Here is a 71174-nt window from a genome sequence, read left to right on the forward strand (position 1 = left end):
TCACATAATTAACAATAACAAACTAAACTAAACAAAAATAAATTAAAAGGAAAACAAATGCAAAAAAAAAAAATTACAGGTTAACTCGTCAAACCCGAGATCTATTTCATGAATGTCAGGTAACTAAATAAAAAAAAAATAAGCGTTAACAAACTGAACTAAACAAAAAAAAATCTGAGTAAACTCGTCAAACCATGTTAACCCGTTAAACCCGGGATCTGTGTCATGAAAGTCTAATAACTAAATAAAAAAAAATTAACTTTAACAAACTAAATTAAACAAAAAAAATTATGAAAACAAAAAAAAAAATTGACAGGCCAACCCATAATTAACTAGGTTCACACTTGAAACCTGGGTTATGTGTCATGAAAGTATAATAACTAAATAGAAAGAAATTTAACATTAACAAAATTAACTAAACGAAAAAAATTAATGAAAAAGCAAAAAATAAAAATCTAAGTTAACTTGTCAAACCAGATTAACCCGTTCAATCCGGGAAACGTATCATGAAAGTCTGATAACTAAATAAAAAACATTTAACATTAATAAACTAAATTAAACAAAATAATTTGTTAAAAGAAAAAAAATAAAGAAAGAAAGAAGGCATAAAAAACAGCTGAAAAAAGATAGCTTAAAAAAAAAAAAAAACTAAAGCATGACCCGCGCGATACCATGGGTCAATTATTTTTTGCATTTAAAAAAAATAAGATCTAAAAGTGTTAGGTTTTTCTGCAAAGTTATACCCAAGAATCTTAGGTTTGGTCGCAACGCCTCACCCAAGAATAATATTTATAATATTAATAATAACATTAAATTTGCATGACCCAAATTTAAGTAGGTTTGGCTGCAATACCACACCCAATAGCATTGAACATGGGTCTAGCTGTAAGGTCATGTCATAAAAGTATAATAATTAAAAAGAAAAAAAAAAACATAGAAGAAAATACCAACACGAAGAAAAAAAGTAATGAAAAAAAACAAAAAAAAATATGAATTAAGTGGGTTAACCCGTCAAACCTTGAATTCACGTCGTGAAAGTTTGATAACTAAATAGGAAAAAACAAATTAATTGGTTAACCCAGAATTAACTAGGCTAACTCGTCAAACCAGGTTAACCTGTCAAACCCGGAATCTATATCATGAAATTTTGATAATTAAATAGAAAAACATTTAACATTAACAATTTAAATTAAACGAAAAAAATTAATTAAAAAGTAAAAAAACAAAAGGCATCAACATTTTTACTGTGGACTGCATTGTGAAGTCCACAGTCAAAGACATAAAAACAACAAAAAAACAAAAAGAAAAACTAAAGGTGTCAACCGAAAACTAAATTAATTAAAAAGAAAAGAAAAAAACCTCTAAGAAAAAAAAAAATAGAAAGAAATTTAACATTAAGTAACTAAACTAAACGAAAAAAATAATAATTAAAAAGCAAAAAAAAAATTTCAAGTTAACTCGTCAAACCAGGTTAACCTATTAAACCCGGGATCCGTGTCATGAATGTCTGGCAACTAAATAAAAAAAAAGTGAACATTAACAAACTAAACTAAACGAAAAAAATTAATTAAAGAGAGAAGAAATTCGGGATAACTCGACAAACCATGTTAACCCAGAATAAACATGAAAATTTGAAAATTGGATAACCCAAAAAATTAACAAATTAAATTAAACAAAAAAAATTTATGAAAAAAAAAACAAAAAAAAAATCGACGGGTTAACCCAGAATTAATTGGATTCATCCGTAAAACTCATGATATGTGTCATGAAAGTCTGATAACTAAATAAAAAAAAATTGAACATTAGCAAACTAAACAAAATGAAAAAAAAAAAAAAACTAATTAAAAAGAAAAAAAAAAAACAAGACAAAAATTTTCTAAGTAAACTTGTCAAACCATATTAACTCGTTAAAACCGGAAAACGTGTAATGAAAGTCTGATGACTACATAAAAAAAATTAAACATTAATAAACTAAATTAAACAAAAAAATTGTTAAAAAAAAAAAAAACAAAAAAAGAAGTAAAAAAAATCATGAAAGGCATCAAAAACAGCTAAAAAATAATAAGACAAAAAAAAAACTAAAGCATCAGTGTTTTATAGTGAACTTCACAGTGCAGTCCACAATAAAACACCGATGCCATTTACTATATGTTCCAATGAACAGAATGGATACACCTTTTGCGCCACACCTACTACTGCTTGAAACTAGGTCAAGTATGAGTAAGGAAACTGTGATTTTAGTCATAAAATTTAATGAATAATAAATGATGAATTTTTTACAATTATAACAAGCAACTAATAAAATAAAATTGAAAAAGACTAACTTTTTTCTTCCTCCTACAAATTGTTGCACTTGCTACTCTAGCAAGAAGCTCCCATGCAACTATTCCAAAACTGAAAACATCAGCCTTGTAATCGTATGGTTCGTGTTCAATCACCTTCATGTAGTTAATACAACCGCAAGTGTGTGTGTTATTAAAAAAAACCACATTTTTCAATTAGAAAGGAGAAACAAACAAAGACAATCAAAACTTATAATCATGCCATGCAAGATCATATGTCCCGAAAACATTCCAAGGTATGACCATGTAAAACAAGATGAAAAGAAACTCAAAATTCACATACAAGTAAAATGTACCTCAGGAGCCATCCAGTGGTATGTTCCCGTTTCAGCTGTCATTACCCTAGATTGAGTCCGTACTCTAGAAAACCCAAAATTAGTAGCTTTGACAACCTGTTAAAGAAGGGTGTAGAATAATACTATTACGATTCCAAAAATAAATATTAATACATCTGACACTACAAGGTCAACATGCATGGCAAGAAAGTGCAACATGCATATTAATAAGTATTATGGTATTAATACATATTAATACCCAAACAGTGGGCTATAAGTTCAACATGCATGGCAAGAAAGTTTTTCGAAAGAAGTGTAAAGACAACAGTAAAAAAGAGAACGGTTCTTGAAATCAAAATTCATGTAAACATGGAAGAGTATAAACAGGCACATGCAAGTTCAAGAAATGCTCTTCATTTTCATCCATCAGAAGATTGGCAGCTTTCATGTCCTTGTGAATTATGTTATTTTGGTGGAGATAATTCATTCCCTTTGAGACATCAACTGCCACTTTGATTAAGGATGGAAGCTTAAATACACCCTTCTGTTTATGCAGAAACTTGTATGAACTTCCTTTAGCCATGAACTCTCTTAAAGCAAAAATATAACACCAAAAAGTGACTATTGGTCAAGCAAATGAAAAGGCAGGGCAGAATTAAATGCATGACTGCCTGACTGGTACGTTTTGTCAAATTCACATTTTGCCACTTCACATAAGTTATGCAGTACCGTTCCATCAATTAGCAAAATAGCTCATATCTAATAAAGGGGGGTATAGGGGAAGGACATGAATATCAAATTCATGAAACACCAACTCTTAAGGTAAGAATTCCATTGAGCAAAGATGTGAAAGATTTACTAGGATGCACCAGTCACAATGCACAAGTTTGGAGACCGCGTTCATGCACCTATGAATTGCACAACGTTCTTATGCCGAACTTTCCTGCAAACCAACAATTGCAAAAGGTTACAACTTTCACAAATATCAAGAGAAACCGAGGGTTACCTCACCACAGCTTAGTGAATTAGATGCATGACTAGTACGTTTTGTCAAATTCACATTTTGCCACTTCACATAAGTTATGCAGTACCGTTCCATCAATTAGCAAAATAGCTCATATCTAATAAAGGGGGGCAGAGGGGCAGGACATCAATATCAAATTCATGAAACACCAACTCTTAAGGTAAGAATTTCATTGAGCAAAGATGTGAAAGATTTACTAGGATGCACCAGTCACAATGCACATGTTTGGAGACCGGGTGCATGCACCTATGAATTGCACAACGTTCTTATGCCGAACTTTCCTGCTAACCAAGAATTGCGAAAGGCTACAACTTTCACATATATCAAGAGAAACCGAGGGTTACCCCACCACAGCTTAGTGAAGAAGGTGGATCGATGCATGTAAAAGATTGTATACAAGAGAGACGCTGGACAAGTGCATGTAAAAAGTTATTAAGCCTTACAAGGATGAGAGAGGGAGGGAGCACCATCATTTTATATAATGGTTTATGGAAATTACAAATTATGCATCAACACCTTTTTCTGAATTTGCAAACATTGTTAACAGCATATGCTCCTTGTCATATTATGGTGATCCTTGATCAGTGCTCAGAAAAAGCTACCGCATCGTTTATCCTTGCACCGATCTTCTCTCTCATCTCCAACCTATTTCAATTAAGAAAGTTAGAACTGTTCAATGGAAGTGATGCATGATGATAGCTAATTCCCCTAATTTGATTTCGGTCTTTGATTTGGCTCTTGAAGCAACCCTCAAGCAGTTTTGCGAGTTTTGGATGAGCGTGCTTGGAGATTGTGGGCCATAGACCCTGCATGAATGTTGGTTAAAAAGTGAAAGTGCAATTTAAAAATGAGAAAAAAGCATTAATTTTATGTTAATATGAAAAGAATGGATACACCTTTTGCACCACACCAACAGCTGCTCGCAATATGAGTGACCAAGCTGTGACTTTGGTCATAAAATTTAATGAATTATTAGTGATGAATTTTTTACAATTATAACTAGCAACTAATAAAATAAAATTGAAAAATACAAGTTTTTTACCCTCCTCAAAACTGATGCGCTTACTTCTCTTGCTAGAAGCTCGCATGCAACTATTCCAAAACTCAAAACAGCAGCCTTGTGATCGTATGGTTTGGGTACAATCACCTTCATGTAGTTAAAACAACCTCAAGTGTGTATGTGTGTGTTATTAAAAAAAAAAAAAAAAAAAAAAAAAAAAAAAAACACCTCATTTTTCAATTAGATAGGAGAAACAATCAAAGACCCAATCAAAACATAAAATCATGGCATGCAAGATCATATGTCCTGAAAACATTCCAAGGTATTACCATGTAAAACAACATGAAAAGAAACTCAAAATTCACATACAAGTAAAATGTACCTCAGGAGCCATCCAGTGGTATGTTCCCGTTTCAGCTGTCATTACCCCAGATTGAGTCCGTACTCTGGAAAACCCAGAATCAGCAGCTTTGACAACCTGTGAAAGAAGGGTGTAGAATAATACTATTACCATTCCAAAAATACATATTAATACATCTGACACTACAAGGATGAACACCAAACCCAAACAGTGGGCTATAAGTTCACCATGCATGGCAAGAAAGTTTTTCGAAAGAAGAGTAAAGACAACAGCAAAAAAGAGAGCGGTTCTGGAATTAAAAATTCATGTAAACATGGAAGAGTATAAACAGGTACATGCAAGTTCAGGAAATGCTCTTCATTTTCATCCATCAGAAGATTGGCAGCTTTCAGGTCCTTGTGAATTATGTTATTTTGGTGGAGATAATTCATTCCCTTTGAGACATCAACTGCCACTTTGATTAAGGATGGAAGCTTAAATACACCCTTCTGTTTATGCAGAAACCTTGTAAACTTCCTTTAGCCATGAACTCTCTTAAAGCAAAAATATAACACCAAAAAGTGACTATTGGTGAAGCAAATGAAAAGGCAGGGCAGAATTAGATGCATCACTCGTACGTTTTGTCAAACTCATATTTTGCCACTTCACATAAGTTATGCAGTACCATTCCATCAATTAGCAAAATAGCTCATATCTAATAAAGGGGGGCAGAGGGGCAGGACATCAATATCAAATTCATGAAACACCAACTCTTAAGGTAAGAATTTCATTGAGCAAAGATGTGAAAGATTTACTAGGATGCACCAGTCACAATGCACATGTTTGGAGACCGGGTGCATGCACCTATGAATTGCACAACGTTCTTATGCCGAACTTTCCTGCAAACCAAAAATTGCAAAAGGTTACAACTTTCACATATATCAAGAGAAACCGAGGGTTACCCCACCACAGCTTAGTGAAGAAGGTGGATCGATGCTTGTAAAAGATTGTATACAAGAGAGAAGCTGGACAACTGCATGTAAAAAGTTATTAAGCTTTACAAGGATGAGAGAGGGAGGGATCACCATCATTTTATATAATGGATTCTGGAATTTACAAATTATGCATCAACACCTTTTCTGAATTTGCAAACATTGTTAACATCGTATGCTCCTTGTCATATGATGGTGATCCTTGATCAGTGCTCAGAAAAAGCTACCGCATGGTTAATCCTTGCACCGATCTTCTCTCTCATCTCCAGCCTATTTCAATTAAGAAAGTTAGAACTGTTCAATGGAACTGATGCATGATGATGGCTAATTCCCCTAATTTGATTTCGGTCTTTGATTTGGCTCTTGAAGCAACCCTCAAGCAGTTTAGCGAGTTTTGGATGAGCGTGCTTGGAGATTGTGGGCCATAGACCCTGCAGGAATGTTGGTTAAAAAGTGAAAGTGCAATTTAAAAATGAGAAAAAAGCATTAGTTTTACGTTAATATGAACAGAATGGATACACCTTTTGCACCACACCTAATGCTGCTCGCAACCGGTTCATGTATGAGTGAAGAAGCTGTGACTTTGGTCATAAAATTTAATGAATAATAAGTGATGAATTTTTTACAATTATAACTAGCAACTAATAAATAAAATTGAAAAATACAACTTTTTTACCCTCCTCAAAACTGGTGCGCTTACTTCTCTTGCTAGAAGCTCGCATGCAACTATTCCAAAACTCAAAACAGCAGCTTTATGATCGTATGGTTTCTGTACAATCACCTTCATGTAGTTAAAACAACGGCAAGTGTGTATGTGTGTGTTATTAAAAAAAAAAAAAAAAAAAAAACACCTCATTTTTCAATTAGATAGGAGAAACAAACAAAGACCCAATCAAAACATAAAACCATGGCATGCAAGATCATATGTCCCCATCACATTCCAAGGTATGACCATGTAAAACAACATGAAAAGAAACTCAAAATTCACATACAAGTAAAATGTACCTCAGGAGCCATCCAGTGGTATGTTCCCGTTTCAGCTGTCATTACCCCAGATTGAGTCCGTACTCTGGAAAACCCAAAATCAGCAGCTTTGACAACCTGTGAAAGAAGGGTGTAGAATAATACTATTACCATTCCAAAAATACATATTAATACATCTGACACTACAAGGATGAACACCAAACCCAAACAGTGGGCTATAAGTTCAGCATGCATGGCAAGAAAGTTTTTCGAAAGAAGTGTAAAGACAACAGCAAAAAAGAGAGCGGTTCTGGAATTAAAAATTCATGTAAACATGGAAGAGTATAAACAGGTACATGCAAGTTCAGGAAATGCTCTTCATTTTCATCCATCAGAAGATTGGCAGCTTTCAGGTCCTTGTGAATTATGTTATTTTGGTGGAGATAATTCATTCCCTTTGAGACATCAACTGCCACTTTGATTAAGGATGGAAGCTTAAATACACCCTTCTGTTTATGCAGAAACCTTGTAAACTTCCTTTAGCCAAGAACTCTCTTAAAGCAAAAATATAACACCAAAAAGCGACTATTGGTGAAGCAAATGAAAAGGCAGGGCAGAATTAGATGCATCACTCGTACGTTTTGTCAAACTCATATTTTGCCACTTCACATAAGTTATGCAGTACCATTCCATCAATTAGCAAAATAGCTCATATCTAATAAAGGGGGGCAGAGGGGCAGGACATCAATATCAAATTCATGAAACACCAACTCTTAAGGTAAGAATTTCATTGAGCAAAGATGTGAAAGATTTACTAGGATGCACCAGTCACAATGCACATGTTTGGAGACCGGGTGCATGCACCTATGAATTGCACAACGTTCTTATGCCGAACTTTCCTGCAAACCAAAAATTGCAAAAGGTTACAACTTTCACATATATCAAGAGAAACCGAGGGTTACCCCACCACAGCTTAGTGAAGAAGGTGGATCGATGCTTGTAAAAGATTGTATACAAGAGAGAAGCTGGACAACTGCATGTAAAAAGTTATTAAGCTTTACAAGGATGAGAGAGGGAGGGATCACCATCATTTTATATAATGGATTCTGGAATTTACAAATTATGCATCAACACCTTTTCTGAATTTGCAAACATTGTTAACATCGTATGCTCCTTGTCATATGATGGTGATCCTTGATCAGTGCTCAGAAAAAGCTACCGCATGGTTAATCCTTGCACCGATCTTCTCTCTCATCTCCAGCCTATTTCAATTAAGAAAGTTAGAACTGTTCAATGGAACTGATGCATGATGATGGCTAATTCCCCTAATTTGATTTCGGTCTTTGATTTGGCTCTTGAAGCAACCCTCAAGCAGTTTTGAGAGTTTTGGATGAGCGTGCTTGGAGATTGTGGGCCATAGACCCTGCAGGAATGTTGGTTAAAAAGTGAAAGTGCAATTTAAAAATGAGAAAAAAGCATTAGTTTTACGTTAATATGAACAGAATGGATACACCTTTTGCACCACACCTACTGCTGCTCGCAACCGGTTCATGTATGAGTGAAGAAGCTGTGACTTTGGTCATAAAAATTTAATGAATAATAAGTGATGAATTTTTTTACAATTATAACTAGCAACTAATAAATAAAATTGAAAAATACAACTTTTTTACCCTCCTCAAAACTGGTGCGCTTACTTCTCTTGCTAGAAGCTCGCATCCAACTATTCCAAAACTCAAAACAGCAGCCTTATGATCGTATGGTTTCTATACAATCACCTTCATGTAGTTAAAACAACGGCAAGTGTGTATGTGTGTGTTATTAAAAAAAAAAAAAAAAAAAAAACACCTCATTTTTCAATTAGATAGGAGAAACAAACAAAGACCCAATCAAAACATAAAACCATGGCATGCAAGATCATATGTCCCCATCACATTCCAAGGTATGACCATGTAAAACAACATGAAAAGAAACTCAAAATTCACATACAAGTAAAATGTACCTCAGGAGCCATCCAGTGGTATGTTCCCGTTTCAGCTGTCATTACCCCAGATTGAGTCCGTACTCTGGAAAACCCAAAATCAGCAGCTTTGACAACCTGTGAAAGAAGGGTGTAGAATAATACTATTACCATTCCAAAAATACATATTAATACATCTGACACTACAAGGATGAACACCAAACCCAAACAGTGGGCTATAAGTTCAGCATGCATGGCAAGAAAGTTTTTCGAAAGAAGTGTAAAGACAACAGCAAAAAAGAGAGCGGTTCTGGAATTAAAAATTCATGTAAACATGGAAGAGTATAAACAGGTACATGCAAGTTCAGGAAATGCTCTTCATTTTCATCCATCAGAAGATTGGCAGCTTTCAGGTCCTTGTGAATTATGTTATTTTGGTGGAGATAATTCATTCCCTTTGAGACATCAACTGCCACTTTGATTAAGGATGGAAGCTTAAATACACCCTTCTGTTTATGCAGAAACCTTGTAAACTTCCTTTAGCCAAGAACTCTCTTAAAGCAAAAATATAACACCAAAAAGTGACTATTGGTGAAGCAAATGAAAAGGCAGGGCAGAATTAGATGCATCACTCGTACGTTTTGTCAAACTCATATTTTGCCACTTCACATAAGTTATGCAGTACCATTCCATCAATTAGCAAAATAGCTCATATCTAATAAAGGGGGGCAGAGGGGCAGGACATCAATATCAAATTCATGAAACACCAACTCTTAAGGTAAGAATTTCATTGAGCAAAGATGTGAAAGATTTACTAGGATGCACCAGTCACAATGCACATGTTTGGAGACCGGGTGCATGCACCTATGAATTGCACAACGTTCTTATGCCGAACTTTCCTGCAAACCAAAAAATTGCAAAAGGTTACAACTTTCACATATATCAAGAGAAACCGAGGGTTACCCCACCACAGCTTAGTGAAGAAGGTGGATCGATGCTTGTAAAAGATTGTATACAAGAGAGAAGCTGGACAACTGCATGTAAAAAGTTATTAAGCTTTACAAGGATGAGAGAGGGAGGGATCACCATCATTTTATATAATGGATTCTGGAATTTACAAATTATGCATCAACACCTTTTCTGAATTTGCAAACATTGTTAACATCGTATGCTCCTTGTCATATGATGGTGATCCTTGATCAGTGCTCAGAAAAAGCTACCGCATGGTTAATCCTTGCACCGATCTTCTCTCTCATCTCCAGCCTATTTCAATTAAGAAAGTTAGAACTGTTCAATGGAACTGATGCATGATGATGGCTAATTCCCCTAATTTGATTTCGGTCTTTGATTTGGCTCTTGAAGCAACCCTCAAGCAGTTTTGAGAGTTTTGGATGAGCGTGCTTGGAGATTGTGGGCCATAGACCCTGCAGGAATGTTGGTTAAAAAGTGAAAGTGCAATTTAAAAATGAGAAAAAAGCATTAGTTTTACGTTAATATGAACAGAATGGATACACCTTTTGCACCACACCTAATGCTGCTCGCAACCGGTTCATGTATGAGTGAAGAAGCTGTGACTTTGGTCATAAAATTTAATGAATAATAAGTGATGAATTTTTTACAATTATAACTAGCAACTAATAAATAAAATTGAAAAATACAACTTTTTTACCCTCCTCAAAACTGGTGCGCTTACTTCTCTTGCTAGAAGCTCGCATCCAACTATTCCAAAACTCAAAACAGCAGCCTTATGATCGTATGGTTTCTGTACAATCACCTTCATGTAGTTAAAACAACGGCAAGTGTGTATGTGTGTGTTATTAAAAAAAAAAAAAAAAAAAAAACACCTCATTTTTCAATTAGATAGGAGAAACAAACAAAGACCCAATCAAAACATAAAACCATGGCATGCAAGATCATATGTCCCAATCACATTCCAAGGTATGACCATGTAAAACAACATGAAAAGAAACTCAAAATTCACATACAAGTAAAATGTACCTCAGGAGCCATCCAGTGGTATGTTCCCGTTTCAGCTGTCATTACCCCAGATTGAGTCCGTACTCTGGAAAACCCAAAATCAGCAGCTTTGACAACCTGTGAAAGAAGGGTGTAGAATAATACTATTACCATTCCAAAAATACATATTAATACATCTGACACTACAAGGATGAACACCAAACCCAAACAGTGGGCTATAAGTTCAGCATGCATGCAAGAAAGTTTTTCGAAAGAAGTGTAAAGACAACAGAAAAAAAGAGAGCGGTTCTGGAATTAAAAATTCATGTAAACATGGAAGAGTATAAACAGGTACATGCAAGTTCAGGAAATGCTCTTCATTTTCATCCATCAGAAGATTGGCAGCTTTCAGGTCCTTGTGAATTATGTTATTTTGGTGGAGATAATTCATTCCCTTTGAGACATCAACTGCCACTTTGATTAAGGATGGAAGCTTAAATACACCCTTCTGTTTATGCAGAAACCTTGTAAACTTCCTTTAGCCATGAACTCTCTTAAAGCAAAAATATAACACCAACAAAAGTGACTATTGGTGAAGCAAATGAAAAGGCAGGGCAGAATTAGATGCATCACTCGTACGTTTTGTCAAACTCATATTTTGCCACTTCACATAAGTTATGCAGTACCATTCCATCAATTAGCAAAATAGCTCATATCTAATAAAGGGGGGCAGAGGGGCAGGACATCAATATCAAATTCATGAAACACCAACTCTTAAGGTAAGAATTTCATTGAGCAAAGATGTGAAAGATTTACTAGGATGCACCAGTCACAATGCACATGTTTGGAGACCGGGTGCATGCACCTATGAATTGCACAACGTTCTTATGCCGAACTTTCCTGCAAACCAAAAATTGCAAAAGGTTACAACTTTCACATATATCAAGAGAAACCGAGGGTTACCCCACCACAGCTTAGTGAAGAAGGTGGATCGATGCTTGTAAAAGATTGTATACAAGAGAGAAGCTGGACAACTGCATGTAAAAAGTTATTAAGCTTTACAAGGATGAGAGAGGGAGGGATCACCATCATTTTATATAATGGATTCTGGAATTTACAAATTATGCATCAACACCTTTTCTGAATTTGCAAACATTGTTAACATCGTATGCTCCTTGTCATATGATGGTGATCCTTGATCAGTGCTCAGAAAAAGCTACCGCATGGTTAATCCTTGCACCGATCTTCTCTCTCATCTCCAGCCTATTTCAATTAAGAAAGTTAGAACTGTTCAATGGAACTGATGCATGATGATGGCTAATTCCCCTAATTTGATTTCGGTCTTTGATTTGGCTCTTGAAGCAACCCTCAAGCAGTTTAGCGAGTTTTGGATGAGCGTGCTTGGAGATTGTGGGCCATAGACCCTGCAGGAATGTTGGTTAAAAAGTGAAAGTGCAATTTAAAAAATGAGAAAAAAGCATTAGTTTTACGTTAATATGAACAGAATGGATACACCTTTTGCACCACACCTAATGCTGCTCGCAACCGGTTCATGTATGAGTGAAGAAGCTGTGACTTTGGTCATAAAATTTAATGAATAATAAGTGATGAATTTTTTACAATTATAACTAGCAACTAATAAATAAAATTGAAAAATACAACTTTTTTACCCTCCTCAAAACTGGTGCGCTTACTTCTCTTGCTAGAAGCTCGCATGCAACTATTCCAAAACTCAAAACAGCAGCCTTATGATCGTATGGTTTCTGTACAATCACCTTCATGTAGTTAAAACAACGGCAAGTGTGTATGTGTGTGTTATTAAAAAAAAAAAAAAAAAAAAAACACCTCATTTTTCAATTAGATAGGAGAAACAAACAAAGACCCAGTCAAAACATAAAACCATGGCATGCAAGATCATATGTCCCAATCACATTCCAAGGTATGACCATGTAAAACAACATGAAAAGAAACTCAAAATTCACATACAAGTAAAATGTACCTCAGGAGCCATCCAGTGGTATGTTCCCGTTTCAGCTGTCATTACCCCAGATTGAGTCCGTACTCTGGAAAACCCAAAATCAGCAGCTTTGACAACCTGTGAAAGAAGGGTGTAGAATAATACTATTACCATTCCAAAAATACATATTAATACATCTGACACTACAAGGATTAACACCAAACTCAAACAGTGGGCTATAAGTTCAACATGCATGCCAAGAAAGTTTTTCGAAAGAAGTGTAAAGACAACAGAAAAAAAGAGAGCGGTTCTGGAATTAAAAATTCATGTAAACATGGAAGAGTATAAACAGGTACATGCAAGTTCAGGAAATGCTCTTCATTTTCATCCATCAGAAGATTGGCAGCTTTCAGGTCCTTGTGAATTATGTTATTTTGGTGGAGATAATTCATTCCCTTTGAGACATCAACTGCCACTTTGATTAAGGATGGAAGCTTAAATACACCCTTCTGTTTATGCAGAAACCTTGTAAACTTCCTTTAGCCATGAACTCTCTTAAAGCAAAAATATAACACCAAAAAGTGACTATTGGTGAAGCAAATGAAAAGGCAGGGCAGAATTAGATGCATCACTCGTACGTTTTGTCAAACTCATATTTTGCCACTTCACATAAGTTATGCAGTACCATTCCATCAATTAGCAAAATAGCTCATATCTAATAAAGGGGGGCAGAGGGGCAGGACATCAATATCAAATTCATGAAACACCAACTCTTAAGGTAAGAATTTCATTGAGCAAAGATGTGAAAGATTTACTAGGATGCACCAGTCACAATGCACATGTTTGGAGACCGGGTGCATGCACCTATGAATTGCACAACGTTCTTATGCCGAACTTTCCTGCAAACCAAAAATTGCAAAAGGTTACAACTTTCACATATATCAAGAGAAACCGAGGGTTACCCCACCACAGCTTAGTGAAGAAGGTGGATCGATGCTTGTAAAAGATTGTATACAAGAGAGAAGCTGGACAACTGCATGTAAAAAGTTATTAAGCTTTACAAGGATGAGAGAGGGAGGGATCACCATCATTTTATATAATGGATTCTGGAATTTACAAATTATGCATCAACACCTTTTCTGAATTTGCAAACATTGTTAACATCGTATGCTCCTTGTCATATGATGGTGATCCTTGATCAGTGCTCAGAAAAAGCTACCGCATGGTTAATCCTTGCACCGATCTTCTCTCTCATCTCCAGCCTATTTCAATTAAGAAAGTTAGAACTGTTCAATGGAACTGATGCATGATGATGGCTAATTCCCCTAATTTGATTTCGGTCTTTGATTTGGCTCTTGAAGCAACCCTCAAGCAGTTTAGCGAGTTTTGGATGAGCGTGCTTGGAGATTGTGGGCCATAGACCCTGCAGGAATGTTGGTTAAAAAGTGAAAGTGCAATTTAAAAATGAGAAAAAAGCATTAGTTTTATGTTAATATGAACAGAATGGATACACCTTTTGCACCACACCTAATGCTGCTCGCAACCGGTTCATGTATGAGTGAAGAAGCTGTGACTTTGGTCATAAAATTTAATGAATAATAAGTGATGAATTTTTTACAATTATAACTAGCAACTAATAAATAAAATTGAAAAATACAACTTTTTTACCCTCCTCAAAACTGGTGCGCTTACTTCTCTTGCTAGAAGCTCGCATGCAACTATTCCAAAACTCAAAACAGCAGCTTTATGATCGTATGGTTTCTGTACAATCACCTTCACGTAGTTAAAACAACGGCAAGTGTGTATGTGTGTGTTATTAAAAATAAAAAAAAAAAAAAACCTCATTTTTCAATTAGATAGGAGAAACAAACAAAGACCCAATCAAAACATAAAACCATGGCATGCAAGATCATATGTCCCAATCACATTCCAAGGTATGACCATGTAAAACAACATGAAAAGAAACTCAAAATTCACATACAAGTAAAATGTACCTCAGGAGCCATCCAGTGGTATGTTCCCGTTTCAGCTGTCATTACCCCAGATTGAGTCCGTACTCTGGAAAACCCAGAATCAGCAGCTTTGACAACCTGTGAAAGAAGAGTGTAGAATAATACTATTACCATTCCAAAAATACATATTAATACATCTGACACTACAAGGATGAACACCAAACCCAAACAGTGGGCTATAAGTTCAACATGCATGGCAAGAAAGTTTTTCGAAAAAAGGGTAAAGACAACAGTAAAAAAGAGAATGGTTCTTGAAATCAAAATTCATGTAAACATGGAAGAGTATAAACAGGTACATGCAAGTTCAGGAAATGCTCTTCATTTTCATCCATCAGAAGAGTGGCAGCTTTCAGGTCCTTGTGAATTATGTTATTTTGGTGGAGATAATTCATTCCCTTTGAGACATCAACTGCCACTTTGATTAAGCATGGAAGCTTAAATACACCCTTCTGTTCATGCAGAAACTTGTATAAACTTCCTTTAGCCATGAACTCTCTTAAAACAAATATATAACACCAAAAAGTGACTATTGGTGAAGCAAATGAAAAGGCAGGGCAGAATTAGATGCATCACTCGTACGTTTTGTCAAAATCACATTTTGCCACTTGACATAAGTTATGCAGCACCATTCCATCAATTAGCAAAATAGCTCATATCTAATAAAGGGGGGCAGAGGGGCAGGACATCAATATCAAATTCATGAAACACCAACTCTTAAGGTAAGAATTTCATTGAGCAAAGATGTGAAAGATTTACTAGGATGCACCAGTCACAATGCACATGTTTGGAGACCGGTTGCATGCACCTATGAATTGCACAACGTTCTTATGCCGAACTTTCCTGCTAACCAAGAATTGCGAAAGGCTACAATTTTCACATATATCAAGAGAAACCGAGGGTTACCCCACCACAGCTTAGTGAAGAAGGTGGATCGATGCATGTCAAAGATTGTATACAAGAGAGACGCTGGACAATTGCATGTAAAAAGTTATTAAGCCTTACAAGGATGAGAGAGGGAGGGAGCACCATCATTTTATATAATGGTTTATGGAAATTACAAATTATGCATCAACACCTTTTTCTGAATTTGCAAACATTGTTAACAGCATATGCTCCTTGTCATATGATGGTGATCCTTGATCAGTGCTCAGAAAAAGCTACCGCATCGTTTATCCTTGCACCGATCTTCTCTCTCATCTCCAACCTATTTCAATTAAGAAAGTTAGAACTGTTCAATGGAAGTGATGCATGATGATAGCTAATTCCCCTAATTTGATTTCGGTCTTTGATTTGGCTCTTCAAGCAACCCTCAAGCAGTTTTGCGAGTTTTGGATGAGCGTGCTTGGAGATTGTGGGCCAGAGACCCTGCATGAATGTTGGTTAAAAAGTGAAAGTGCAATTTAAAAATGAGAAAAAAGCATTAATTTTATGTTAATATGAAAAGAATGGATACACCTTTTGCACCACACCAACAGCTGCTCGCAATATGAGTGACCAAGCTGTGACTTTGGTCAGAAAATTTAATGAATTATTAGTGATGAATTTTTTACAATTATAACTAGCAACTAATAAAATAAAATTGAAAAATACAAGTTTTTTACCCTCCTCAAAACTGATGCGCTTACTTCTCTTGCTAGAAGCTCGCATGCAACTATTCCAAAACTCAAAACAGCAGCCTTGTGATCGTATGGTTTGGGTACAATCACCTTCATGTAGTTAAAACAACCTCAAGTGTGTATGTGTGTGTTATTAAAACAAAAAAAAAAAAAAAAACACCTCATTTTTCAATTAGATAGGAGAAACAAACAAAGACCCAATCAAAACATAAAACCAATTCACATGCAAGATCATATGTCCCAATCACATTCCAAGGTATGACCATGTAAAACAACATGAAAAGAAACTCAAAATTCACATACAAGTAAAATGTACCTCAGGAGCCATCCAGTGGTATGTTCCCGTTTCAGCTGTCATTACCCCAGATTGAGTCCGTACTCTGGAAAACCCAGAATCAGCAGCTTTGACAACCTGTGAAAGAAGGGTGTAGAATAATACTATTACCATTCCAAAAATACATATTAATACATCTGACACTACAGGGATGAACACCAAACCCAAACAGTGGGCTATAAGTTCAACATGCATGGCAAGAAAGTTTTTCGAAAAAAGTGTAAAGACAACAGTAAAAAAGAGAAGGGTTCTTGAAATCAAAATTCATGTAAACATGGAAGAGTATAAACAGGTACATGCAAGTTCAGGAAATGCTCTTCATTTTCATCCATCAGAAGAGTGGCAGCTTTCAGGTCCTTGTGAATTATGTTATTTTGGTGGAGATAATTCATTCCCTTTGAGACATCAACTGCCACTTTGATTAAGCATGGAAGCTTAAATACACCCTTCTGTTCATGCAGAAACTTGTATAAACTTCCTTTAGCCATGAACTCTCTTAAAACAAAAATATAACACCAAAAAGTGACTATTGGTGAAGCAAATGAAAAGGCAGGGCAGAATTAGATGCATCACTCGTACGTTTTGACAAAATCACATTTTGCCACTTGACATAAGTTATGCAGCACCATTCCATCAATTAGCAAAATAGCTCATATCTAATAAAGGGGGGCAGAGGGGCAGGACATCAATATCAAATTCATGAAACACCAACTCTTAAGGTAAGAATTTCATTGAGCAAAGATGTGAAAGATTTACTAGGATGCACCAGTCACAATGCACATGTTTGGAGACCGGGTGCATGCACCTATGAATTGCACAACGTTCTTATGCCGAACTTTCCTGCTAACCAAGAATTGCGAAAGGCTACAACTTTCACATATATCAAGAGAAACCGAGGGTTACCCCGCCACAGCTTAGTGAAGAAGGTGGATCGATGCATGTAAAAGATTGTATACAAGAGAGACGCTGGACAAGTGCATGTAAAAAGTTATTAAGCCTTACAAGGATGAGAGAGGGAGGGAGCACCATCATTTTATATAATGGTTTATGGAAATTACAAATTATGCATCAACACCTTTTTCTGAATTTGCAAACATTGTTAACAGCATATGCTCCTTGTCATATGATGGTGATCCTTGATCAGTGCTCAGAAAAAGCTACCGCATCGTTTATCCTTGCACCGATCTTCTCTCTCATCTCCAACCTATTTCAATTAAGAAAGTTAGAACTGTTCAATGGAAGTGATGCATGATGATAGCTAATTCCCCTAATTTGATTTCGGTCTTTGATTTGGCTCTTCAAGCAACCCTCAAGCAGTTTTGCGAGTTTTGGATGAGCGTGCTTGGAGATTGTGGGCCATAGACCCTGCAGGAATGTTGGTTAAAAAGTGAAAGTGCAATTTAAAAATGAGAAAAAAGCATTAGTTTTACGTTAATATGAACAGAATGGATACACCTTTTGCACCACACCTACTGCTGCTCGCAACCGGTTCATGTATGAGTGAAGAAGCTGTGACTTTGGTCATAAAATTTAATGAATAATAAGTGATGAATTTTTTACAATTATAACTAGCAACTAATAAAATAAAATTGAAAAATACAAGTTTTTTACCCTCCTCAAAACTGGTGCGCTTACTTCTCTTGCTAGAAGCTCGCATGCAACTATTCCAAAACTCAAAACAGCAGCCTTGTGATCGTATGGTTTGTGCACAATCACCTTCATGTAGTTAAAACAAACGCAATTGTGTATGTGTGTGTTATTAAAAATAAAAAAAAAAAACACCTCATTTTTCAATTAGATAGGAGAAACAAACAAAGACCCAATCAAAACATAAAACCATGGCATGCAAGATCATATGTCCCAATCACATTCCAAGGTATGACCATGTAAAACAACATGAAAAAGAAACTTTATATTCACATACAAGTAAAATGTACCTCAGGATCCATCCAGTGATATGTTCCTGTTTCAGCTGTCATTACCCTAGATTGAGTCCGTACTCTGGAAAACCCAAAATCAGCAGCTTTGACAACCTGTGAAAGAAGGTTGTAGAATAATACTATTACTATTCCAAAAATACATATTAATACATCTGACACTACAAGGATGAACACCAAACCCAAACAGTGGGCTATAAGTTCACCATGCATGGCAAGAAAGTTATTCGAAAGAAGTGTAAAGACAACAGAAAAAAAGAGAGCGGTTCTGGAATTAAAAATTCATGTAAACATGGAAGAGTATAAACAGGTACATGCAAGTTCAGGAAATGCTCTTCATTTTCATCCATCAGAAGATTGGCTAATTCCCCTAATTTGATTTCGGTCTTTGATTTGGCTCTTGAAGCAACCCTCAAGCAGTTTTGCGAGTTTTGGATGAGCGTGCTTGGAGATTGTGGGCCATAGACCCTGCAGGAATGTTGGTTAAAAAGTGAAAGTGCAATTTAAAAATGAGAAAAAAGCATTAGTTTTACGTTAATATGAACAGAATGGATACACCTTTTGCACCACACCTACTGCTGCTCGCAACCGGTTCATGTATGAGTGAAGAAGCTGTGACTTTGGTCATAAAATTTAATGAATAATAAGTGATGAATTTTTTACAATTATAACTAGCAACTAATAAAATAAAATTGAAAAATACAAGTTTTTTACCCTCCTCAAAACTGGTGCGCTTACTTCTCTTGCTAGAAGCTCGCATGCAACTATTCCAAAACTCAAAACAGCAGCCTTGTGATCGTATGGTTTGTGCACAATCACCTTCATGTAGTTAAAACAAACGCAATTGTGTATGTGTGTGTTATTAAAAAAAAAAAAAAAAAAAACACCTCATTTTTCAATTAGATAGGAGAAACAAAGAAAGACCCAATCAAAACATAAAACCATGGCATGCAAGATCATATGTCCCAATCACATTCCAAGGTATGACCATGTAAAACAACATGAAAAAGAAACTTTATATTCACATACAAGTAAAATGTACCTCAGGATCCATCCAGTGATATGTTCCTGTTTCAGCTGTCATTACCCTAGATTGAGTCCGTACTCTGGAAAACCCAAAATCTGCAGCTTTGACAACCTGTGAAAGAAGGTTGTAGAATAATACTATTACTATTCCAAAAATACATATTAATACATCTGACACTACAAGGATGAACACCAAACCCAAACAGTGGGCTATAAGTTCAGCATGCATGGCAAGAAAGTTATTCGAAAGAAGTGTAAAGACAACAGTAAAAAAGAGAACGGTTCTTGAATTCAAAATTCATGTAAACATGGAAGAGTATAAACAGGTACATGCAAGTTCAGGAAATGCTCTTCATTTTCATCCATCAGAAGATTGGCAGCTTTCAGGTCCTTGTGATTTATGTTATTTTCGTGGAGATAATTCATTCCCTTTGAGACATCAACTGCCACTTTGATTAAGGATGGAAGCTTAAATACACCCTTCTTTTTATGCAGAAACTTGTATAAACTTCCTTTAGCCATGAACTCTCATAAAGCAAAAATATAACACCAAAAAGTGACTATTGGTGAAGCAAATGAAAAGGCAGGGCAGAATTAGATGCATGACTCGTACGTTTTGTCAAACTCACATTTGTCCACTTCACATAAGTTATGCAGTACCATTCCAGCAATTAGCAAAATAGCTCATATCTAATAAAGGGGTGCAGAGGGGCAGGGCATCAATATCAAATTCATGAAACATCAACTCTTAAGGTAAGAATTCCATTGACCAAAGATGTGAAAGATTTACTAGGATGCACCAGTCACAATGCACATGTTTGGAGACCGGGTGCATGCACCTATGAATTGCACAACGTTCTTATGCCGAACTTTCCTGCAAACCAACAATTGCAAAAGGTTACAACTTTCACAAATATCAAGAGAAACCGAGGGTTACCCCACCACAGCTTAGTGAAGAAGGTGGATCGATGCATGTAAAAGATTGTATACAAGAGAGAAGCTGGACAATTGCATGTAAAAAGTTATTAAGCTTTACAAGGATGTGAGAGGGAGGGAGCACCATCATTTTATATAAAGGTTTATGGAAATTACAAATTATGCATTAACACCATTCTCAATAGAAGCAACTTCAATGTGCATATAAAAGCTTTCTACTTGAAAAGGCATTGCAGATACTCATGAGTAGAAAGGTTTTAGTTCTTTAGTCTTATATTTTGTATTTACGATCTTGTATATATAGCTAGATAAATATGTAGGCTAGCATTTCTATTGGAAAACAGAAAGTTTCCAAGTCCGCAAATTCAATGAAGCAACAACTGGTACCATAGAGAAGTGGCCAGGTATTGATTTTTTTATCAGTAAGTTCTTATTCCCCTATCTTGATAATAATAGGAGGCTTTTTTATTTTTAATAAAATATTATTTTGAAGAAATAATATCACAAATATTTGCATGTAAAGGTTTTCAATTCTTGATTAGAAATGTTGAGTTTTTTTGTTCATACAATTAAGTTCTTTCGTACATTTTATGTAATTCTTTGATCCCTTTAGTTTCATCTAACCACAACTACATTATGCAAGCTCCACCAATACCTACCCCATATTTCTTCTAGCAAATCTCCTAATCGTTCCAGATCAACTAGAAATAGACTTTCACTTGCTTATTTTGTTTCAAATGATCGAAGAAAAAAGAAACATCTAATTAAGGAGTATACAAACAAAACATTTTAGAAATGGTGTCTGGAGATCTTTCAAGCATATATTCTTACAGACCTCATTATATAAACTTCCTGGTAGAACTCCCTAAGCATTTCTCCACTGACACGCTCAGGCTTTAGCACTTTGATGGCCACTTCCTGACTACAATACGTGCCTCAATACCTGAAGTGGTTAAATGAACAATCAACTGAGTAACTTGCAATCAGCAAAGTAACATAGATTTCAAATGACACAACTTACAAATCACCATATGATCCAGATGCAACATTGTTTTCAACTTTCAGTTGACTTGTGTCAATTTCCAAGACATTAGTTCCATCACTGGGTAATTCAACACAATCTGGAAGAGATTCAACCCCTGTTTTATTCTGCTTGTAAACAACAGAAACAAAAGGTTGTTTTGGAAAGCACTGCTCCAGTGGAGTATTGCAAACTTAGTTTATATAATGAAGATGAGGCATCCTGTTAAAATTCCCACAATCCATGTTAAAATTCCCACAATCTAGATATCCCAATGAATACTGGTGTTTTTTAATCTAATGACTTTTAAAGAGCACCTTCTTTTTTTATCAAAAACAAGAACAAAGAGAATACACAAAGTTAAACCTTCTTTTTTGGGAATTTTGTCATTTCCAGTATGGGGAATTGTCCAGAGGTATTGGATTTCAACTCTGACTGGAATGGCTAACTATTCAGAGAACATGCTACCAACATCAAGTCAATTGAAGCATTTGAGTTGCTGTATACGCTAACTAAATGGCTATGAGCACAAACTGCAAGAAAAATAAACAAATAAATATTTTTAAAAAAAAATTACAGTTTCAAGTTGAAGAACATTGACAGTGATTGGTTCTGCCCGCTAATATTACTACGGACTTCCTTTAAGACCTAGTTGCTTAATCATCATGTAGCATATCAAGCAGAAGATGTAAATCAAAGATATAGCCAACAAGTACTAACACACCATAGCAAGACTGTAAACCTAGATGGACATCACGGTTCTCCTTTAAAAATTGGTCACCTCTTTCCCCCAAAGATCATTTCAGCTGCAACAAGTTAACAGGCTTGCCACATACACTGGCAAAGGAATGAGGATAGAACCATAACCTCCATGAGGTTAGTTTAACTTTAAATGATTTATGAGAATGAGTTGAAAACAAAAGTTAAGTAATCAATTTGCAAACATAACTATCAACAATTCATACATCCTACACCCTTCTGTTTATGCAGAAACCTTGTAAACTTCCTTTAGCCATGAACTCTCTTAAAGCAAAAATATAACACCAAAAAGTGACTATTGGTGAAGCAAATGAAAAGGCAGGGCAGAATTAGATGCATCACTCGTACGTTTTGTCAAACTCATATTTTGCCACTTAACATAAGTTATGCAGGACCATTCCATCAATTAGCAAAATAGCTCATATCTAATAAAGGGGGGCAGAGGGGCAGGACATCAATATCAAATTCATGAAACACCAACTCTTAAGGTAAGAATTTCATTGAGCAAAGATGTGAAAGATTTACTAGGATGCACCAGTCACAATGCACATGTTTGGAGACCGGGTGCATGCACCTATGAATTGCACAACGTTCTTATGCCGAACTTTCCTGCAAACCAAAAATTGCAAAAGGTTACAACTTTCGCATATATCAAGAGAACCCGAGGGTTACTCCACCACAGCTTAGTGAAGAAGGTGGATCGATGCTTGTAAAAGATTGTATACAAGAGAGAAGCTGGACAACTGCATGTAAAAAGTTATTAAGCTTTACAAGGATGAGAGAGGGAGGGATCACCATCATTTTATATAATGGATTCTGGAATTTACAAATTATGCATCAACACCTTTTCTGAATTTGCAAACATTGTTAACATCGTATGCTCCTTGTCATATGATGGTGATCCTTGATCAGTGCTCAGAAAAAGCTACCGCATCGTTTATCCTTGCACCGATCTTCTCTCTCATCTCCAACCTATTTCAATTAAGAAAGTTAGAACTGTTCAATGGAAGTGATGCATGATGATAGCTAATTCCCCTAATTTGATTTCGGTCTTTGATTTGGCTCTTCAAGCAACCCTCAAGCAGTTTTGCGAGTTTTGGATGAGCGTGCTTGGAGATTGTGGGCCATAGACCCTGCATGAATGTTGGTTAAAAAGTGAAAGTGCAATTTAAAAATGAGAAAAAAGCATTAATTTTATGTTAATATGAAAAGAATGGATACACCTTTTGCACCACACCAACAGCTGCTCGCAATATGAGTGACCAAGCTGTGACTTTGGTCATAAAATTTAATGAATTATTAGTGATGAATTTTTTACAATTATAACTAGCAACTAATAAAATAAAATTGAAAAATACAACTTTTTTACCCTCCTCAAAACTGATGCGCTTACTTCTCTTGCTAGAAGCTCGCATGCAACTATTCCAAAACTCAAAACAGCAGCCTTGTGATCGTATGGTTTGGGTACAATCACCTTCATGTAGTTAAAACAACCTCAAGTGTGTACGTGTGTGTTATTAAAACAAAAAAAAAAAAAAACACCTCATTTTTCAATTAGATAGGAGAAACAATCAAAGACCCAATCAAAACATAAAATCATGGCATGCAAGATCATATGTCCTGAAAACATTCCAAGGTATTACCATGTAAAACAACATGAAAAGAAACTCAAAATTCACATACAAGTAAAATGTACCTCAGGAGCCATCCAGTGGTATGTTCCCGTTTCAGCTGTCATTACCCCAGATTGAGTCCGTACTCTGGAAAACCCAGAATCAGCAGCTTTGACAACCTGTGAAAGAAGGGTGTAGAATAATACTATTACCATTCCAAAAATACATATTAATACATCTGACACTACAGGGATGAACACCAAACCCAAACAGTGGGCTATAAGTTCAACATGCATGGCAAGAAAGTTTTTCGAAAAAAGTGTAAAGACAACAGTAAAAAAGAGAAGGGTTCTTGAAATCAAAATTCATGTAAACATGGAAGAGTATAAACAGGTACATGCAAGTTCAGGAAATGCTCTTCATTTTCATCCATCAGAAGAGTGGCAGCTTTCAGGTCCTTGTGAATTATGTTATTTTGGTGGAGATAATTCATTCCCTTTGAGACATCAACTGCCACTTTGATTAAGCATGGAAGCTTAAATACACCCTTCTGTTCATGCAGAAACTTGTATAAACTTCCTTTAGCCATGAACTCTCTTAAAACAAAAATATAACACCAAAAAGTGACTATTGGTGAAGCAAATGAAAAGGCAGGGCAGAATTAGATGCATCACTCGTACGTTTTGACAAAATCACATTTTGCCACTTGACATAAGTTATGCAGCACCATTCCATCAATTAGCAAAATAGCTCATATCTAATAAAGGGGGGCAGAGGGGCAGGACATCAATATCAAATTCATGAAACACCAACTCTTAAGGTAAGAATTTCATTGAGCAAAGATGTGAAAGATTTACTAGGATGCACCAGTCACAATGCACATGTTTGGAGACCGGGTGCATGCACCTATGAATTGCACAACGTTCTTATGCCGAACTTTCCTGCTAACCAAGAATTGCGAAAGGCTACAACTTTCACATATATCAAGAGAAACCGAGGGTTACCCCGCCACAGCTTAGTGAAGAAGGTGGATCGATGCATGTAAAAGATTGTATACAAGAGAGACGCTGGACAAGTGCATGTAAAAAGTTATTAAGCCTTACAAGGATGAGAGAGGGAGGGAGCACCATCATTTTATATAATGGTTTATGGAAATTACAAATTATGCATCAACACCTTTTTCTGAATTTGCAAACATTGTTAACAGCATATGCTCCTTGTCATATGATGGTGATCCTTGATCAGTGCTCAGAAAAAGCTACCGCATCGTTTATCCTTGCACCGATCTTCTCTCTCATCTCCAACCTATTTCAATTAAGAAAGTTAGAACTGTTCAATGGAAGTGATGCATGACGATAGCTAATTCCCCTAATTTGATTTCGGTCTTTGATTTGGCTCTTCAAGCAACCCTCAAGCAGTTTTGCGAGTTTTGGATGAGCGTGCTTGGAGATTGTGGGCCATAGACCCTGCATGAATGTTGGTTAAAAAGTGAAAGTGCAATTTAAAAATGAGAAAAAAGCATTAATTTTATGTTAATATGAAAAGAATGGATACACCTTTTGCACCACACCAACAGCTGCTCGCAATATGAGTGACCAAGCTGTGACTTTGGTCATAAAATTTAATGAATTATTAGTGATGAATATTTTACAATTATAACTAGCAACTAATAAAATAAAATTGAAAAATACAAGTTTTTTACCCTCCTCAAAACTGGTGCGCTTACTTCTCTTGCTAGAAGCTCGCATGCAACTATTCCAAAACTCAAAACAGCAGCCTTGTGATCGTATGGTTTGTGCACAATCACCTTCATGTAGTTAGTTAAAACAAACGCAATTGTGTATGTGTGTGTTATTAAAAATAAAAAAAAAAAACACCTCATTTTTCAATTAGATAGGAGAAACAAACAAAGACCCAATCAAAACATAAAACCATGGCATGCAAGATCATATGTCCCAATCACATTCCAAGGTATGACCATGTAAAACAACATGAAAAAGAAACTTTATATTCACATACAAGTAAAATGTACCTCAGGATCCATCCAGTGATATGTTCCTGTTTCAGCTGTCATTACCCTAGATTGAGTCCGTACTCTGGAAAACCCAAAATCAGCAGCTTTGACAACCTGTGAAAGAAGGTTGTAGAATAATACTATTACTATTCCAAAAATACATATTAATACATCTGACACTACAAGGATGAACACCAAACCCAAACAGTGGGCTATAAGTTCAACATGCATGGCAAGAAAGTTATTCGAAAGAAGTGTAAAGACAACAGAAAAAAAGAGAGCGGTTCTGGAATTAAAAATTCATGTAAACATGGAAGAGTATAAACAGGTACATGCAAGTTCAGGAAATGCTCTTCATTTTCATCCATCAGAAGATTGGCTAATTCCCCTAATTTGATTTCGGTCTTTGATTTGGCTCTTGAAGCAACCCTCAAGCAGTTTTGCGAGTTTTGGATGAGCGTGCTTGGAGATTGTGGGCCATAGACACTGCAGTAATGTTGGTTAAAAAGTGAAAATGCAATTTAAAAATGAGAAAAAAGCATTAGTTTTACGTTAATATGAACAGAATGGATACACCTTTTGCACCACACCTACTGCTGCTCGCAACCGGTTCATGTATGAGTGAAGAAGCTGTGACTTTGGTCATAAAATTTAATGAATAATAAGTGATGAATTTTTTACAATTATAACTAGCAACTAATAAAATAAAATTGAAAAATACAAGTTTTTTACCCTCCTCAAAACTGGTGCGCTTACTTCTCTTGCTAGAAGCTCGCATGCAACTATTCCAAAACTCAAAACAGCAGCCTTGTGATCGTATGGTTTGTGCACAATCACCTTCATGTAGTTAAAACAAACGCAATTGTGTATGTGTGTGTTATTAAAAAAAAAAAAAAAAAACACCTCATTTTTCAATTAGATAGGAGAAACAAACAAAGACCCAATCAAAACATAAAACCATGGCATGCAAGATCATATGTCCCAATCACATTCCAAGGTATGACCATGTAAAACAACATGAAAAAGAAACTTTATATTCACATACAAGTAAAATGTACCTCAGGATCCATCCAGTGATATGTTCCTGTTTCAGCTGTCATTACCCTAGATTGAGTCCGTACTCTGGAAAACCCAAAATCTGCAGCTTTGACAACCTGTGAAAGAAGGTTGTAGAAATAATACTATTACTATTCCAAAAATACATATTAATACATCTGACACTACAAGGATGAACACCAAACCCAAACAGTGGGCTATAAGTTCAGCATGCATGGCAAGAAAGTTATTCGAAAGAAGTGTAAAGACAACAGTAAAAAAGAGAACGGTTCTTGAATTCAAAATTCATGTAAACATGGAAGAGTATAAACAGGTACATGCAAGTTCAGGAAATGCTCTTCATTTTCATCCATCAGAAGATTGGCAGCTTTCAGGTCCTTGTGATTTATGTTATTTTCGTGGAGATAATTCATTCCCTTTGAGACATCAACTGCCACTTTGATTAAGGATGGAAGCTTAAATACACCCTTCTTTTTATGCAGAAACTTGTATAAACTTCCTTTAGCCATGAACTCTCATAAAGCAAAAATATAACACCAAAAAGTGACTATTGGTGAAGCAAATGAAAAGGCAGGGCAGAATTAGATGCATGACTCGTACGTTTTGTCAAACTCACATTTGTCCACTTCACATATGTTATGCAGTACCATTCCATCAATTAGCAAAATAGCTCATATCTAATAAAGGGGTGCAGAGGGGCAGGGCATCAATATCAAATTCATGAAACATCAACTCTTAAGGTAAGAATTCCATTGACCAAAGATGTGAAAGATTTACTAGGATGCACCAGTCACAATGCACATGTTTGGAGACCGGGTGCATGCACCTATGAATTGCACAACGTTCTTATGCCGAACTTTCCTGCAAACCAACAATTGCAAAAGGTTACAACTTTCACAAATATCAAGAGAAACCGAGGGTTACCCCACCACAGCTTAGTGAAGAAGGTGGATCGATGCATGTAAAAGATTGTATACAAGAGAGAAGCTGGACAACTGCATGTAAAAAGTTATTAAGCTTTACAAGGATGTGAGAGGGAGGGAGCACCATCATTTTATATAAAGGTTTATGGAAATTACAAATTATGCATTAACACCATTCTCAATAGAAGCAACTTCAATGTGCATATAAAAGCTTTCTACTTGAAAAGGCATTGCAGATACTCATGAGTAGAAAGGTTTTAGTTCTTTAGTCTTATATTTTGTATTTACGATCTTGTATATATAGCTAGATAAATATGTAGGCTAGCATTTCTATTGGAAAACAGAAAGTTTCCAAGTCCGCAAATTCAATGAAGCAACAACTGGTACCATAGAGAAGTGGCCAGGTATTGATTTTTTTATCAGTAAGTTCTTATTCCCCTATCTTGATAATAATAGGAGGCTTTTTTATTTTAATAAAATATTATTTTGAAGAAATAATATCACAAATATTTGCATGTAAAGGTTTTCAATTCTTGATTAGAAATGTTGAGTTTTTTGTTCATACAATTAAGTTCTTTCGTACATTTTATGTAATTCTTTGATCCCTTTAGTTTCATCTAACCACAACTACATTATGCAAGCTCCACCAATACCTACCCCATATTTCTTCTAGCAAATCTCCTAATCGTTCCAGATCAACTAGAAATAGACTTTCACTTGCTTATTTTGTTTCAAATGATCGAAGAAAAAAGAAACATCTAATTAAGGAGTATACAAACAAAACATTTTAGAAATGGTGTCTGGAGATCTTTCAAGCATATATTCTTACAGACCTCATTATATAAACTTCCTGGTAGAACTCCCTAAGCATTTCTCCACTGACACGCTCAGGCTTTAGCACTTTGATGGCCACTTCCTGACTACAATACGTGCCTCAATACCTGAAGTGGTTAAATGAACAATCAACTGAGTAACTTGCAATCAGCAAAGTAACATAGATTTCAAATGACACAACTTACAAATCACCATATGATCCAGATGCAACATTGTTTTCAACTTTCAGTTGACTTGTGTCAATTTCCAAGACATTAGTTCCATCACTGGGTAATTCAACACAATCTGGAAGAGATTCAACCCCTGTTTTATTCTGCTTGTAAACAACAGAAACAAAAGGTTGTTTTGGAAAGCACTGCTCCAGTGGAGTATTGCAAACTTAGTTTATATAATGAAGATGAGGCATCCTGTTAAAATTCCCACAATCCATGTTAAAATTCCCACAATCTAGATATCCCAATGAATACTGGTGTTTTTTAATCTAATGACTTTTAAAGAGCACCTTCTTTTTTTTATCAAAAACAAGAACAAAGAGAATACACAAAGTTAAACCTTCTTTTTTGGGAATTTTGTCATTTCCAGTATGGGGAATTGTCCAGAGGTATTGGATTTCAACTCTGACTGGAATGGCTAACTATTCAGAGAACATGCTACCAACATCAAGTCAATTGAAGCATTTGAGTTGCTGTATACGCTAACTAAATGGCTATGAGCACAAACTGCAAGAAAAATAAACAAATAAATATTTTTAAAAAAAAACAGTTTCAAGTTGAAGAACATTGACAGTGATTGGTTCTGCCCGCTAATATTACTACGGACTTCCTTTAAGACCTAGTTGCTTAATCATCATGTAGCATATCAAGCAGAAGATGTAAATCAAAGATATAGCCAACAAGTACTAACACACCATAGCAAGACTGTAAACCTAGATGGACATCACGGTTCTCCTTTAAAAATTGGTCACCTCTTTCCCCCAAACATCATTTCAGCTGCAACAAGTTAACAGGCTTGCCACATACACTGGCAAAGCAATGAGGATAGAACCATAACCTCCATGAGGTTAGTTTAACTTTAAATGATTTATGAGAATGTGTTGAAAACAAAAGTTAAGTAATCAATTTGCAAACATAACTATCAACAATTCATACATCCTACACCCTAGAGATGGCTGATACACATATTAATTAAAACAAAGGGTGTTCTAGCAGCAAGCATTCATAAAAAGATTTATTTTAGAGATATGCAAAGCTGAGACTATGAATAAAAGTGCAGTATACAGAAACATTACCTTAGACTTTAAGATTTCCTTTTCTAGAGCATTTCTAAGCTCCTCAGTAGGTTCCCACGCACATGACCAAGTAGTACAGTGAGCAAACAATGTCAGTCTGGCAATTATCTCAGTATTAAAAAGACAATTGGATAGACCAAGAGTGCCGGATAAAATAATAACATTTCAAATCCACATGAGCAAGGAATCAAATTTACACGAGACGTGCATCTTTTACTTTAGACTACTTCAATGCTGCCCTCTTTTTTCTTTTTTCTGTTTTTTTAAGCAATTAAGAAAAAAAACATTGAATAAAATCAGGACTACAGCAGGCTGATACCACAAAAATACCTAACACTTGATTTTTCTAACTGGTGAAAAGAATAGGACCATACCTTACCAAGCCAACCATCAACAACAAAAAATATCCAGAGAAAACCCATCAACAGTGGAAAAGGCATGTGCTTCTTGGATGTTCAATCCAATCTCCGCAAGCAGGGAAGTCAACGGCAAAATTATTTACCAATATCTGTTGTCTAGTGCATGTAAGCAAGCACATGAGACAAGGAGTACAAATTAAAGTTAAATGTTTCAAATGATGCAGTTTTAGATACAATTGCGGTCGTCTTTCTTTTTTCTTGATACAGTCAAATGCAATCTTAGGCACTCGGCAATGTATGAATGTTTCCACATGTGAGTGTGTGCGCGTGTTCTGCCATTACTAGTTAGAGAATATATTATAGCTGTATCTCTACTAGCTGAAAGCCCGAGATAATTTGAAAACTTTTCACCCTATTTGTCCTGAAAAACATATGTAGCGTGGCACTAACAATCCCAAATTATGCCGAACTTTCCTGCAAACCAACAATTGCAAAAGGTTACAACTTTCACAAATATCAAGAGAAACCGAGGGTGACCCCACCACAGCGTAGTGAAGAAGGTGGATGGATGCATGTAAAAGATTGTATACAAGAGAGAAGCTTCAGAGAAGGTGCACAATTGCATGAAAAAAGTTATTAAGCTTTACAAGGATGAGAGAGGGAGGAGCACTATCATTTTATATCAAAGTCTATTGAGGCATTTGAGTTGCTGTATACGCTAACTGAAGGGCTATGAGCACAAACTGCAACAAAAATAAACAAATAAATATTTTTTTTTAAAATTACTGTTTCAAGTTGAAGAAACATTGACAGTATTTGGTTCTGCCCGCTACTATTACTAAGGACTTCCTTTGAGACCTAGTTGCTTAATCATCATGTAGCATATCAAGCAGAAGATGTAAATCACAGATATAGCCATCAAGTACTAACACACCATAGCAAGACTGTAAACCTAGATAGACATCACGGTTCTCCTTTAAAATTTGGTCACCTCTTTCCCCCAAACATCATTTCAGCTGCAACAAGTTTACAGGCTTGCCACATACACTGGCAAAGGAATGAGGATAGAACCATAACCTCCATGAGGTTAGTTTAACTTTAAATGATTTATGAGAATGTGTTGAAAACAAAAGTTAAGTAATCAATTTGCAAACATAACTATCAACAATTCATACATCCTACACCCTAGAGATGGCTGATACACATATTAATTAAAACAAAGGGTGTTCTAGCAGCAAGCATTCATAAAAAGATTTATTTTAGAGATATGCAAAGCTGAGACTATGAATAAAAGTGCAGTATACAGAAACATTACCTTAGACTTTAAGATTTCCTTTTCTAGAGCATTTCTAAGCTCCTCAGTAGGTTCCCATGCACATGACCAAGTAGTACAGTGAGCAAACAATGTCAGTTTGGCAATTATCTCAGTATTAAAAAGAGAATTGCATACACAAAAGAGTGCCGGATAAAATAATAACATTTCAAATCCACATGAGCAAGGAATCAAATTTACACGACATGTGCATCTTTTACTTTAGACTACTTTAATGTTGCCCTCTTCTTGTTTTTTCTGTTTTTTAAGCAATTAAGAAAAAAAACATTGAACAAAATCAGGACTACAGCAGGCTGATACCGCAAAAATACCTAACACTTCATTTTTCTAACTGGTGAAAAGAATAGGACCATACCCTACGAAGCCACCCATCAACAACAAAAATATACAGAGAAAACCCATCAACAGTGGAGAAGGCATGAGCTTCTTGGATGTTCAAACCAATCTCCGCAAGCAGGGAAGTCAACAGCAAAATTATTTACCAGTATCTGTTGTGTAGTGCATGTGAGCAAGCACATGAGACACGGAGTACAAATTAAAGTTAAATGTTTCAAATGATGTAGTTTTAGATACAATTGCGGTCGTCTTTCTTTTTTCTTGATACAGTCAAATGCAATCTTAGGCACTCGGCAATGTATGAAAGTTTCCACATGTGAGTTTGTGCGCGTGTGTGCTGCCATTACTAGTTAGAGAATATATTATAGCTGTATCTCTACTAGCTGAAAGCCCGAGATAATTTGAAAAACTTTTCACCATATTTGTCCTGTATACACTAACTATGAATAAAAGTGCAGTATACAGAAACATTACCTTAGACTTTAAGATTTCCTTTTCTAGAGCATTTCTAAGCTCCTCAGTAGGTTCCCACGCACATGACCAAGTAGTACAGTGAGCAAACAATGTCAGTCTGGCAATTATCTCAGTATTAAAAAGACAATTGGATAGACCAAGAGTGCCGGATAAAATAATAACATTTCAAATCCACATGAGCAAGGAATCAAATTTACACGAGACGTGCATCTTTTACTTTAGACTACTTCAATGCTGCCCTCTTTTTCTTTTTTCTGTTTTTTAAGCAATTAAGAAAAAAAACATTGAATAAAATCAGGACTACAGCAGGCTGATACCACAAAAATACCTAACACTTGATTTTTCTAACTGGTGAAAAGAATAGGACCATACCTTACCAAGCCAACCATCAACAACAAAAATATCCAGAGAAAACCCATCAACAGTGGAAAAGGCATGTGCTTCTTGGATGTTCAATCCAATCTCCGCAAGCAGGGAAGTCAACGGCAAAATTATTTACCAATATCTGTTGTCTAGTGCATGTAAGCAAGCACATGAGACAAGGAGTACAAATTAAAGTTAAATGTTTCAAATGATGCAGTTTTAGATACAATTGCGGTCGTCTTTCTTTTTTCTTGATACAGTCAAATGCAATCTTAGGCACTCGGCAATGTATGAATGTTTCCACATGTGAGTGTGTGCGCGTGTTCTGCCATTACTAGTTAGAGAATATATTATAGCTGTATCTCTACTAGCTGAAAGCCCGAGATAATTTGAAAACTTTTCACCCTATTTGTCCTGAAAAACATATGTAGCGTGGCACTAACAATCCCAAATTATGCCGAACTTTCCTGCAAACCAACAATTGCAAAAGGTTACAACTTTCACAAATATCAAGAGAAACCGAGGGTGACCCCACCACAGCGTAGTGAAGAAGGTGGATGGATGCATGTAAAAGATTGTATACAAGAGAGAAGCTTCAGAGAAGGTGCACAATTGCATGAAAAAAGTTATTAAGCTTTACAAGGATGAGAGAGGGAGGAGCACTATCATTTTATATCAAAGTCTATTGAGGCATTTGAGTTGCTGTATACGCTAACTGAAGGGCTATGAGCACAAACTGCAACAAAAATAAACAAATAAATATTTTTTTTTAAAATTACTGTTTCAAGTTGAAGAACATTGACAGTATTTGGTTCTGCCCGCTACTATTACTAAGGACTTCCTTTGAGACCTAGTTGCTTAATCATCATGTAGCATATCAAGCAGAAGATGTAAATCAAAGATATAGCCATCAAGTACTAACACACCATAGCAAGACTGTAAACCTAGATAGACATCACGGTTCTCCTTTAAAATTTGGTCACCTCTTTCCCCCAAACATCATTTCAGCTGCAACAAGTTTACAGGCTTGCCACATACACTGGCAAAGGAATGAGGATAGAACCATAACCTCCATGAGGTTAGTTTAACTTTAAATGATTTATGAGAATGTGTTGAAAACAAAAGTTAAGTAATCAATTTGCAAACATAACTATCAACAATTCATACATCCTACACCCTAGAGATGGCTGATACACATATTAATTAAAACAAAGGGTGTTCTAGCAGCAAGCATTCATAAAAAGATTTATTTTAGAGATATGCAAAGCTGAGACTATGAATAAAAGTGCAGTATACAGAAACATTACCTTAGACTTTAAGATTTCCTTTTCTAGAGCATTTCTAAGCTCCTCAGTAGGTTCCCATGCACATGACCAAGTAGTACAGTGAGCAAACAATGTCAGTTTGGCAATTATCTCAGTATTAAAAAGAGAATTGCATACACAAAGAGTGCCGGATAAAATAATAACATTTCAAATCCACATGAGCAAGGAATCAAATTTACACGACATGTGCATCTTTTACTTTAGACTACTTTAATGTTGCCCTCTTCTTGTTTTTTCTGTTTTTTAAGCAATTAAGAAAAAAAACATTGAACAAAATCAGGACTACAGCAGGCTGATACCGCAAAAATACCTAACACTTCATTTTTCTAACTGGTGAAAAGAATAGGACCATACCCTACGAAGCCACCCATCAACAACAAAAATATACAGAGAAAACCCATCAACAGTGGAGAAGGCATGAGCTTCTTGGATGTTCAAACCAATCTCCGCAAGCAGGGAAGTCAACAGCAAAATTATTTACCAGTATCTGTTGTGTAGTGCATGTGAGCAAGCACATGAGACACGGAGTACAAATTAAAGTTAAATGTTTCAAATGATGTAGTTTTAGATACAATTGCGGTCGTCTTTCTTTTTTCTTGATACAGTCAAATGCAATCTTAGGCACTCGGCAATGTATGAAAGTTTCCACATGTGAGTTTGTGCGCGTGTGTGCTGCCATTACTAGTTAGAGAATATATTATAGCTGTATCTCTACTAGCTGAAAGCCCGAGATAATTTGAAAACTTTTCACCATATTTGTCCTGTATACACTAACTATGAATAAAAGTGCAGTATACAGAAACATTACCTTAGACTTTAAGATTTCCTTTTCTAGAGCATTTCTAAGCTCCTCAGTAGGTTCCCACGCACATGACCAAGTAGTACAGTGAGCAAACAATGTCAGTCTGGCAATTATCTCAGTATTAAAAAGACAATTGGATAGACCAAGAGTGCCGGATAAAATAATAACATTTCAAATCCACATGAGCAAGGAATCAAATTTACACGAGACGTGCATCTTTTACTTTAGACTACTTCAATGCTGCCCTCTTTTTCTTTTTTCTGTTTTTTAAGCAATTAAGAAAAAAAACATTGAATAAAATCAGGACTACAGCAGGCTGATACCACAAAAATACCTAACACTTGATTTTTCTAACTGGTGAAAAGAATAGGACCATACCTTACCAAGCCAACCATCAACAACAAAAATATCCAGAGAAAACCCATCAACAGTGGAAAAGGCATGTGCTTCTTGGATGTTCAATCCAATCTCCGCAAGCAGGGAAGTCAACGGCAAAATTATTTACCAATATCTGTTGTCTAGTGCATGTAAGCAAGCACATGAGACAAGGAGTACAAATTAAAGTTAAATGTTTCAAATGATGCAGTTTTAGATACAATTGCGGTCGTCTTTCTTTTTTCTTGATACAGTCAAATGCAATCTTAGGCACTCGGCAATGTATGAATGTTTCCACATGTGAGTGTGTGCGCGTGTTCTGCCATTACTAGTTAGAGAATATATTATAGCTGTATCTCTACTAGCTGAAAGCCCGAGATAATTTTGAAAAACTTTTCACCCTATTTGTCCTGAAAAACATATGTAGCGTGGCACTAACAATCCCAAATTATGCCGAACTTTCCTGCAAACCAACAATTGCAAAAGGTTACAACTTTCACAAATATCAAGAGAAACCGAGGGTGACCCCACCACAGCGTAGTGAAGAAGGTGGATGGATGCATGTAAAAGATTGTATACAAGAGAGAAGCTTCAGAGAAGGTGCACAATTGCATGAAAAAAGTTATTAAGCTTTACAAGGATGAGAGAGGGAGGAGCACTATCATTTTATATCAAAGTCTATTGAGGCATTTGAGTTGCTGTATACGCTAACTGAAGGGCTATGAGCACAAACTGCAACAAAAATAAACAAATAAATATTTTTTTTTAAAATTACTGTTTCAAGTTGAAGAACATTGACAGTATTTGGTTCTGCCCGCTACTATTACTAAGGACTTCCTTTGAGACCTAGTTGCTTAATCATCATGTAGCATATCAAGCAGAAGATGTAAATCACAGATATAGCCATCAAGTACTAACACACCATAGCAAGACTGTAAACCTAGATAGACATCACGGTTCTCCTTTAAAATTTGGTCACCTCTTTCCCCCAAACATCATTTCAGCTGCAACAAGTTTACAGGCTTGCCACATACACTGGCAAAGGAATGAGGATAGAACCATAACCTCCATGAGGTTAGTTTAACTTTAAATGATTTATGAGAATGTGATGAAAAAAAAAGTTATCACTTTACAAACTTAACTATCAACAATTCATACATCCTACACCCTAGAGATGGCTGATACACATATTAATTAAAACAAAGGGTGTTCTAGCAGCAAGCATTCATAAAAAGATTTATTTTAGAGATATGCAAAGCTGAGACTATGAATAAAAGCGCAGTATAGAGAAAATTTACCTTAGACTTTAAGATTTCCTTTTCTAGAGCATTTCTAAGCTCCTCAGTAGGTTCCCACGCACATGACCAAGTAGTACAGTGAGCAAACAATGTCAGTCTGGCAATTATCTCAGTATTAAAAAGAGAATTGGATAGACCAAGAGTGCAGGATAAAATAATAACATTTCAAATCCACATGAGCAAGGAATCAAATTTACACGAGACGTGCATCTTTTACTTTAGACTACTTCAATGCTGCCCTCTTCTTCTTTTTTCTGTTTTTTAAGCAATTAAGAAAAAAAAACATTGAATAAAATCAGGACTACAGCAGGCTGATACCACAAAAATACCTAACACTTGATTTTTCTAACTGGTGAAAAGAATTGGACCATAACTTACGAAGCCAACCATCAACAACAAAAATATCCAGAGAAAACCCATCAACAGTGGAAAAGGCATGAGCTTCTTGGATGTTCAATCCAATCTCCGCAAGCAGGGAAGTCAACGGCAAAATTATTTACCAATATCTGTTGTCTAGTGCATGTGTGCAAGCACATGAGACACGGAGTACAAATTAAAGTTAAATGTTTCAAATGATGCAGCTTTAGATACAATTGCGGTCGTCTTTCTTTTTTCTTGATACAGTCAAATGCAATTTTAGGCACTCGGCAATGTATGAATGTTTCCACATGTGAGTGTGTGCTCGTGTGTGCTGCCATTACTATTTAGAGAATATATTATAGTTATATCTCTACTAGCTGAAAGCCTGAGATAATTTGAAAACTTTTCACCATATTTGTCCTGAAAAACATATGTAGCATGGCACTATCAATCCCAAATTGTTCCCAATACATACAAAATATTCTGCAGAGATGATAATAGGACGAGTCACCAACCTAACTAAGAAGTTTTGGCCCATCAACAGTTCAAAAGGTGATCTCGTGCATAGACCTACAATATAGTCAAATGGATAATCCTATATGTAAACATGAATTGAAGTTAACATCACAATAAGGCTAACATCAGAAAGTTCTCCACTTTTTACACATTGCCAAACAATGTCCAGTGAAAAATATAACCATTCACAGTCCACAAAAGCTCTTACTGAAAAAGACATGGTGTAGAATTTGCAGCACCATGTCCATCATCAACATGATATCTACAGGCTTGAAATGCTTCAAGATTAGGTGATGAGCCAAATATAGGTGGTGGATGCATTCTGCAGATCAGAGAGAGAAAAACATGAAACAACAAAAAATAACACGTTATATTGCACAAAAATATAATGGCGTACCCCTGCTTGTTTGAAAAATAAGAACTTTGTGCGTCTTCTTTCATTGCCGGATCCAAATGCACAGAAGCATAAGCATTTCCATTCAAGGCAGGATACACCTGTAAAACAAAGAAGCCACCAATCAGACTACGCAAATGATCTGCTTAAACGCTATCAACATTATAAACACTTTATATTAAGACAAATACCATTGTCTTGCCGTTGAATGAATGAGTGGGTAACAAGCAAATGGTAGGTAGTATTTAGTACAGAATTTATTCGCTAAAAAAAAAAACAAGTAGCATTTACTACTATTATTAACCGTGCAGGATCTTCAGCCAACTGAAGTAATCTCTTGTGCATATGCACATCTTCAGCTCTCTCCACATTCACATCCAGCGCATATCTACATTATTGATCACTAAAATAAAAAATAAGAAATTACACAAAAAGCCAGAATGAAAAAAGAAGAAAAAGCCAACATTTCCTTCTTTATCTCGCTGCTACCGGACAAAAAAACGTGAAATATATATATAATTACAAATCTTAAAATCTTGAAAAAAGAAAATAATTACAAATCTTGAAAAAAAAAATTACAAATCTTGAAAAAAAAATTACAAATCTTGAAAAAGAATAATATATATATATATTGAAAATCTTGAAAATCTATTATATATATTATTTCTTTTTTCAAGATTTGTAATTATCGTTAAATTAGGTAAATTACCGAGGAGCAAGTAAGCGATATGAAGCGTTACCATCAAATCCAGGAAGATTCGTTTCTTCGAAATTCAAGTCTTGAATTCGCTTCTAAACTTCGTTATAAACTTCTAGCTTTTGCCTTTGGTGATGGTGTCGTGATGATGGATTCGCTATTGCAGAGTACGACTACACTGCTCTGCTACCACAGCTCTCTACGTCTTCTTCTTCAACCGCCATGCCATCACGACCCTGGATCGCACACGGCGGTTATGCTGCTGGAGGTGAAAGCTTTGATGAACCAAGCCCCAGAGAGAGCGAATTTCTTTTTTTGTGTATATTGTACTTTCTTTCTTTCTTTTACAGTTTTTTTGTTTTTGTTCGTCTCTCACTCTAAATGTTTTCAGATAACTAGTTACACTTCGGTATTTATGATTTTAATCTTTCAATGAAAACATGAAATTAGAATCTTTATTCCGAAATATCCAATATAATTGAGTTTTCTAACTATAATATTATATTATATTATTATTATTATTATTAAAGAACTCTAAAAGGCGTGGAAAGCACTGTAGCTTCCCCACGCCTTTTAATTATACCTAATATAATAATAATTATTATTATTACTATTATAATTATAATTATATTATAATATTATAATATATATTTTTTTCTCTTTTATAGTATTTTTTTTTTCTGCTTTTTTTTTTTTTCTGTAGTCTTTTTTTTTTTTTTGCTTTTGTTTTTTTTTCTGGAGCTTTCTTTTTTCCACTTTTGTTTGTTCTTCAATTTTTTTACATGTTTTTTTTTTTACCTAAAATTAACTTTTTAAAAAAAAAAAATCAAAATTATCTTTACTAATTTTTTAAAATATTAAGCTGGTTGAAAATTTAACTATGTAGCTTTTTTTCTTTAAAACATTGTAGATTGATATAATATTCTCATACATTGTTTTTTTTTTTATGATTATTTTATTCTTTTTTTTTTAAATTGTCTTTGTAGATTTTACTTTTTTTATATTAAGTTGGTTGAGAATTTAGCTTTGTAGTTTTTTTAAAAAAAAAAAATATGAATTGCTATAGTGTTTTCCCCTACATGGTTTTTGTTTTGCCGCAGTGCTTCCCCACATATTTTTTAAAAAAATTATCTTTATCGAATTTATTTTTTTCAATATTGAGCTGACTGATAATATAGCTTTAGCTTTCCCCACATGTTTTTTTTGTTTTTTTTATTTCTTTTTCTTTTTTCCAAAATTGTCATTTTTTACATATTTTCTTTTTTTTTTTTGTTTTGTTTTTTTTTAGAATTTTTTTGTTGATTTTATTTTTTTTGCTATTGAGCTGGTTGAAATTTTAGTTTTTTTGGTTTTTTCACTGTAGCTTTCCCCGCGTGTTTTTTTTTCTCGCTTTTATTTCTTTTTTTTTTACATGTTTTTTTTTTCTTTTTTTTTACCCAAAATTGACTCTTTTTTTTAATAGTCTTTGTCAATTTTATTTTTTTTATATTGAGCTAGTTGAGAACTTAGCTTTGTAGCTTTTTTTTTATAAAAAAAAACACTATTAATTGCTACAGTGTTTCCCTTACGTGGTTTTTGTTTGTTTGTAGTGTTTCCCCCACATGTTTTTTTTTTTAAATTATCTTTGTCGAATTTATTTTTTCAATATTGAGTTAGTTGAGAATTTAGATTTAGCTTCCCCCACTTTTTTTTTTGGTTTTTTAAGTTTTTCCCAAAATTATCTCTTTTTTATATTTTTTTTTCATAATTATTTTTGTTGATTTTATTTTTTTACTATTGAGCTGATTGATAATTTTGTTTTTTAATTTTTTTTTCTTTAAAACACTAGATTGATGTAGTGTTTCTCTACATGGTTTTTTATTAAATAATTTTTTTTTCAGAATTATCTTTGTCAATTTTAATTTTTTTATATTAAGCTGATTGAGAATTTAGCTTTGTAATTATTTAAAACACTGTAAATTGCTACAGTGTTTTCCCACATGATTTTTTCCTTGCTACAATGTTTCCTCATGTTTTTTTTTTTTATCGATGTTTTTTTTCCAAATATGTTTTTGTCAAATTTATTTTTTTTCATACTGAACCGGTTAACCATTTAGCTTTTTGTCCTTAAAACATCGTTGATTGCTACACTGTTTTCCCATATGCTTTTTTTTTGTTATGTTTTTTTTTTAAATGGTCTTTGTCATTTTTATTGTTTTTGATATTGAGCTGGTTAAAAATTACAACTGTAGATTTTCTCATGAAACACTATAGATTGTTATAGTGTTTCCATGGATGTTTTTTTTCCTTTCGTTTTTTTTTTATATTTGTCAAAATTATCTTTATTGATTTTTTTTTTTAATATTGAGTTGGTTGAGAATTATAGTTGTATATTTTCTTCACAAAACACTATAGATTGCTATAGTGTTTTCTTAAATGATTTTAATATTTAGCTGGTTGAAAATTTAGCTTTAACTTTCCCCACATGTTTTTTTTTATTTTTTTATTATTTGTTTTTTGCTTTTTTTTCTTCCAAAATTGTCATCTTCTTTTTTTCATTTTTTTGTGTTTTTTTTTTTAATATTGAGCTGGTTGAGAATATAGCTTTGTAGTTTTTTCCTTTAAAATATTGTGGATGGTAACAATTTTTGTTATAGTGTTTCCATGGATTTTTTTTTCCTTTCGTTTTTTTTTTATATTTGTCAAAATTATCTTTATTGATTTTTTTTAATATTGAGTTGGTTGAGAATTATAGTTGTATATTTCTTCACAAAACACTATAGATTGCTATAGTGTTTTCTTAAATGATTTTAATATTTAGCTGGTTGAAAATTTAGCTTTAACTTTCCCCACATGTTTTTTTTTTATTTTTTTATTATTTGTTTTTTGCTTTTTTTTCTTCCAAAATTGTCATCTTCTTTTTTTCATTTTTTTGTGTTTTTTTTTTTTTTTAATATTGAGCTGGTTGAGAATATAGCTTTGTAGTTTTTTCCGGTGTTGCAGCCAGGCTCACTTAAACTTGGGTCATGCAAGTTTAATTTTATTATTAATATTATAAATATTACTTTTAGATCAGGCGTTGCAGCCAAACCCAAGTTTCTTGGGTATAACTTTGCAGAAAAACCCAAGATTTTTAAATTTTTATTTGTTTTAATATTTTTTATGCAAAACAATAACCCGCGGCATCGCGCGGGTCAAGTGTCTAGTATATAGCTAAAAGCGATCAAAGTTTTACTGTGGACTGCACTGTGCAGTCCACAGTAAAACACTGATCTCTTTTATCCCTGCTGCTTTACGGTTTTTTTTTTTTTCATTTTTTTTTTGCTTTTTACTTTTTGTTTTTTTTTAAGTTTTTTTTTCTTCATTTTTTCTTTGCTTTTTTTTAATGGATATTTTTTTAAATTGTTTTTTGTTAATGTTAAATTTTTTTGTATCTCAAACTTTTATAACACGCATTCCGGATTTAACGGGTTAACCCAGATTTTATTTTTATGGTTTTTCTTTTTAATTAATTTTTTTGGTTTAATTAATTATGGGTTAACTTGGTTTCATAGGTTAACCAAATTAATTATGGGTTAACCCGTCAATTTTGTTTTCTATGCAGTTATCAAACTTTCATGACGTGAATCCCAGGTTTGACGGGTTAACTTGGTTTGAGGGTTAACCCAATTAATTCAGATTTTTTTTACGTCTTGCTTTTCTTTTTCTTCATTTTTTATTTTTTTTAATGGATATTTTTTTTTAAAAAAAATTGTTAATGTTAAATTTTTTTCTATCTCAAACTTTTATAACACGCATTCAAGGTTTAACGGGTTAACTCAAATTTTTTTTATGCAGTCCACAGTAAAACACTGATTCCTTTGGCGTTGTTTTTTTTTTATTTTAAGTTGTCTTAGTTTTTTTATGTTTTTTTGGATTTTTTTTTTGCTTCTTCCTTCTTTTTTTAACAAAATTTTTTTGTTTAATTTAGTTTATTAATGTTAAATTTTTTTATTTAGTTGTCAGACTTTCATGACACGTTTACCGGATTTAACGGGTTAACCTGGTTTGACAAGTTAAAATATAATTTTTTTGGTTTTTTATTCTTTCCAATTAATTTTTTTGGTTTAGTTTAGTTTGTTAATGTTAAATTTCTTTCTATTTAGTTATTAAACTTTCATAACACATATCCCGAGTTTCACGGGCTAACCTGGTTTCACGAGTGAACCTAGTTAATTCCGGGTTGACCCGTTAATTTTTTTATTATTATTTTCATAAATGTTTTTGTTTAATTTAGTTTGTTAATGTTAAATTTTTTTTATTTAGTTACCATATTTTCATAACACAGATCCTGGGTTTAACGGGTTAACATGGTTTGACGAGTTAACCCAGATTTTGTTTCTTTTTATTTAATTTTTCTTGTTTAGTTCAGTTTGTTAATGTTCACTTTTTTTTTTTATTTGGTTACCAGACATTCATGACACGGATCCCGGGTTTAACGGGTTAACTTGGTTTGACGAGTTAACCTGAATTTTTTTTTTTTGCTTTTTTTTTAATTATTTTTTCATTTAATTTAGTTTGTTAATGTTAAATTTTTTTTATTTAGTTTTTTTTCTTCTTAGATTTTTTTTTCTTTTTAATTAATTTTATTTAATTAATTTAGTTTATTAATATTAAATTTTTTTAAGTGGTTTTCGGCTGATGCCTTTAGTTTTTTTTTTATGTCTTTGACTGTGGACTGCACAGTGCAGTCCACGGTGAAAAGGCTTATGCCTTTTGTTTTTTTAATTAATTTTTTTTGTTTAATTTAAATTGTTAATGTTAAATTTTTTTCTATTTAGTTATCAAACTTTCATTACACGGATTCCGGGTTTGACATGTTAACCTGGTTTGATGAGTTAACCCAGTTAATTATGAGTTAACCCATTAATTTGTTTTTTTCTTTTTAATTATCAAACTTTCATGATGCGAATTCAAGATATGACGGTTTAACCTGGTTTGAAGAGTTAACCCAATTAATTCATTTTTTTTTCTTTTTTTGTCATTAGTTTTTTTTTCATGTTGGTTTTTTTTTCTTTTTAACTAATCTATTTAATTATTACACTTTTATGACACGACCTTACAACTAGACCCACGTCCAATGCTATTGGGTCTGGTATTGCAGTCCAAATACTTTTATGCTAAGGGTTAAACCAAGTTTAATGTTATTATTAATATTATAAACATTACTCTTGGGTTAGGCGATGCAACCAAATCTGAGACTCTTGAGTATAACTTTACAACAAAAACCTAACACTTTTAGATCTTGACTATTTTTAAAATACAAAAAATAATTGACCCGCGGCATCGCGCGGGGCATGTAACTAGTTATATAGCTAAAAGAGCTCAGACTTTTACTGTGGATAGCACTGTGCAGTTCACAGTAAAAGCTGAGCTGTCATGCTATCATTCTTTTTTTCGTTTTTTTTTTTTTTAAGTTTCTTCAGTTTTACTTTGTTTTTTTAATGGATTTTGCTGTCATTTTTTTTCCGTTTGTTTTTTTCTTGCTTTTTTAGGTTGTTTTTTCTTCATTTTTTCTTTGTTTTTTCTAATGGATTTTTTTTAAAATTTTTTTTGTTGATGAAAATTTTCTATCTCAAACTTTTATAACATACATTCCGGGTTTAATGGGTTAACCCAGATTTTTTTTTTTCGGGTTTTTCTTTTTAATTAATTTTTTCGTTTAATTTATTTTGTTAAATTAATTATGGGTTAACCTGATTTCATGGGTTAACCAAATTAACAGTGAAAATTGAGTTGTCATTTTTTTTCCATTTTTTTTTTCTTAGGTTTTTTTTTCCTTCATTTTTTCTTTGTTTTGTTTAATGGATTTTGCTATCATTTTTTTTTTCCTGTTTTAATTTGTTTTTTTCTTCATTTTTTTCTTTGTTTTTTTAATGGATTTTTTTTTAAAAATTTTTTGTTAATGTTAAATTTTTTTTATATCTCAAACTTTTATAACACACATTCCGGGCTTAATGGGTTAACCTAGATTTTTTTTTCTGGTTTTTTCTTTTTAATTAATTTTTTCATTTAATTTATTTTGTTAAATTAATTATAGGTTAACCTGGTTTCATGGGTTAACCAAATTAATTATGGGTTAAGCCGTCAATTTTTTTTTCTACGCAGTTATCAAACTTTCATGACACGAATTTCAGGTTTGACGGGTTAACTTCGTTTGAGGGTTAACCCAGTTAATTCAGATTTTTTTTTCATTAGTTTTTTTCTCCATGTTGGTTTTTTTTTTCTTTTTAGTTAATATATTTAATTATCACACTTTTATGACACAATCTTGCTGCCAAACCCACATCCAAGGCTATTGGTCTAATGTTGCAGTCAGACTCATTTAAACTTGAGTCATGTAACTTTAATATTATTATTAATATTATAAATATTACTTTTGGGTCAAGCGTTGTAGCTAAACCCAAGACTTTTGGGTATATCTTTGCAGAAAAACCTAACACTCTTAGATCTTAACCTTTTTTGATATTTTTTATGCAAGAAAAAAAAAATTTACCCGTGGCATGTGCCTTTGTTTTTTTTTTCTTTTCCTTTTTAAGCCCTTTATCGTGGACTGCATAGTGCAATCTACAGTGAAAAAGATTATGCCTTTAGTTTTTTTCTTTTTTCTTTTTTCTTTGTTTTTTATTTTTTTTTTCTTTGTTTTTTTAATATTAATTTTTTTTTCTATTTAATTATCAGACTTTTATGACACGGATCCCAGATTTGATGGGTTAACCCAGTTAATTTATAGTTAATTCTGAATTTTTTTTTTCTTTCTTCATTAACTTTTTTCCTCTTATATGTTTTTTTTCTTTATTTTTTATTTTTAATTAATATTTTTTTATTTAATTTAGTTCATTAATATTAATTTTTTTTTTATTTAGTTATCGTTTGATGCCTTTAGTTTTTATTTTTGTTTCTTTTTTTCGTTTTTATACCTTTGACTATGGACTGCACAATGCAGTCCACAATGAAAAGGTTGATGCCTTTTGTTTTTTATTTTTATTTTTTTTAATTAATTTTTTTCGTTTAATTTAGTTTGTTATTGTTAAATATTTTTATATTTAGTTATTAAACTTTCATGATACGGATCTCGGGTTTGATGGATTAACCTGGTTTAACAAATTAGCCCAATTAATTATAGGTAACCCATCAATTGTTTTTCCTATTTAGTTATCAAACTTTCACGACATGAATCCAAGGTTTGACGGGTTAATCTGCTTTGAAGGGTTAACCCAGTTAATTAAAAAAAAATTTCTTTTTCCTCGTTAGTTTTTTTCTTCCTGCTGGTTTTTTTTTTCTTTTTAATTAATCCATTTGATTATCATACTTTTATGATATAACCTCGCAACTAGACCCACATCCAAGGCTATTGATCCGATATTGCAGTTAGACCCACTTAAACTTGGGTCATGCAAGTTTAATGTTATTATTAATATTATAAATATTACTCTTGGGTCAGTTGTTGCAACCAAATCCAAGACTTTTGGGTATAACTTTACAGAAAGTTGTAACACTTTTAGCCCTTAGTTTTTTTTTTTTATATATTTTTTAAGCAAAAATAAATTAGCCCGCCGCATCGCGCGAGTAATGGAACTAGTTAGAAATATACTAAAATTGCTCAGCCTTTCACTGTAGCAATCCCCAGTGAAAGGCTGAGCAACGAGAATTCACAGTTTAAAAGATTCTTTTAAGGCGAGTTAGGGCAACGTGCACCATAATGGCGTGGAGGAGTATTAGATGCGCAGGAGGGTGTGAAAAGATGCAACTGAGGCTCGAGGGTCCATGCCTCAGAAGTACTTGAGTTTATTTGGACGCTAAAATCACAAAGACTACTTCACCCACTTTTTTGAACACTTCTGTCTTTCCTTGTCTAATTCTGACCAATCATCATCAGCTCAGTTCTGTTCTTCTCCATTAATTACTTTCAAACACCTGAAAATGAAAGATTATTATATATTATATACATACATTATTAACATTAACAAAAAAACTAAAACATGTTGTGAAAATACTGTTCATTCAGACTCATTTAACTGTGGATTCAAACAGTATTTCTCACGATAGTTAAGTCGTGCTTTCAATTAACAAAAAAACTAAAATATGTTGTGAAAATACTGTTCATTCAGACTCATTTAACTGTGGATTCAAACAGTATTTCTCACGATAGTTAAGTCGTGCTTTCAATTTCAATTTCTCTTCTTTTCTAACTTTTCGCTGGTTGTAGCGTGAACTTACAAGCAAAGATTTTTTCTCTTCTTTTCAAGTCTAGAAAGTAGAAACACGTATGGATAAACACCACAATTTTTCACCTTTTCCCTTCCCCTCAAGACAGAACAATTTTTGCATTTCTTTCTTCTCTTTTCTTATTATTATAAGTTGGTTTTTTTCCATGGATCTACTTCTTTTGTTTGTGGTTCGCAAAGTTTTTAAGAGATGAGTTTTTGATTTTTGTTTGCCTTTTCTATTTCCATTTGTTCATGTTGATGGGTTTTTCGATTGTTTGTGTGGGGTTTTTGCATCTATACACTCTTTTGTGTTTTATCTTTCCATTCTTTTCTTCTTTTTTTTGTTTGGTTTTGGTTGTTTGCTTTTTACTTGGAGATACTGATTTGTTTCCCTTTTTACTCTGTTACAGGTTGCTTTGACCTTCGAAGCCATTGATTCACCTAGCCTTCAGTGGGGATCCAGGTTACAAAACCAAGGTGGTTGTGAGGATATGTCTTGATGATGATATTGACATGTTCCTAGCATTGTTGGTGATGGATGGTTCTTGCATGATAGATTAATTGTATGAGAATTCGTTGGAACCCTCATGATGTTCAGGTAATCAATTTTTAACTGGTTTTCAGAATTTTTGGAAGAAGTTTTTTTTTCAAAATATCCCCCTGATTAGTACTTAAAAGTGCATGTTTATCAAGGTTTTATATCATCATTTTGCACTTGAAGTATCAATAACTCCTTAACGAAAGCATGTTTTATAATAACAAGTTTAATATTATAAGATACCTTAATTTATGGTAAATGCTCATTTTAAATGCAGGACTATCACATAAATAAAAGGATTGATTGATGAGTTTAAGCATTGAAAGTTAAAGGACAAAGAGATGGCCAAACTTAGAAAAGAGATGTCGGTGGAGTCCAAACCGGAACATTGCTCGGTAATTGGATCATATCTGGAGCTATAGATCTCGGATTTAGGTCCATTTTATATGGATGGAAAGGTAAAACATAGGCCTATAACTTTCATTTGGACACCAAGATCAAAGAAGGCCGTTTTCAAGTCCAAATTATAGGAACAACGAAGAAGTCCGAAGTTGTCCTGCAGCCCAGACACTATTTAGTGTTCAGCCCATATCTTGAGTTCTAGAAGTCCAAATGACCTCATCTTTTTTTTGTTGGAAAGCTGAGACAATTTCCTAGAACATTCGTAAGGATTCTGGGCAAATTATGATGTTAGCAATGACGTCTTGTTCAGACAAGAAGATAAAGATTGTTATCAAGTCAAGATGTGGCCACCCACTCATCAATTAGTCAACAAATCAATAGTTCCAAATTTTGGCCTATAAAAGGAGGCACTTACCATGTATTGAGGCATCTTGGTTTCCAGATCAAGATCATGCTCTTGCTTTCTCTCTTTGTATTGCTTATGTTTTGCTTTCATTAATATCAAGTTTATGCACTTCATTTCCTTTCCTTTATTTAGTTAACTTCTTTCTCATTTATGTTCTTGTCTTGTTCATTTATATTTCTATCTTTCATTATGTCTAGCTAAGCTAATTATGTCAAGGTGAAAAGGGTACACTAATGGTGTAAGAATAAGTATAATATAAACTTAACATGGACCTTAATGTTGGATACTAACATGTTTTATATTTGTTATCTTGTTCACTTTTAATACTTTGCTTGTTAAATGGTTAATCTAGATTTATGTTGTATAACACTTGGTACAACAAATACTTGGTACTTTCATAGCCCATACTGTATGGTATAACCGACACCTGAGCTATAAAAGAGACTTGATTTGTTGTTAACATAAGTTATAATCATGAATGTCTGCCAACATTTACAAGTATTAGCTTTATTCGAATAAGATAACTAATGTAATCATGTTAACAATTTATAATCTGATTGGAACCTCCTTTATGTGTGGTTTCCAATTAAGTAATAAGAGTTTATATTATACTTGTTTGAAGTACTATTAGTGGATCCTCTAACCTTGACATTTGTTTTTATCATTGTTTAATCCTTACATTAATCTTCCAACTCAAAGTTCTCATTAATTTCTTCCTTCTTTTCTTTATTTTTGTTATTATTATTACTACTACTAGTATTATTATTATTATTATTATTATTATTATTATCTGTTTATAAACTCAGTATATAGGCTGGAAACCTGTGACCCGATCTTTTAGATCATTCTCAGGTATAACAACGCCACGTACTGAGTATTATTATTATTATTACTATTACTACTACTACTATTGTTATTATTATCGTTATTATTGTTATTGTTGTTGTTGTTGTGTTGTTATTTATAATTTATACAATTAACCTCTCTGTGGTTCGACACCGGTCTTGCCGGGTTATTTATTACTTCGACACTCCTGCACTTGGGAAAAGACATCAAGCTTTTGGTCGTGTCAAGTTTTTGGCGCCGTTGCCGGGGAGGTAAATTCTTGTATAAATTATAATATTTAATTTATTTTCTCTTTTCACTTTTCATTTTATTTAACTTTTGTTTCTTTTGTTTTGTTTTGTTTCTTTTTCTTCTCTTTTCTTTTCTTGCTTTTATTCTCCTCTTACACGTGCATGAGAGTTTGGTCACGTACATTAAGTGGTCGACTTTGTAAGGTATCCTCATCATTTTCAGAAAATATGGCCGAAGAAGATAATCAATCGCTTTATAATTAGAATAATGAGAATAACCGTATGAGAACACTTAGAGACCATATGAATCCCACAAGAACAAGTGCACCCTCATGCATAGTTTTCCCTCCTAATGCATCTCATTTTAATTTTAAGCCAGACATTATTCAACTTTTACCATCTTTTCATGGTTTAGACCTAGAAAATCCATACTTGCATTTAAGGGAATTTGAGGAGGTCTGTAATACCTATAATGACTCAAATTGTAGCATGAACACCATTCGATTAAAGCTTTTTCCTTTTTCATTAAAAGATAAAGCTAAAACATGGCTATAAAATTTGAGACCAGGATCTATTCGTGCTTGGGATGAAATGCAACAACAATTTTTAAAAAAGTTTTTTCCGTCTCACAGAACAAACTATTTCAAAAGACAAATCATCACTTTCACTCAAAAGCCAGGAGAAACCTTTTACTAGTGTTGGGATAGGTATCGAGATTTGCTTAATACTTGCCCACATCATGGTTTTGAAACATGGAGAATGGTTTCATATTTTTATGAAGGTTTAACACCTAGAGATAGGCAAATAGTTGAATTGATGTGCAATGGAACATTTGAAGATAAAGACCCCAATGAAGCAATGGAGTACCTAGACTTGCTAGCTGAAAATGCTCAAAATTGGGATACCACAGGTATTTGTGAGGCACCAAGTAAAACTCAACCTCATAGATCTAGTGGAGGTATGCACAACCTTAGAGAAGATCATGACCTCCAAGCCAAGTTTGCATCTTTAGCTAGAAAAGTTGAGGCACTAGAATTGAAAAAGAGTGGTCAATTAAAATCTGTTCAAGACATTGTGTGTCAAATCTGTGAAACCAAGGAACACTCAACAAATGATTGTCCAACTTTGCCTTCTTTTAAGGAATGCCTCCATGAACAAGCCCATGCTTAAAACAGTTTCCAAAGGCCTAACCATAACCCATACTCGCAAACATACAATCCTGGTTTGAGAAATCACCTCCTTATGCTCCACCTCCTAAAAGAAATTTTGAGGAAATATTGCATGCATTCATTGAAAAGCAGGAGACAATCAACACTCAACTTGCTCAAAGCATGACCGATTTTAAAGATGCTCTTGCAAAATTAACAACTGCTTTCAGTTTCCAAGAGAAAGGTAAGTTTCCTTCTCAACCACAGCAAAATCCAAAGAGGCAATACAATGCAAATGCGAGTAGTTCTGGAAGCCAACACATGGATCAAGTCATTTCAGTCATCACTCTTCGTAGTGGTAAGGTTATTGAAAAACCCATTCTTGAACCTTGTGAGAAAGATGATGAGTCTATCTCTGAGGGTAAGGAAGGGGTTGAACCTGAACATTGCAAAGAAAAGCCTGATTCCCCACCAGCACTTCCATTTCCTCATGCTATGACCAAACAAAGGAAAGTCAATCACAACTCTGAAATCTTTGAAATTTTCAAACAGGTAAGGATCAATATACCTTTGTTGGATGCTATTAAACAAGTTCCTTCCTATGCTAAATTTTTGAAAGATTTGTGCACTGTGAAGAGAAAACTGAATGTGAAAAAGAAAGCCTTTTTAGCCGAACAAGTAAGTGCCATTCTTCAGAACAATAATGCTTTGAAATATAAAGACCCTGGTTGTCCTACAATTTCTTGCTTTATTGGAGAACATAAAATTGAAAGAGCCTTACTTGATCTTGGAGCTAGTGTGAATTTACTTCCATATTCAGTTTTTCAGAGTCTCAATCTAGGTGAGTTAAAACCAACCTCTGTAACTCTTTTACTCGCCGATAGATCTGTAAAAGTGCCTAGATGAATAATCGAAGATGTGTTAGTACAAGTCGATAAATTCATTTATCCTGTGGATTTTATTGTCTTGGACACGCAACCTATTGAAGCATGTAATTCATTTCCTATTATTTTAGGACGTCCGTTTCTTGCAACTTCTAATGCATTGATTAATTGTAGGAATGGACTCATGAAGTTATCTTTTGGAAATATGACATTGGAGATGAATATTTTCAACATTTGCAAGCAACCTGGAGATGATAATGATTTACAAGAAGTAGATCTTATTGAAGAATTAGTTCATGATCAACTTGAATCTACTTTGAGTAAAACTGAGTTGGATGAATCTGAAGATTTGCAAATGATTTATTCTCAGGAAGAAATCACAGATGAAAAAGGCACCAAAAATATTGATGCTGATCTTGTGTCAAAAGTGACAACAGATTTGACATTTGACATCCCACCAATCGATGATTACTTTCCTGAAGAATTCTGACTTTCTCTCAGTTCAATGCCTTAGTTTGCTAAAAATATCAATTTTCTTGCAACAGGAGATTTGCCAGCTCACTGGAGTACCGAAGACAAAAGAAAGTTTTTGAACGAAGTGAAGAACTTTTACTTAGATGACCCTTACTTATTCAAAAATTGTCCTGATCAAATATTTCAAAAATGCATTCCCGACAATGAGGTAAGTAATGTCATTAAACTGTGTCATTCTGAAGCATGTGGGAGTCAATTCTCATTAAGAGAGACGACTGCAAAAATCTTACAAAATGGATTTTATTGGCCCACCATGTTCAAGGACACACATGCATTCTGCAAAACTTGTGAAAATTGTCAAAAAGTTGATACTGGTCAAAAAGTTTTGCTTTATAATTCTCAACTCCATTTATTTCCTGAAAAACTAAGATCAAGATGGAGCGGTCCATTTATTTTAAAACATGTGTATCCTTATATGGCCTTTGATATTGAGAATCCAAAGAATGACAATGTTTTGAAGGTAAATGAACATAGTTTAAAAGCTTACTTTGATGAGTTTCCTAGTGAAAATGAATCCATTGGTTTGAATAATCTTATTGATAAAGGTTGATTATTTTGTTTTTCTCACATTTTTTTTGTTGCTTTTTAGTGTGACTTTTGTTTTGCTAGTCTCTCACCCCGGTCAAATGGCAGATAACGGTACTCCGTGACATAAGTCGGTTCTTTCAGTTTCCCAAATAACTGATATCTGTACATATTTGTACAATTCTTAGCTCTTTCTCCCTTCTTTGAATCTCTTCTCTAATTCTCTTTTGAAAATGGACACCACTCTTGAAAAGTTGAAAAGGTATTTTCCCGCTTTGCCTCCAAATGCGATTAATAAAATTTATCGTGCTAGGTGTGCAAGATTGAGGTTATTAATGAATCATAAAATTCCTGAAGATATTCGCTGGCTAATTGAAGCAAAGGTCCGCTTATCAGGTGAGTCCTCCAATTCTTTCATTTCACACATGCCTAGAACAGGTAAAAGCATTTTTGCAAAAAAACGTCGTGCAAAACGACTGAAAGTCTGTCACAGATGTGCCATATGGACTTGTAATGCGACATGTCGTTCTTTAGGAATGGTATCTGTAAACCGTGAAGATAAAATACAATTCATTAAGTATGGCCTGAGTAAAGGGTCTTTAGATAATCTTTTGTTGACCCTTGAGACGCATCCTAATGGAGATGTGCATCGTGTAATTCATGATTTATGGCCACAATTCCATAAAGAACATGATCGACTTAGTCTTGGGAATCTGACTAAAAAAGACCCTGTTTGCTAGTTTTTAAGAAAACTGGATGGGAAGCCTATCCCCGACCTATAGAGGGCGTTTAAGCCGTTCTTGGACGTAAAACCAAGGGAAGATGTGAGCCACAATCACAACTACCTGTACATACATGCTTTTTCAAAATAAATAATTAATAAAGAGAGAGAGAGAGAGAGTGAGACTACAGTTGGCCTACATATAGGTGGTATGATTGTATTTTCAATTTTTCATCTATAAATTCTTCTCTTCCTTCCCTTCATTTCTACTCATCCCATACATTCATCAAATATAGAAGTGTGTAGAAATGGCAGGTTCCTCAAGTCATCACATAAAAAATATTTGTGTTTTCGGTGGATCCAGTCTAGGGAAAGAAAAAGATATTTTGGTTGGGGGAGAGAGGGTAATAGTTGACATTAAAACAACAAATCATCTTGGTCGGGTACTAGCTGAGAGAAAGATTCATTTAGTGTATAGGGGAAGTAGCCTTGGGTTAATGGGAGGTGTGTCAATGACTGCATTTTTGGGAGGTAGTCAAGTTTTGGGGGTTGTCCCCAAAGCTTTAGCAAATGGGGACATCATTGGAAAAACAATTGGAGAAGAACTACAGGTCCCAACAATGTCTGACCGACTGAATACCATGTTTAACCATGCTGATGCCTTCATTGCCTTACCAGGTGGTCTGGGCACATTGGAAGAGATCTTTCATATTTCATCTTGGGCCCAACTGCACATTCACCATAAACCTATAGGTTTGTTAAATGTTAATGGTTTTTATGATAAGTTGTTGTCTTTCCTTGATCAAGCTGTGGAACAGAAATTTCTAACATCTTCGGCACGACGAATCATAATCTCTGCTGCTACTGCTGAACAATTGATTTACCAACTACAAACTTTCATCCCTATCATTGATCCCTGCATGAGTCGCCTAGATTGGTCAACTAAGGAAAGCCATAAAAAGCTTAGATTAGATTTGAGCCTTCATCTGTGAAAACTTGTGTCTTTTGGTTTTATTAATAGCATATTATTTTGTTTTGTTACTTCTTATGTTTGCTTAAGTGTATTTCAGGTTTGTCATTATTCGCTGTTTCAGGTGATGTCTTCTATACTCTATCTTTCTACCTTACGACATTGAGGACAATGTCTCGTTTTGGTTGGGGGGAGAGGGTAGTACTTCAAAAAAAAAAAAAAACTAACTTGCTAACTGTTTTTGCTATTATTAAAACCATTTGACAAAATTGTTATTAGGATGGCAGAGTATGGAATCAATTTTATTGACTCTTGAGACGCATCTTAGTAAAAATTTTCTAATGGTTATTTGCAATATTCATAACAAGGCCTATTAGAATACTTCTTGAAATATTCAGGTTTACAAACTATCGCATTGTTATCACTTGATTCTACTCATATACTCATTTAACAAGTATTATTAAACCTTCATTTTCACACACACACTTTAACATATGATTATGGGTTGCACATTGGATTATTACATTAATTATGTTCTTTTGTTGAAGGTAACAACTAAGGGAAAAGGATAGTATATAATTTGAAAAAAAAAAAAAAAAAAAAGAAAAAAAAGAAAGAAAAAAAGATAATATTGATGATAATAAAACGTGGATAAGTTTGGTTTCGTAGCCTCCCTAACCTAAGCAAATAATTTGAGAGGACCACTCATTATTCCTCGTTTCACTACTAGAAACATTCGGTGTCACTTGCTGAAAGATCAAACTGTCTTTCGTAAACCGAAAAAAGCAACTTCAATCTTTAGCTATTTCAAGATGTCCTTTTACTTGATGGAATTCGATAAAATTTTCTCTTATGAAATTTGCAAAACTCATTGTCCAATGTCTCAAAGCTTAGATGACATGCATGCATCTTTACCAGATTTGAAATATAGTCCCCCATTTCTTCTTAGTCTTCTTGTTGCTTGTTGCTTGATTGATGAGGACTTGCTACCTCTGATTTGGATCCTCTTTGTTGCTTAGCATCTAGCCCTCTCGGGTTGGCCAATGCAAGTCTATTTCCAGATTTGTTTGCACAACTTAGTCTTTGTGATGCCCATCGCGACCCGCTTGCTTGCTAAATATTTTCTGACTCGTCAAATAATTTGAGAGGACCACTCATTATTCCTCGTTTCACTACTAGAAACATTCGGTGTCACTTGCTGAAAGATCAAATTGTCTTTCGTAAACCGAAAAAAGCAACTTCAATCTTTAGCTATTTCAAGTTGTCCTTTTACTTGATGGAATTCGATAAAATTTTCTCTTATGAAATTTGCAAAACTCATTGTCCAATGTCTCAAAGCTTAGATGACATGCATGCATCTTTACCAGATTTGAAATATAGTCCCCCATTTCTTCTTAGTCTTCTTGTTGCTTGTTGCTTGTTGCTTGATTGATGAGGACTTGCTACCTCTGATTTGGGTCCTCTTTGTTGCTTAGCATCTAGCCCTCTCGGGTTGGCCAATGGAAGTCTATTTCCAGATTTGTTTGCACAACTTAGTCTTTGTGATGCCCATCGCGACCCGCTTGCTTGCTAAATATTTTCTGACTCGTCAAATAATTTGAGAGGACCACTCATTATTCCTCGTTTCACTACTAGAAACATTCGGTGTCACTTGCTGAAAGATCAAACTGTCTTTCGTAAACCGAAAAAAGCAACTTCAATCTTTAGCTATTTCAAGTTGTCCTTTTACTTGATGGAATTCGATAAAATTTTCTCTTATGAAATTTGCAAAACTCATTGTCCAATGTCTCAAAGCTTAGATGACATGCATGCATCTTTACCAGATTTGAAATATAGTCCCCCATTTCTTCTTAGTCTTCTTGTTGCTTGTTGCTTGTTGCTTGATTGATGAGGACTTGCTACCTCTGATTTGGGTCCTCTTTGTTGCTTAGCATCTAGCCCTCTCGGGTTGGCCAATGTAAGTCTATTTTCAGATTTGTTTGCACAACTTAGTCTTTGTGATGCCCTTCGCGACCCGCTTGCTTGCTAAATATTTTCTGACTCGTCAAATAATTTGAGAGGACCACTCCGTATTCCTCGTTTCACTACTAGAAACATTCGGTGTCACTTGCTGAAAGATCAAACTGTCTTTCGTAAACCCAAAAAAGCAATTTCAATCTTTAGCTATTTCAAGTTGTCCTTTTACTTGATGGAATTCGATAAAATTTTCTCTTATGAAATTTGCAAAACTCATTGTCCAATGTCTCAAAGCTTAGATGACATGCATGCATCTTTACCAGATTTGAAATATAGTCCCCCATTTCTTCTTAGTCTTCTTGTTGCTTGATTGATGAGGACTTGCTACCTCTGATTTGGGTCCTCTTTGTTGCTTAGCATCTAGCCCTCTCGGGTTAGCCAATGTAAGTCTATTTTCAGATTTGTTTGCACAACTTAGTCTTTGTGATGCCCTTCGCGACCCGCTTGCTTGCTAAATATTTTCTGACTCGTCAAATAATTTGGGAGGACCACTCCGTATTCCTCGTTTCACTACTAGAAACATTCGGTGTCACTTGCTGAAAGATCAAACTGTCTTTCGTAAACCGAAAAAAGCAACTTCAATCTTTAGCTATTTCAAGTTGTCCTTTTACTTGATGGAATTCGATAAAATTTTCTCTTATGAAATTTGCAAAACTCATTGTCCAATGTCTCAAAGCTTAGATGACATGCATGCATCTTTACCAGATTTGAAATATAGTCCCCCATTTCTTCTTAGTCTTCTTGTTGCTTGTTGCTTGTTGCTTGATTGATGAGGACTTGCTACCTCTGATTTGGGTCCTCTTTGTTGCTTAGCATCTAGTCCTCTCGGGTTGGCCAATGTAAGTCTATTTCCAGATTTGTTTGCACAACTTAGTCTTTGTGATGCCCGTCGCGACCCGCTTGCTTGCTAAATATTTTCTGACTCGTCAAATAATTTGAGAGGACCACTCATTATTGCTCGTTTCACTACTAGAAACATTCGGTGTCACTTGCTGAAAGATCAAACTGTCTTTCGTAAACCCAAAAAAGCAACTTCAATCTTTAGCTATTTCAAGTTGTCCTTTTACTTGATGGAATTCGATAAAATTTTCTCTTATGAAATTTGCAAAACTCATTGTCCAATGTCTCAAAGCTTAGATGACATGCATGCATCTTTACCAGATTTGAAATATAGTCCCCCATTTCTTCTTAGTCTTCTTGTTGCTTGTTGCTTGTTGCTTGATTGATGAGGACTTGCTACCTCTGATTTGGGTCCTCTTTGTTGCTTAGCATCTAGCCCTCTCGGGGTGGCCAATGTAAGTCTATAGAGTTCCGGTATGGGTTAAGCTCTACAATGTTCCTCTCGAGTATTGGACTGTTAAGGGGCTGAGTTGTGTAGCGAGTGCTATTGGGGTTCCCCTTCATGCTGACCTTACTACATTGTTGCGTAAAAGGCTTAGCTACGCAAGAGTTTGCGTTGAGATAGAAGCTTCGAAAACGCTGGTGAAGGAATACGACCTTCGCTGTCCAAATGGGTTATTCATAACAATTTCAGCGGTTTATGAATGGATTCCTTCAAGGTGCAATAATTGCAATGTCTTTGGACATACCACAGCGATATGTGCTACCAGTAAAGTTGATGATCGTACAATGGGGGCAGAGGGCAAAAGGAAAATAGGAGCTGTGAACTCTAAACATGCAGATAATAAGCAGAATCAGCTTCAATGGCAGGTAGTTGGTAAACGAAATAAGGGTGTTACGATTGGTGAGAATGATTGTTTGGCATCTAAAGAGCTTAATTGTAATGAGAATGGTTGTTTAGCATCTGCTTTACAGAGTGCTGATTGTAATACAAATGAATCTGCGACATTAGATGTGCCCAATGCTGGTTGTTATGAAGATGAAAATCCTACCTCTCCTCTTATTTTGAAGAGCTTACGAGCAGACATGGTGCCGGAGGAAGGGGATGCATGTACTTCTTTAGATCAAAGTTCAACCATCTGTAATGCAACCATGAACCCTGTTAGTCATGAGGTGAATGTTGATATTGGAGTTATGGGAGGTGGTACAGGTAAGGAAGATGATGATAAGGAGTCGACGTCACTGATCCCAAAAAGTCCGCAAAGTCCGATTTCTTCTGACGGGGAAACTTTTATTAATCAGTTAGCTAGCAAGGCTAGAGACTCTCTAGAAAAAAAGAAAACGGGCTCTCCAGGCTTTTCAAAGAAGAGTAAGAAATCTGGCTCCTCGAGGGGGGGCAAGTCAAGGTAATCCGTGTGTTGATGTTTGGTACTCCTCTCTATTGCCCTATGATTATTGGATGTTGGAATGTTAGAGGTTTGAATGATCCCATAAAGCATTCAGAACTGCGTCAGCTCATCCATCAAGAGAGGATGGTTTTTTTTGGTTTGGTTGAAACTCGGGTTAGAGACAGGAATAAAGATAATGTTTCGCAACTTCTTCTGCGTAATTGGTCATTCTTGTATAATTATGATTTCTCTTGTCGTGGTCGTATTTGGGTTTGTTGGAATGCTGATTTGGTGAAGGTGGATGTTCTGGGAATGTCAGACCAGGCTATCCATGTTTCTGTCATGATATTAGCTACCAATATCTGTTTTAATACTTCAATCATTTACGGAGACAATAATGCATCTGTACGTGAGGCTTTATGGTCTGATATTGTGAGTCGTAGTGACGGATGGGAGTCAACCCCATGGATTCTTATGGGCGACTTTAATGCTATCCGCAACCAATCAGAGAGGTTAGGGGGGTCTTCTACGTGGGCTGGTCATATGGACAGATTGGAAACATGTATACGTGAAGCGAAAGTGGATGATCTTCGGTATTCAGGTATGCATTATACTTGGACGAACCAATGTCCTGAGAATATGATTATGCGGAAACTAGATAGAGTGCTTGTGAATGAGAAGTGGAATATGCGCTACCCATTGTCGGAAGCGAGATTCTTGCCTGCTGGTATGTCAGATCTTTTTTTTTTGGTAAGCTGACTTATGTATAAAAAGAAAATGATACAAAGAATATAATGGGCATACCCAAGATTTACAATGAGGACAGAAACGAAAACCAACAAATGGCTACAGGCTAGCCACAACAAAACAAAAACTTGGACCAACTAGATATGCTAGGAGTACAAAAACAACCAGCTAAACATCAAATTAAGAGTCCATGTTATTGACCCTCCAAAGTCTTTGGATCCTGGTATGTCAGATCATTCTCCCATGGTGGTAAAAGTCACTGGCAATGTTCAGAACATAAAGAAACCATTCAGATTCTTCGATATGTGGATGGATCATGACGAGTTCATGCCCTTGGTGAAGAAAGTATGGGATCAGCATTCAGGAGGGTGTCCAATGTATCAACTGTGTTGCAAACTAAGGAAGCTAAAGCAGGAACTTAAACATTTCAATAAGACTCACTTCTCCAATATTTCCGATAGAGTCAAAGATGCAAAAGATCACATGGATAGGGCTCAACAAGCTTTGCATACAGCGCCTGAGGATCCAACATTGCGTATGCGAGAAAGAGATGTTGTTCGTAACTATGCTTCTACTGTCAGGGCGGAAGAGTGTTTTTTCAGACAAAAGGCAAGGATACAATGGCTTAGCTTGGGGGATCAGAATACTAGCTACTTTCACAAATCAGTAAATGGTAGACAGAATAGAAATAAGCTTCTCTCGGTTACAAGGGAGGATGGAGAAGTCGCTGAAGGACACGAGGCAGTCAAATCAGAAGTAATTGCCTACTTCCAGCGTGTATTGGGAGTGAAACAGATGCCTAGGGTCCTGAACGAGGAAGTGATGCAATCGACAATTATTTACAAATTGTCGGCAACTCAACAACATGTACTAGCACAAGATGTCACAAGAGAGGAGATTAAGCATGCTATGTTTAGTTTGAAAAACAACAAAGCTCCTGGTCCAGATGGCTTCAACGCAGGTTTCTTCAAAAGAATGTGGCACATAGTGGGGGAAGATGTAATCAACGCTGTTAGCTCCTTCTTCCAGACTCGTAGAATGCTTAAAGAAATGAATGCTACATCCATTTCCCTTATCCCTAAAGTTGCTAATCCTACGAGGTTGACAGATTTTCGTCCTATATCTTGCTGCAATACAGTATACAAATGCATCGCGAAGATTCTAGCTGGGAGAATGAAAGTTGTTTTACCATCCTTAGTAGGTCCGTATCAAACAGCTTTTATCTCTGGACGGAGAATCAGCGACAATATTCTTTTGTCTCAGGAACTAATGACAGGCTATCACACAACTACGGGTCCTGCTCGTTGTGCTATGAAAGTAGACCTGATGAAGGCTTATGACTCTGTTCGGTGGGATTTTGTTGATGCTACGTTGATAAAAATGGGATTCCCTAGAACAGTCATTGATTGGATCATGGTTTGTGTTACATCATGTCAATTCTCAATCAACGTCAACGGTGAACTTGCGGGTTACTTCCAAGGGGGGAGAGGGCTGAGACAAGGTGATCCATTATCTCCATATTTGTTTGTCCTATGCATGGAAATCCTGTCAGGGCTGTTCTGCAATATGAGTGCCAACCAAAACTTCAAGTTCCACTGGAGATGCAAGAAGGACAGAATTTCTCATCTTTGCTTTGCCGACGACTTGATGATATTCAGCAAAGGGGATGTACATTCAATCCGTATGATCAAAAATGTACTCACAGAGTTTCAGGTTCTATCAGGTCTATATCCAAATCCAAACAAAAGTGACATCTTCTTGAGCGGTTCGTTAGGAGCTGAGAGGGAACAGATTATCAGTATTCTTGGGTTTAGAGAGGGGGAGCTTCCTATGAAATATTTGGGAGTGCCTCTTATCTCGTCCAGACTAAAGGCTGTTAATTGTAAGGGCCTCGTGGATCGAATTACCGCCAAAGTTCGACATTGGACCTGTAGAACACTCTCTTTCGCAGGGCGAGTACAACTGATTAACTCAGTCTTATTCTCCATTCAGGTCTATTGGGCATCTCTATTCCTATTACCTGGGGAAGTAGTGAAAAATGTTGAGCAAATTATGAGATCCTTTCTTTGGTCAGGTTCAGATATGAGCACTACCAGGGCTAAAGTGGCTTGGGATCAGGTATGTCTTCCAAAAAAGGAGGGGGGGCTAGGCATAAAAAGGATAGCAGAATGGAACAAGATTGCCTTGTTGAAACATATTTGGAACTTGTGCAATGACTCAAATGGCTCAATCTGGTCTACTTGGATCAGATCCAATCTCTTGCGAGGTAGGAATTTCTGGACAATCAAGGCGCCAGGAAGCTGCTCTTGGGCTTGGGGAAAAGATTCTAAAGCTCAGATCCTTAGCATGGCCGAAGATGAAGCACGTCATCGGAGATGGAATGACAACCTCTCTATGGTTTGACAATTGGCATCCTCACAGCCCGCTCGCTGATACCTACGGTGAACGTTTCATCTATGATTCAGGTATGGAACACAACGCGAGAGTGAACGTGCTGATTAATAACTTAGAATGGAGAATTCCTATCACTCATGCTATTGGCTGGCACCCCATTTTAGAAGCTATTCCTTCCACCTCTACTCCTAAGGGGCAAAAGGATGAGATTGTTTGGTTGGATTCGCCAAATCAGAGTTTCTCAGTCAAAGTAGCTTGGGAACAACTAAGAATTCATCATCAAATGGTTGATTGGCATGACATCGTGTGGTTCAAGAATGCTGTCCCAAGACATGCATTTCTTCTTTGGGTGGCTATCCAACGGAAACTCTCAACGCAGGATAGACTTCATCGGTTTGGTATTCATGGTCCCAATAGGTGCTCACTCTGTCTCTGCAATAATGAAGATCACAACCACTTGTTCTTCGAATGCTCCTTTGCGAAAGCATTATGGTGGAATGTTTGTGATAGATGCGACATTCCAAGAATGACAAAAAGCTTGGATGAATGGATTCGATTGGCCACTGTCTCTTGGCATGGAAAAAGTTTCGTCAACTTTTCTCGTAAACTGGGTTTCGCAGCTACAGTGTATTGTATCTGGCAAGAACGGAATGCAAGGATCTTTGCAGATGTGTCTAAAGCTTCGAATTTGGTTTTTGATCAAATCGAATGTATCATTCGCGATAAGCTTGTTTTGATGAGGAATGTTCAACAAACAGATGAAAACATAAGGATCCAAAGACTTTGGAGGGTCAATAACATGGACTCTTAATTTGATGTTTAGCTGGTTCTTTTTGTACCCCTAGCATATCTAGTTGGTCCAAGTTTTTGTTTTGTTGTGGCTAGCCTGTAGCCATTTGTTGGTTTTCGTTTCTATCCTCATTGTACATCTTGGGTATGCCCATTATATTCTTTGTATCATTTTCTTTCAATACATAAGTCAGCTTACCAAAAAAAAGAGAAGTGGAATATGCGCTTCCCATTGTCGGAAGCGAGATTCTTGCCTGCTGGTATGTCAGATCATTCTCCCATGGTGGTAAAAGTCACTGGCAATGTTCAGAACATAAAGAAACCATTCAGATTCTTCGATATGTGGATGGATCATGACGAGTTCATGCCCTTGGTGAAGAAAGTATGGGATCAGCATTCGGGAGGTTGTCCAATGTATCAACTGTGTTGCAAACTAAGGAAGCTAAAGCAGGAACTTAAACATTTCAATAAGACTCACTTCTCCAATATTTCCGATAGAGTCAAAGATGCAAAAGATCACATGGATAGGGCTCAACAAGCTCTGCATACAGCGCCTGAGGATCCAACATTGTGTATGCGAGAAAGAGATGCTGTTCGTAACTATGCTTCTACTGTCAGGGCGGAAGAGTGTTTTTTCAGACAAAAGGCAAGGATACAATGGCTTAGCTTGGGGGATCAGAATACTAGCTATTTTCACAAATCAGTAAATGGTAGACAGAATAGAAATAAGCTTCTCTCGGTTACATGGGAGGATGGAGAAGTCGCTGAAGGACACGAGGCAGTCAAATCAGAAGTAATTGCATACTTCCAGCGTGTATTGGGAGTGAAACAGATGCCTAGGGTCCTGAACGAGGAAGTGATGCAATCGGCAATTAATTACAAATTGTCGTCAACTCAACAGCATGTACTAGCACAAGATGTAACAAGAGAGGAGATTAAGCATGCTATGTTTAGTTTGAAAAACAACAAAGCTCCTGGTCCAGATGGCTTCAACGCAGGTTTCTTCAAAAGAATGTGGCACATAGTGGGGGAAGATGTAATCAACGTTGTTAGCTCCTTCTTCCAGACTCGTAGAATGCTTAAAGAAATGAATGCTACATCCATTTCCCTTATCCCTAAAGTTGCTAATCCTACGAGATTGACAGATTTTCGTTTCTGTTGTGGCTAGCCTGTAGCCATTTGTTGGTTTTCGTTTCTGTCCTCATTGTAAATCTTGGGTATGCCCATTATATTCTTTGTATCATTTTCTTTTAATACATAAGTCAGCTTACCAAAAAAAAAAGTCTATTTCCAGATTTGTTTGCACAACTTAGTCTTTGTGATGCCCCTCGCGACCCGCTTGCTTGCTAAATATTTTCTGACTCGTCAAATAATTTGAGAGGACCACTCCTTATTCCTCGTTTCACTACTAGAAACATTCGGTGTCACTTGCTGAAAGATCAAACTGTCTTTCGTAAACCGAAAAAAGCAACTTCAATCTTTAGCTATTTCAAGTTGTCCTTTTACTTGACGGAATTCGATAAAATTTTCTCTTATGAAATTTGCAAAACTCATTGTCCAATGTCTCAAAGCTTAGATGACATGCATGCATCTTTACCAGATTTGAAATATAGTCCCCCATTTCTTCTTAGTCTTCTTGTTGCTTGTTGCTTGTTGCTTGATTGATGAGGACTTGCTACCTCTGATTTGGATCCTCTTTGTTGCTTAGCATCTAGCCCTCTCGGGTTGGCCAAAGGAAGTCTATTTCCAGATTTGTTTGCACAACTTAGTCTTTGTGATGCCCCTCGCGACCCGCTTGCTTGCTAAATATTTTATGACTCGTCAAATAATTTGAGAGGACCACTCCTTATTCCTCGTTTCACTACTAGAAACATTCGGTGTCACTTGCTGAAAGATCAAACTGTCTTTCGTAAACCGAAAAAAGCAACTTCAATCTTTAGCTATTTCAAGTTGTCCTTTTACTTGATGGAATTCGATAAAATTTTCTCTTATGAAATTTGCAAAACTCATTGTCCAATGTCTCAAAGCTTAGATGACATGCATGCATCTTTACCAGATTTGAAATATAGTCCCCCATTTCTTCTTAGTCTTCTTGCTGCTTGTTGCTTGATTGATGAGGACTTGCTGCCTCTGATTTAGGTCCTCTTTGTTGCTTAGCACCTAGCCCTCTCGGGTTGGCCAATGTAAGTCTATTTTCAGATTTTTTGCACAACTTAGTCTTTGTGATGCCCATCGCGACCCGCTTGCTTGCTAAATATTTTCTCACTCGTCAAATAATTTGAGAGGACCACTCCTTATTCCTCGTTTCACTACTACAAACATTCGGTGTCACTTGCTGAAAGATCAAACTGTCTTTCGTAAACCGAAAAAAGCAACTTCAATCTTTAGCTATTTCAAGTTGTCCTTTTACTTGATGGAATTCGATAAAATTTTCTCTTATGAAATTTGCAAAACTCATTGTCCAATGTCTCAAAGCTTAGATGACATGCATGCATCTTTACCAGATTTGAAATATAGTCCCCCATTTCTTCTTAGTCTTCTTGTTGCTTGTTGCTTGATTGATGAGGACTTGCTACCTCTGATTTGGGTCCTCTTTGTTGTTTAGCATCTAGCCCTCTCGGGTTGGCCAATGTAAGTTTATTTCCAGATTTGTTTGCACAACTTAGTCTTTGTGATGCCCGTCGCGACCCGCTTGCTTGCTAAATATTTTCTGACTCGTCAAATAATTTGAGAGGACCACTCCTTATTCCTCGTTTCACTACTAGAAACATTCGGTGTCACTTGCTGAAAGATCAAACTGTCTTTCATAAACCGAAAAAAGCAACTTCAATCTTTAGCTATTTCAAGTTGTCCTTTTACTTGATGGAATTCGATAAAATTTTCTCTTATGAAATTTGCAAAACTCATTGTCCAATGTCTCAAAGCTTAGATGACATGCATGCATCTTTACCAAATTTGAAATATAGTCCCCCATTTCTTCTTAGTCTTCTTGCTGCTTGTTGCTTGATTGATGAGGACTTGCTACCTCTGATTTGGGTCCTCTTTGTTGCTTAGCACCTAGCCCTCTCGGGTTGGCCAATGTAAGTCTATTTTCAGATTTTTTGCACAACTTAGTCTTTGTGATGCCCATCGCGACCCGCTTGCTTGCTAAATATTTTCTCACTCGTCAAATAATTTGAGAGGACCACTCCTTATTCCTCGTTTCACTACTACAAACATTCGGTGTCACTTGCTGAAAGATCAAACTGTCTTTCGTAAACCGAAAAAAGCAACTTCAATCTTTAGCTATTTCAAGTTGCCCTTTTACTTGATGGAATTCGATAAAATTTTCTCTTATAACATTTGCAAAACTCATTGTCCAATGTCTCAAAGCTTAGATGAGATGCATGCATCTTTACCAGATTTGAAATATAGTCCCCCATTTCTTCTTAGTGTTCTTATTGCTTGTTGCTTGATTGATGAGGACTTGCTACCTCTGATTTGGGCTACAAAAAAAAGTTATTTCGTTTGGTTCCTGACCAAAATATATCAGTTGCATTAAAACAAAAGAAAAAAAAAGGAAGAAAAAAAAAACAAAGAAAAAGTCATTTGTTTGTTTCTGCTGCAGAAAACTAAACAAAGGAAAATTTGATCAAATAAACTCAGAATGAGCTCAAATTTGATTCTGTTATTACTGGGACCCTAATCGCACCAAATATTGATTTTGGGGTCAATTGGATGTCGTTTGCTTTGGGTTTCAAATTCGGGTCTAATTAGGTCTGATTCATAACGTTTTTGCGTCAGTCTATCAAACCTTATCGTAAATTGCCCAAACTTTATATTCTGTCTATTTGGGTTGGTAGAGCGCTATATCTGAAATTTTAGCTCAATTGGACATCATTGACTTTAGGTTCCAGATCCGGACTTAACTCGTCATAAACGAGTCTGTTTTGCGTCAACTTTTGAAATTCACTTTCTTTCTATATATATATATTTGGATTGCGCTGCCAAGTTGGATTTATTTGGTGTTGGTTTCAGTTTCGCAAGAACCGTAAGAAGGTGAGACGAGAGGTGTGAGCGTGTGAGGACATTCAGAGTGTTTGAGTGAAACACGAGCGACGTGAGGATATATTTTTTTTTCACTAACCAATTTTTGCAGGTAAATATCATGTCAGAACAAAACAACACACCGCGCCCTCCCGATGTAGAGCTTAAATTCCAAATCCAAGCCATGACGAAGATGATGGAGAGAATGAATTTCACGACGGGGAACGTGTGTGACAGACTTGAGAAGGTGGCAATACATGGTAACATGGGTGGAACATGTACCCAAGTTGTGAGGAAGGGTGGTGCTGAATTGAAATCAAACCATGGCAGTGGGGCTGAAAGGCCAAAGTGGGATGATTATGAGGATTTTGAGGAGGACGTTGATGATAATGGTGATGGTGGTTTTAAGGATGAGACCATAGGCTATCGGGAAGCTTTTTGGCAGCCTAGAAACCAAAGGGATTTCATGTATTTTGATGAGTTGTTATGGCAAAAGAGAAGGAGGATTCAAAAGGAGAGGTGGTATCAAAGGGACAGAAATAAAGAGATTGGTGTTCTAAAAAATGAATCCAAGAGTCTATCTCGTATTCTCGGGGAGATGAAGCAAGAACTTGACGTGTTAACGGCAGCAGTCAATGCGCAGCAAGCTTCAAAAAGAGAGGAGAAAAAATGTTGCAATGATGAAATACGAAAGACAATGGGTGCTACTTTCATCCAAAGTTGTTGGCGACGATTGTTGGCAAGAAAAGAATTCCAAAGGCTTCAAAATGAGGCTAAGGAATTGTCCATTCAACTTGTTGGTGATTCGAGGAAGAACATCTTGAAGAGAGAGGGAATGATACGATCCAGCGAAGGTCAAATTCGGATTTTGACGTAAAATGCGCAACTATCCAGTTTTACGGAAATAGTCATAATTCTCAATCCCACCTTTGGATCGGGCTGAAATTTTACGTGGAGGCTCCTGAAAAAGTTTCGTCAACTTTTCTCGTAAACTGGGTTTCGCAGCTACAGTGTATTGTATCTGGCAAGAACGGAATGCAAGGATCTTTGCAGATGTGTCTAAAGCTTCGAATTTGGTTTTTGATCAAATCGAATGTATCATTCGCGGTAATGAAAAAATGTTCTTTCAACAGCTCATAAGTCTTCTTCTCCCCAAAATGACCACTAAGACCACCACTATGAGCCTCTCGCACAAGCAACTCCCGTAACGAACCTGAAGGAATGCACATTCTGCCCATTTTGAACAAGTAACCTTCATGCATAAAGAACCCATCACAAGCTCCCTTTGCACATTCGGCAACCACATTAGCAAAGTAGGAATCATTGGCATATTGATCCTTCACCTGTTCAAAACCCATAACCCTTGCATTCAACATAGAGATCAGGGCGTACCTCTTAGAAAGAGCATCAGCAACCACATTAACTTGCCCTTTCTTGTACTTTATGACATAAGGAAATGACTCCATGAACTCCACCCATTTAGCATGTCTTCGATTCAACTTGTTTTGCCCCTTAAGATACTTCAAGGCTTCATGATCAGTATGTATAACAAATTCTTTAGGCAACAAGTAGTGCTGCCATACCTCCAGAGCCCGAATCAAAGCATAGAACTCCTTGTCGTAAATAGAGTAGTTCAAACGCGCTCCATTTAACTTTTCACTGAAGAATGCAATCGGTCTCTTTTCTTGCATCAAAACAGCACCAATTCCAACCCCGGAAGCATCGCACTCTATTTCGAATGTTTTAGCAAAGTCTGGAAGTGCTAAAACTGGAGCTGTACACAACTTTTCCTTAATTAGCTCGAAAGCTTTCTGCGCATCTTCACTCCATCTAAACTCCTTCCCTTTTTTCAAGCATTCTGTCATAGGAGCAACAATAGAGCTGAAGTCTTTCACAAATCGCCTGTAGAAACCATGGAAACTCCTCACATCAGTGATACTAGCAGGTTTTGGCCAGTCTCGAATTGCCTCAATTTTCTCCTCATCAACTCTAACTCCCCTGCTAGAGATAATATATCCAAGAAACACGACACTTTCTTTAGAGAAGTAACACTTTGTGAGTTTCCCATACAACTTAGAATCTTGCAAAGTCTCAAACACAACTCTAAGATGCTTCACATGATCATCAAAGGTCTTGCTATACACCAGGATGTCGTCAAAATATACTACAACAAATAGCCCAATATACTTCCTCAAAACATGATTCATAAGCCTCATAAATGTACTAGGCGCATTAGATAACCCAAACGGCATTACCATCCATTCATATAACCCCTGTTTAGTTTTAAATGCTGTTTTCCATTCATCTCCCTCTTTCATTCTAATTTGGTGATAGCCACTCATCAAATCGACTTTAGAAAACAATGCAGGACCATGCAACTCATCAAGCAAATCATCAAGTCTGGGTATAGGAAATCGATACTTAACTGTTATTTTGTTGATAGCGCGGCTGTCCATGCACATCCTCATGGTACCATCTTTCTTCGGTACAAGCAAAGTAGGTACGGAACATGGACTAAGTGATTCTCGCACATAGCCCTTCTCTAAGAGCTTACCGACCTGCCTTTGAATCTCTTTCGCTTCCTCTGGATTACATCTGTATGCTGGTCTATTAGGAAGTGAAGCTACCGGCACCAAATCAATTTGATGCTCAATACCACGAATAGGTGGTAATCCTTTAGGTAATTCATCTGGAAACACATCTTTAAATTCTTCAAGTAATTCCTTAATCTGTCTTCGTAAGTCCAATCCTTCTACTTGTAGTAGTTGCTTTGCCCAGACCATGAAAACAATCCCTGTTGTGGCTAATGCTTGTTTGATGTCTCCTTTTTTGGCTAACAACAGCCCCTTTCGTGATGTCACCTCCTTTTGTTGGCTTCGTAACTGATCCTCTCTAACTTGTTGAGAACTCAGTGGTAACAAGTTCACCTTCTTTCCATTCAGCATAAAAGAATAAGTGTTCTTTCGTCCATTGTAGGTCACATCCTTATCAAACTGCCATGGACGACCCAGCAACAAATGGCTAGCTGACATTGGTGCAACGTCACATAAAACCTCGTCGTGATAGGTTTTAATGGAAAAAGGTACACGAACTTGCTTTGTCACCCGAATCTCCCCATTCTCATTCAGCCATCGCAAACTATAGGGTCTGGGATGTGGAAGGGTATTTAAACCCAATTTCTCCACCAAGGTAGTTGACGCAACATTAATGCAACTTCCATTATCAATGATCATCCCGCACACCTTATCTCAAATCTGACATCGAGTATGAAAGATGTTCTCGCGTTGCTCATCACTAACGTCAATTTGTGCATTCAGAACCCGTTGAACAACCAACAAATCTCCCTTCACTGGTTCGAAATCCTCTTCTTGTTCAGCCACTTGTACCTCATCTTCGTCTTCAGTTTCAACCTCATCTCCACTGATCAGCTCTCCATGATCCCCATGCAAAATCATCACCCTTTTATTTGGACATTCCGAAGCAATATGCCCATGTCCCAAGCACTTGAAGCACTTGATGTCCCGAGACCTCCTAGGGTGTTGAGGTTCTGTCACCTTCTCCTTTCCCTTCAAAGAATCAGAACTGGTATTCCCCTTGCTAAACTCCACCTTCTCATCTCGTTTAGGTGTGCTCCATGTTCGTGTAGGCATTGAAACAGCCCTTGTCGCGCTTGACGTAGTTACACTAGTTCGGACACCTCCTCGTCTCTGCTGCCTCTCTACTCGGGTTGCAAGCTTTATAACTTCCTCAAGGAAGATGTACGGTTGTAACTCAACAACATTAGCTATATCTTTTTTTTTGGTAAGCTGACTTATGTATTAAAAGAAAATGATACAAAGAATATAATGGGCATACCCAAGATTTACAATGAGGACAGAAACGAAAACCAACAAATGGCTACAGGCTAGCCACAACAAAACAAAAACTTGGACCAACTAGATATGCTAGGGGTACAAAAACAACCAGCTAAACATCAAATTAAGAGTCCATGTTATTGACCCTCCAAAGTCTTTGGATCCTTATGTTTTCATATGTTTGTTGAACATTCCTTATCAAAATAAGCTTATCGCGAATGATACATTCGATTTGATCAAAAACCAAATTCGAAGCTTTAGACACATCTGCAAAGATCCTTGCATTCCGTTCTTGCCAGATACAATACACTGTAGCTGCGAAACCCAGTTTACGAGAAAAGTTGACGAAACTTTTTCCATGCCAAGAGACAGTGGCCAATCGAATCCATTCATCCAAGCTTTTTGTCATTCTTGGAATGTCGCATCTATCACAAACATTCCACCATAATGCTTTCGCAAAGGAGCATTCGAAGAACAAGTGGTTGTGATCTTCATTATTGCAGAGACAGAGTGAGCACCTATTGGGACCATGAATACCAAACCGATGAAGTCTATCCTGCGTTGAGAGTTTTCGATGGATAGCCACCCAAAGAAGAAATGCATGTCTTGGGACAGCATTCTTGAACCACACGATGTCATGCCAATCAACCATTTGATGATGAATTCTTAGTTGTTCCCAAGCTACTTTGACTGAGAAACTCTGATTTGGCGAATCCAACCAAACAATCTCATCCTTTTGCCCCTTAGGAGTAGAGGTGGAAGGAATAGCTTCTAAAATGGGGTGCCAGCCAATAGCATGAGTGATAGGAATTCTCCATTCTAAGTTATTAATCAGCACGTTCACTCTCGCGTTGTGTTCCATACCTGAATCATAGATGAAA

The 71174-nt window shown here is 35.6% G+C and overlaps 3 protein-coding genes across 47 annotated transcripts; all 3 read right to left on the bottom strand.

Annotated features, from left to right (window-relative positions):
* Positions 1-2217: 2217 nt before the first annotated feature.
* On the bottom strand, positions 2218-16403 carry LOC118030575 (serine/threonine-protein kinase STY46-like). 37 transcript variants are annotated; one of them, XM_073410556.1, is made up of 23 exons: positions 16274-16403; positions 15894-16183; positions 15115-15267; positions 14801-14896; positions 14475-14567; positions 14334-14379; positions 13622-14229; positions 13163-13315; positions 12849-12944; positions 12520-12612; positions 12365-12424; positions 11489-12273; positions 11205-11357; positions 10892-10987; positions 9980-10655; positions 9532-9792; positions 8936-9402; positions 8607-8699; positions 7575-8509; positions 7293-7445; positions 6979-7074; positions 5338-6742; positions 4845-5119 (listed from the first exon to the last, which is right to left on the bottom strand). In XM_073410556.1, the coding sequence occupies exons 7-12, from the start codon at positions 13664-13666 to the stop codon at positions 12118-12120; spliced, it is 603 nt and encodes a 200-aa protein (XP_073266657.1). In that variant the 5' UTR covers positions 13667-14229; positions 14334-14379; positions 14475-14567; positions 14801-14896; positions 15115-15267; positions 15894-16183; positions 16274-16403; the 3' UTR covers positions 4845-5119; positions 5338-6742; positions 6979-7074; positions 7293-7445; positions 7575-8509; positions 8607-8699; positions 8936-9402; positions 9532-9792; positions 9980-10655; positions 10892-10987; positions 11205-11357; positions 11489-12117. The 37 variants fall into 37 exon arrangements, with proteins under 37 accessions (XP_073266689.1, XP_073266669.1, XP_073266667.1 ...); XM_073410588.1 differs by lacking the exons at positions 12520-12612; positions 12849-12944; positions 13163-13315; ... (5 more) ...; positions 15894-16183; positions 16274-16403 and adding exons at positions 2218-2438; positions 2639-2734; positions 3477-3560; ... (1 more) ...; positions 4538-4587; positions 4684-4788 and having other exon boundaries at positions 5024-5119; positions 5797-5880; positions 6067-6742; positions 12379-12424; XM_073410568.1 differs by lacking the exons at positions 12520-12612; positions 12849-12944; positions 13163-13315; ... (5 more) ...; positions 15894-16183; positions 16274-16403 and adding exons at positions 2218-2438; positions 2639-2734; positions 3526-3560; ... (1 more) ...; positions 4538-4587; positions 4684-4788 and having other exon boundaries at positions 5024-5119; positions 5338-5490; positions 5797-6742; positions 12379-12424.
* A 449-nt stretch (positions 16404-16852) lies between these two features.
* LOC140954320 (serine/threonine-protein kinase STY46-like) lies at positions 16853-20354 on the bottom strand. The gene is made up of 7 exons (XM_073410555.1): positions 20062-20354; positions 18706-18801; positions 18380-18484; positions 18224-18283; positions 17844-18133; positions 17348-17608; positions 16853-17217 (listed from the first exon to the last, which is right to left on the bottom strand). The coding sequence occupies exons 1-5, from the start codon at positions 20251-20253 to the stop codon at positions 17978-17980; spliced, it is 609 nt and encodes a 202-aa protein (XP_073266656.1). The 5' UTR covers positions 20254-20354; the 3' UTR covers positions 16853-17217; positions 17348-17608; positions 17844-17977.
* A 5018-nt stretch (positions 20355-25372) lies between these two features.
* LOC118030571 (serine/threonine-protein kinase STY17-like) lies at positions 25373-39258 on the bottom strand. 9 transcript variants are annotated; one of them, XM_073410598.1, is made up of 17 exons: positions 38851-39258; positions 38415-38498; positions 38114-38211; positions 36465-38038; positions 36202-36274; positions 34348-36005; positions 32678-34079; positions 31205-31277; positions 30176-31008; positions 29440-29606; positions 29073-29294; positions 28887-28994; positions 27908-27991; positions 27133-27228; positions 26093-26188; positions 25763-25867; positions 25373-25666 (listed from the first exon to the last, which is right to left on the bottom strand). In XM_073410598.1, exons 13-17 carry the CDS (start codon positions 27950-27952, stop codon positions 25562-25564), a joined length of 447 nt encoding a protein of 148 aa, XP_073266699.1. In that variant the 5' UTR covers positions 27953-27991; positions 28887-28994; positions 29073-29294; positions 29440-29606; positions 30176-31008; positions 31205-31277; positions 32678-34079; positions 34348-36005; positions 36202-36274; positions 36465-38038; positions 38114-38211; positions 38415-38498; positions 38851-39258; the 3' UTR covers positions 25373-25561. The 9 variants fall into 9 exon arrangements, 7 of the variants coding, with proteins under 7 accessions (XP_073266699.1, XP_073266701.1, XP_073266696.1 ...); XM_073410600.1 differs by having other exon boundaries at positions 27747-27991; XM_073410595.1 differs by having other exon boundaries at positions 25787-25867; positions 27448-27991.
* Positions 39259-71174: the final 31916 nt, after the last annotated feature.

The sequence above is a fragment of the Populus alba genome, chromosome 7 (assembly GCF_005239225.2).
Source record: "Populus alba chromosome 7, ASM523922v2, whole genome shotgun sequence".
NCBI lineage: Eukaryota > Viridiplantae > Streptophyta > Magnoliopsida > Malpighiales > Salicaceae > Populus > Populus alba.

Bases quoted from the DNA above. Each gene is read 5' to 3' on its own strand.
- LOC118030575 (XM_073410556.1), bottom strand. From the start codon at position 13,666: ATGCACCCGGTCTCCAAACATGTGCATTGTGACTGGTGCATCCTA. The intron at 12,613-12,848 runs GTACATTTTACT...GTGATTGTACAG, and splicing joins ACCACTGGATGGCTCCTGAG to AAACCATACGATCATAAGGC. The intron at 12,274-12,364 runs GTGTATCCATTC...ACATTCCTGCAG, and splicing joins CATTAGGTGTGGTGCAAAAG to GGTCTATGGCCCACAATCTC.
- LOC140954320 (XM_073410555.1), bottom strand. From the start codon at position 20,253: ATGGCTAAAGGAAGTTTATACAAGTTTCTGCATAAAAAGAAGGGTGTA. The intron at 18,802-20,061 runs GTACCTGTTTAT...CTTCTTTCACAG, and splicing joins AGCATTTCCTGAACTTGCAT to GTTGTCAAAGCTGCTGATTT. The intron at 18,485-18,705 runs GTACATTTTACT...AACTACATGAAG, and splicing joins ATCACTGGATGGATCCTGAG to GTGATTGTGCACAAACCATA.
- LOC118030571 (XM_073410594.1), bottom strand. From the start codon at position 27,639: ATGGCTAAAGGAAGTTTATACAAGTTTCTGCATAAAAAGAAGGGTGTA. The intron at 27,229-27,447 runs GTACCTGTTTAT...CTTCTTTCACAG, and splicing joins AGCATTTCCTGAACTTGCAT to GTTGTCAAAGCTGCAGATTT. The intron at 25,868-26,092 runs GTACATTTTACT...AACTACATGAAG, and splicing joins ATCACTGGATGGATCCTGAG to GTGATTGTGCACAAACCATA.